Here is a 72,089-nt window from a genome sequence, read left to right on the forward strand (position 1 = left end):
GGTTACCATATGTAGGAAAATCATTGATTGTGTACAACAAAACTAACCTTAAGTTGAATACTTATTTTCGATAACCATCATAACATTCAACACCATTTTTCCATAAAAGTTTTAAGTCTTCAATTAGTGGTCCGAAGTATGTTCCTATATAATCCTCCGGTTGTTTTGGCCCTGAAATTAGCATTGATAGCATCATGTACTTTCTTTTCATACACTACCATGGTGGAAGGTTATAAATAACCATGGTCCGGCCAACAACTGTTTTTAGAACTCATGTCACCATGAGGATTTACTCCATCGACTGACAATGCTAAACGAAGATTTCTAGGTTCAAAACCAAAGTCTGACCGTTTAAAGTCTACTAACTTCCATGCTGGAGAGTCTGCTGGATGTCGTAACTTACCATCCTCAATTCTTTCACTAGCATGCCAAGTCAGATTTTCAGCACATTCAATACTTCTAAAAAGCTTTTTAAATCGTGGAATGGGTGGGAAGTACCGTATCACTTTTGATGGAATTTACTTTCTCTCTTCATTTCTATCCGTAATGTTTGTCCATCTCGATTGACCACATTTAGGACATTCAGTTGCATTAGCAACTTTTTTCCTATAGAGACAACAATTATTAGGGTATGCATGAATATTTTCATATTCCATTCTTAATGCACCTAATATTTTCTTTGCTTCATACAATGAATTTGGGAGTTCATTGGTAGTTGACAGAATTTCCTTCAAAGTTTTAAGTAATTCCGAAAAACTGGTATGACTCCATCCATACCTAACTTTTATAACAACTTGCTATACTTTTTGTATCCTTCATACAATTATTTTTCAGCATCAATAAGAAACTTCTCAAATCCATTTGGGTCTTTTAAATAATCCTCCTGAGCAACTCCAATAATTTCTTTTACATTTCCTGCATCATTCTTTTCACATGTATGTGTGCCAAACGTTGAAGATTCTCCATAGAAAAGATGAGTTAAGAAGTTCTTCACCATGCCAAAACCAAATTTTATAACTTTCATCAATACCATTAACATATAAATGATCTCTAACATCCTTTCTACTATGCTTTTCATAATTCCCACATTTCAAACAAGGACAACAAATGTAGGAAGTAGTTGCATTCGAAAATCCAAATTTGATGAAATTTTCAACATCCAACTCATGTTCTTTGGATAATCTACTTTTTTGCATCCATGATTTATCCATAATTGTAAATCTAGTGAAAAATAACATAAATTAAATTAGTTGAAAAAGTTTTGTTGAGATTATTAAAAAGAAAACAAATATGGAGATTGAATAAACATTCTGTTAATAAGACTAAATTTCCCCTCCCCCCTAACTAACCAAATAAAGAAAATAAATTCCTACACAACATTAGGTTTTTTGAAGCCCCTATCACAAATTTCCCCTCGACGAAACAAATAAAGAAAATAAGATTCATTTTCGTTGAGACATTAAAACAAACATTTTGTAAGAGGCACAACCATTGAAGACCCATATGCTTTTTTTGTAACACCCCAAAATTTGAGGTAATTTAATTTTAATGTTAAATTTTGGGTGTTATATAATTTTTTTTTCTTAAAGTAATTGGTTTGGGGGAAGTAGAAATTTTAGATATTTTGGAGAAATATCTAATTGGGTAATTATGGTGGGTTGATTTAATTATGTTAGGTGTATTATTGGATTTAAGGATTTAATAATTGTATTATGAAAATAATATAATTATTTATGAAAAGATATTTGAAGGAGATAAAAAGGTGACGTGATTGGTTGAGGAGAGAGAAAATTGATTTAATTTTGGTAAAAGATAATGGTGATATTTTATTTGGGAAAAAAGGATTTAGGAAAGAGGAAAAGAGGAGAATGAAGGAAAAAACATATATATACCCTTTTTGTATTTAAGTGGCCTTGAAACACGTGAGGCATTAATTGCATCTTCTTCTCCATCACAAACCCTAAAGGAACCCTAGGAAGTCTTCACAAGGAAACCCTCTCCGTCGCCACCATCGACGACCGTTTCCTTGCCGGTCGTTATCCTCCATCGGAAGCTGCCACCACCGCCGTGCAGTCATCGCGCGTCGCTTCTGTGAGCCGAGCCGTTCGCATGAATCTGAGCATCGTCAACCATCCAAAAGCCAGTGAGCCGATCATCTTCACACCGTGCTCGCCTGCCGTTCACGTGGAGCCCCGCCGCATCGTCTCGAAGCAGCCACCGACGATCAACTAGCCGCCGTCGTTGCCAAACGTCAACCACAGTCGCACCGACTCTACACTCGTTTGAGCCAAGTCGTCCTCCAAACCGCTGACATCATCCCTCCATTCAAGCCATGCGAGTTGCCTCCGCTTTTCGAGTCGCGACCTAGTTGAACCTTGGTACCCGAGCCGTGCGTGAGCCACCTCTAGAATGAATTGAGAACCTTGTTTCCTTTAGCTACTTTAGTCAAACCCTACTTTAATTTCTCTTGTTTCCTGGAAGGAAATTTTTGGCTCAGCTAACTTTAATTGGAAGGAACTGAGAACCTTGTTTCCTCATCAGTTAGGGTTGAATTGGAATTCAACCTGAGTCTCGGGACTTCATTATTCGGAAAAGCTCGTCTACCGCTACCAGGTAATCTCCAGGTAAGAGATTCTACTACTAGACCCTAGAGTTAAATTCAAAGAGACCACATGTATGAATGGTTATGTACTGATGATGGCTAGCTACAGAACTTGAGGTTATAGATAGAAACTGATATTGTAAATATGACTGCTAGATGACTTTGTGGTTAGAGCTGATAATGCATCGATGTTATCACCTGCGTTTTAATGATATTATATTGCGATTGAGGATGATATGATAGGATATGTATGGTATGTCATGTTGTGGCATGATATGTTATGATATGATTTGATAATGTGTTATGTGCATGCTATGGATAGGGTGTTTGTTAGCTTTACCTATTAAAGTCGTACTCATATGAGTGTCCTTCGGGATCACCACTCTTTTGATGACTATGTAGTCCGACGGGATCACCAGTCTAACATTGACATTGACATAGACATGATTTGAGAGATCCGACGAGATCGCTCATACTTATGACTATGTAGTTCGACGGGACCACCAATCTGACATTGACATTGACATAGACATGATTTGAGTGATTCGACGGGATCACTCAAAGTCTGATCGTCTTATGTGTTCCTTTGTGTTCATCAAAGACCAGCTTCTTCCTACGGGATCACAGATTGCACGTGTTTGGAAACGTGCCAGTTTAGGGGTAGCACTCTTCAGGACTCTAATAGGAAGATAACAGGCACCTAGCGGGACTAGTAGTGGGTCCCTTACTGAGTATATTTTTATACTCACTCTTTCTATTTCTATTTTTCAGGCAGAGGCAGAGGTAAGAGCAAAGGTAAGCTGGCGAATGACCAGAAGTGACAGTGGCGAGCCATAGGGATACGTTTGCTTCCGCTTACGTCATGTGTCAGATTTCAGTGTCGATATTCTTTTCATTTTATTTTATTCTATTTATTTCCTTGTTTTTTCTTTAAAACTAGTAGGACCCGAGATAGGAATTCTATTTTAATTTATTTTCGTACATTCTATTTATAATTTTAACGATAATTTTCAATTTTGTTTTATTTTCTATTTACTTTAAATAAATTTAATTCTTTTCTTTTAAAGTAAAGGCCACAACTTAGTATAAGAGGTTGAGTCTTTACATTTTTCCACCAATATTTGAACCCATATCATTTAGCTACTTCAGTTACGAATTATTATTATTCTTCTTATTAAATCAACTCATTTTCTTATTAAAAATTAAAACCCCACACCACACACAAGACAATCATCATAAAAGAAAATCTTAAAGAGGCATTCATGGATATCGTTCTCTGTACAACAAAATGTTCATACTACAATAATTTGAGCATTATATTCACCTCATCAAAATGATGTAGAACCTAAATTCACAACTTCACATAGAACTACTTAAGTAACAAGAAAATCAAGTCCCAACACAATGAGCACAAGACTGCCACTGATACAAATTAACAAAGGTTAAAACTTTCCATAACCTCTAGTCTAAGCATTCAGTTTCTACCTCTAGTACTTTCCTCTAATTTTTCTCTTCTCAATTCTGGTGCAACAAATGATTATATGTACACTAAAAAGAAACTCAAACTAATGAAATGCTAAAGAAACTACATAATAGAGAAATCCCAAGATGTAGCATTAAATAACTGAACCAAACAACAACATCCTCGAAAATTCATAAAAGAAACCAGAGATCGTTGGAAAAAAGAAAACAAAGTGAATTGGATGGAATAAGAATCAGTGTCTCCTTCTTAAGCTTTTGGAAACACAGCAGATGACGGTTGAAGATGGAAAACAACGACCGAAGATGGAAGAGAACATTCGGCCAACTCAATACGGCTGAAGATGGAAGACGATGTTCGATGACAACCACTAATTACAATGTTCGACCACAACCACAACCACAACCACAACGATGTTCAATCGAAGATGAAACTCAATACGGAGCGACGGAGTGACGTTTGACAAGATAGAGTGATGGTGCAACGTTCGACAAGACGATGGAAACACAACAGATGAGCAAGACACGAAATAGAAGAAAATTTTGGGTATAGAAGGCGCGCATGATGTGAGAGGCAAAACGAAAATTAAGGGCTTTTAATTTTTTAATTAATTAAAATTTTAATATTTTAATTAAAAAGTAAATCTTGACGTTTTTAAAACGTAACGAAATTTAGAAAATAACTCCCTCCGCTTTTTATAAAAATTCTTGAGATTTTAAACCGTCAAGAATTTAATTGATATAATTTGATGTTTTTAAAACGTCAAGAAAAAATACATATTACTTGATGTTACAAAACGTCAAGAAGCTTGAAATTATAAATATTCTTGACCTTTTTAAAACATCAACAAAATAAATATATTACTTGACGTTTAAAAAACGTCAAGAAAGCTTAAAATTGATCTTCCATAAAAATTCTTGATGGTTTCTCCTTCCAATCACCCATTTCTTGATGGTTTTTTTAAAAAATGTCAAGAAATAAAAAACTACCACTGTCAAGAAAGGACTTTTTTCTAGTAGTGAAAGCCCACAGACCCATAATGGAAAATACCAAAAATGCCCCGTCAACCACACCGTAAACAACACACGTCATATATTTGGTACATGATCGTTTAGATTTGACTATTCTTTGGTACACGATCGTTTATATTTGATCATTTAGATTTGGATAGCCAAATTTAAACGGTTTTTTTTTCAAGATTCTATGTACACGACCGTTTAATTTGGTTACAATCATTTAGATTGGGTACGTAATCGTTTAGATTTCATCGTTTAGATTTGGGTAGCCAAATCTCTAAATGATTTTTTTTTAAGATTCTTTTGTACACGATTGTTTAGATTTGGCTACCCAAACCTAAATGACATTTTTTCAAGATGTTTTATATTTACTACACGATCTTGAACAACCAGATAACAATTTTTAAAAAATAGTTCTTTTATATTTGATACAGGATCTTGAATCAAATAACACAAGATCTTGAATCAAATAACAGTTTGAAAAAAAAAGAGAAAGATAAGAAAAACGATGGAAAAAAATTGCACGGGAAAAGGAGAAGGAAGACGATAAAAGAAATGAAAAGGCAAACTTAGAATATTTTTAAAAAAATAACCAACTTTATGGATTTTTTCATTTTGTTACACCGGTCGTAAATATTTTAGCAATTTGTTATATTTATAAAAATTTCCCTCTTATTATTATTATTATTATTGAATTAGATTCTTGAAACGCGTGCCTCATCTTCTTCTTCATTCTTCCTCTCTTAATTTATCTTCTTTATTAGGTTTTTAGCCGCCCGCCATTGCCATGACTATTCTTGTCGTTGAACGTTGCCGTTAGTTCCCCACTGCTTTGAAAATCATCGCGTCTTCGCTAGCCAAGTCAAAGATCCTCGAGTCTCGTCCATGAGTTTTCCATTTTTGCGCATATCCCCGTCTCTGATTCCACCAACTCCCATCGATCAAAGCCTCGTTGTCGATCGTTAACATCTGTCGAGCCGCTTCGTTTTGTACATTGTCGCTGATGGACCCCCCGTCTTCAAACACCTTCGTGCGTCACCCAACCAAACCAAGATTTCACGCATCGTACCCCTTTCAAAACATGCATTCACGCACACAAGTCACGCCAAGCTCTTTTCGTTCGAGCCGTTCCACACTTGAGCTGCTAAGCTTCTTTCCCTCAGTCGTTTTCCTCCAAGAAAGCCAAGCCATTTAAGCACTTTTTCAAGCCAACTCGTGGGGGAGCTTTTGTTGATTTAGGTGTGGGTTCTGTAAAGGTGCCATTGGAGGAGTAACGCTCGAGTTCTTGGAATTCACAACAAGCTTGGTTTGTTATTCAATTCTCCCTTACTTAGGTAAAGTTTATGGAAGTTGCAATTGAGTGAATTGAATGAAGGAATTTGTTTGCAAAAGTGTTTGATTTAATTTTCTATCTAATTATGTTTAGGTCGGTTCTTTTGGATTTTAGTTCAAACAAGAAGTTTAGCTAAGGTAAGGGATTTCTACTACTTGACCTTATACTGAAGTTGGAATGAATTGACTGAGATAGTTTGATTGTCATGTGTAGTTTAGAAAGTAATAATGGTTTACAATGTTGACTGAACTGAGATGGTTTGATTATTATGCATAGTTTAAAATATATCGATGGACTGTACTGTTGAATGAACTGTGATATGCATTAGCGTGTTTATTTTGATGATGGGTTATGTGAAGAGAAGAAGTCGATAGTTTTAATTGTGCTTTGATTTGACGATCTTGGACTATTTAGACTAGACTCAGGAGAAACTATTAGCTTTATTTATAGAGTAGTATACCTTGTAGGCACGGTGTCCTACGGGATCACCATATGTTGCGCATCATTTGGGATCGCTAGACTGATAAGTGCATCCTTTGGAATCACTAGACTAATTGACGTGTATTCTTAAGAGTGATGATGCATGGTACCTCATAATAGAAAGTTAACAGTTATATCCCTAATGGGACCAGAAGTGAGTCTCTTACTGGGTATACTTTTATACTCACCCCATCGTATTTAACATTTTCAAGAATAGGTAGACTAGTGAGGGACAAGGACTTGTTAACGCCATGTAAGATTTTCTTCTAAAACGCTTCCGCTTACCGTTTTATTTTATTCTTTTGAGTTTTATCAATTAAAGAATTTATTGTGTAGAATGACTGATTCTTTCTAAGTGACTCAAAACATAATTATGTTTGAACTTTCTTCGAAACAAGGCCAAACATAAAATTTTCTTGATGTTTACTTTTAAAATAATTTTTATAATCAAATGTTTTGGGTTGAACAATATAGTGTGTTGGGTTAAATTAATAACCTCAACTTAGTTTGAAAAGTTGGATCGTTACAAAACCTTTTGATTGAGCTATGCTCATATTAGTGACTAACCATACGGTGTTAAATTACGAAAAAATGGACTATTTTAGTTTAAAGAAATTGTTCAAGTAAAAGTAGCAGTTAAAACAACATTTAGTTTCAAATCATTTGACAAGGATGATAAGTAAATACATTTCAATTGAAATTAGTAAGATTTAAAATCGACTCTTCAAATTGAGGTTGGAAAAAACAAACGCCAACGGATCATAAACAAAAATAGTGACCTTTTCGGTCCGATTTGTTTTATCCATTTTCTTCTTTTATCGCAATTATTTGTAGATTCTTTTTTTAGTTTGGAATAGAATTTTGGGAGATTAAAATACAAAGAAGAAGCATATCGAAGCCGATCCCTTTAATGTTAACTATTTTTGTTTTCACACTAATTTTTGTTGGATATTTTATGGCAATTCATTGTTTTTTACTTCTTTGTGTCTTCTACCTTTTCTATGGCAATTAATTGTTATGTTGTTTATTTTCATCTTATTTCCTAGTATAATCTCCAACTTAATGATTTTTTGTCATTTCCTTTGAATGAGAAATTGATTTGTTGTAGTATACTTTTATCGAAGATTGGAACCTAACCTCTCTATTACAAATTTTATCTATACTAGATGATAACACGTATGATGCACGTTAAATTTATAGTTCTATGTTTTAAATACACGATAGGATTGTTTAGAAATTTTTTAACTATGAAACAATTAAAAAAAACATAACAAGACTGTACGTTTAAAGATTATGTCCGCATTAGATTGTAACATTACAACGTTTTTATGATCTATTATCTAAATAACACCTATATAGGTATATACATTATTACTTCATTCTGTAACCATTTTATTATGACAATAGGTATCATGTGGCAGAGTGCACAATTAGATTATAATGTTTTGTATGCATGGGGTGATCTAATTCACATCCGTATGCAAAATGACATGTGACATACGACTTCATCGTATAAGATACCATTCCGACACACTCAATTTCTGTAGTTGTAATAAGGTAAAGAGCATGATTGTTCGTTAAAATATATTTTATTGTTCGTTAAAATATATTTTTTCTATTCGATCGTGATGTTTATATCTAAGATTTAAATAACATTATGCATACACGAAAACCTCACATCACTTCGCATGCAATTACATCGACCCAAATAGTCGTAACAAAGAGTAAAATAGAAATTATTAACATATTTTTGGGCAAAATGTGGACGTGTAAAGCTTTTCCCCTTGTAGCTTCTTTTATATGTAGTGTATATAATAGATTATAACCCACTTTTCTACATGACTAGTTGGAAGACCCGTGCGGTGCTCGAGACTTTTAACTTTTGTTACACAAATTTATATATTAAACTTTAGACGGTGATTTTATCATTTTTAACATAAAAGTTTGATTCAATTTTCATTAAGTTTAAGTATTAATTATTCGACATAAAATAAAGTCGTTTAAAAATAGTGTCAAAAACTTTATATTTCTTGTTTTGAGTTAATTTAAAATAATAGACATATGTTATTTTTTTTGGACAATTTTTAAAGAAAGCAATTATTTTGAATGAATAATTATTGAAATATAAAACTATAAAAAAAATAAGTAAATTTTCCTAAATATAATACAATAAGAAAATATTTATGGGCATGGAAAAAAAAAATAAAAAGTTCATGAAATCGGTCTTTTTTTTTTTTAATATTCCAGATTTGTCCTTCCTTTTCATTTTCTTTCTTCTGCAATTTTTCTTTTTCTTTTCATCAATTTTTTCTCTTCTTCTTTTGTAAATTTTCTTTTATTTTAGGGTTTAGGGTTTATTTTTTTCAAAACTGTTATTTGGTTGTTAAAGATTGTGTACGAAATATATATAAAAGATATTGGTACACGATCTTGAACAAAAATCATTGGATATTGGTAATTTGGCTACAACCAAATCTAACAAATATAAAACATCTTCAAAAAAATCGTTGGGATATTCATACACGGTCATTTACATTTGGTCCCAAATCAAAACGATCGTGTAGCAAGATCTAAACGATCATGTAGTCACTCTAAACTATCATGTACAAGAATCTTGAAAACAAATCGTACCAAAATCTAAACGATTGTCTAGTCAAATCTAAATGATCGTTTAGCCAAATTTGAATGATGGTGTATCTAAATCTAATTGATCAAATCTAAACAATTGTGTATCAAAAAATAGCGAAATCTAAACGATTGTGGTACAAGGTCGTGTACCAAATATATTATGTGTGCAAGTGGCCAATTAATCGCGTGTTGACAGGAACATGTTTGGTATTTTCCATTATAGGCATGTGGGCTTTTTCCATTTTCGAAATTGTTCTATACAGTGTAATATTTTGTCACTTTGTCATATTTTTGAATAATTATTGAAATATAAAACTACCAAATTGAAATATATATAAAAATATATGGACTAATAATATTAACAAATGATGAAAATATAATTTGGGTTTCTTAAAAAATATAACAAAACGGCAAAATATTTACACTATATAGAACAATTCCGAAAACGGAAAAAACCCATAGGCCACTGTGGAAAATATCAAAAATGTCTCGTCAACCACGTCGTCAACAACGCGCGCATAATGTACTTGGTACACGATCGTTTACATTTGGTTATTGTTTGGTACACGATCGTTTAGATTTGGTCGTTTATATTTGAGTACAATTTATTTTTCAATTATATCGTTTAATTTTGTTACATAATCGTTTAATTTGGTTACGTTTAAAGTTTGTTACACGATCGTTTAGATTTCATCGTTTAGATTTGGACTCAACTCTAAACGATTTTTTTTTTCAAAATTTGGTACGTTTAGATTTGGCCAAACGATTTTTTTTTTTAATTTTTTTGGTACACAATCGTTCATTTTTTTTACACAATCGTTTATTTTTAAATTCTTTAGTACACGATCGTTTACATTTGGTTACTCAAATCTAAATGATTTCTTTTCAAAATTCTATATACACAATCTTTTAGATTTTGCTATTTTTTGTACACGATCGTTTAGATTTGGTTACCCAAATTTAAACGATGTAAAAAAAGAAGAGAAAAAGAAGAAAGACGATGGAAAGAAATCGCAACAAGAAAAAAAAAAGAGGAAAAGAAGAAAGACGATGAAAAAAATTAAACGACATAAAAATAATAGAAAATGAAGAAAAACGATGGAAAGAAATCACAACAAAAAAAAAGGAAAAGAAAAAATACGATAAAAAAATTCTCAGCGAGAAGAAGACAATGAAAGGAATCAGGGTGAGGAGGAAAATAAAGATGGAAAGACAAACCTGAAATATTTAAAAAATGACTAACTTCATGGATTTTGTTACACGAACAGTAAATACTTTGATATTTTGTCACATTTATAAAAATTAACCAATATAATTTGTGAAGTAAAATTGTATAAAAATGACATAATAACATATCTTAATTATATTATTATTTAACTGAGTAATTCTTTTATAATTTTCCAAAATTCGTAACTCTAGGAGGGGAAAAAAATAAAAGTCAATTTGTTTATATAAAACTTTTTAAACCAACCTTCTTGTTTTAAAAGAACAAAATGGATGGTTATTTATTATTAAAAAAACATTTATCCCATAAACTCTATTTCACAAATTGTAAAAAAACACAATTTAAATAGGACGAATATTCATTCTATTAGAAAATAATTATAAATGTATTTTATTTTATTATAGAAGAAAGTTAAATTAATATTAATAATGTAATTATAAAATAAAGAACAAAGAAATAACACAAAAATAAGAATAGAGAAGAAAGAAAGTATAGAAGACAATTAAACTCAATTGTACTGTATCTTACAAATGATCTCTATGATCCTTATTTATAAAGTTTTGAGAATAATTGTTACAAAACCAAACATAAATAGGGGATAAGAAAATTGTGAAGATTGATGGAGAGGTTAATAGATGATTTTGTAACCCAATGAAGTTCTTTCTATCGTTTTTTTTTGTTTTTCTTTGTTTTGTTTTTTGTGCATGTCTTTCTTTTTTTTTCTTCTTTTTCCTTTTCGTTCACTACGTGCATCGTCTTTCTTTTTTTTTTTTTTTTACGTTGTTTAGATTAGGGTAACGAAATCTAAAAGATGGTGTATAAAGAATCTTGAAAAAAGACGTTTAGCCATTTAGATTAGGGTAACCAAAGCTAAAAGATTGTGTATAAAGAATTTTGAAAAACATCATTTAGCCAAATCTAAACGATCGTGTACCAAATTTTGAAAAAAAAAATAATCGTTTAGATTTGGGGTAGCAAAATCTAAATGATCGTGTAGCCAAATCTTAACGATTGTATAACAAATTTTGAAAAAATCGTTTAGATTTTGCTACCGCAAATCTAAACGATTGTGTAACTAAATTTAAACGATTGTGTAACCAAATATAAACGATCGTGTAACCAAATTAAATGATAGCATTGAAAAAACAAATCTAAATGATCGTGTACCAAATATATTACGCACGTTACCAAATATATTACGCGAATTGTTGACGCGGCATTTTTTGTATTTTCCAGAGTGGATCTGTGGGCTTTTTCTGTTTTTAGAATTGTTCTATACAATGTAAATATTTTGCCGTTTTATTATATTTATGAAAAGATCTCATATTCATAATAAATTATAATCTCCCTAAATAATTTCTAACTCCTCTCCCTAATATCCCAAATTTTCCTTAAATATTTTGTCCATAACTCTATCTTCCTTTTTTTGTTCTATTTTATATCACATCTCAAATATCTTTGGTTTGGATGAGAATGATTAAAAAACATATGATTTTTTATCCTTATTTGATTTACCAAGTTATCAAGGAAACACCTTCAAGGAAAAAAAAATCAATGAGACAATAAAAGGGAACAAAATTGAAAAATTATTGTACTTTTTTAATTTAATTAGAAAAGGGAAAAATGATCGATTAACTTACCCTTGTAATTTGTTTCAGTGTACCGTACATTTATAAATTTATTCTGTCAACAACAAATATAGATAAATTTATATGAAAATAATAATAAATATACAACAAGCTTCTGAGAAAGAAAAATCATAACATTGAAGAAATTTGTACAGCTCGTAACTAATAACGGGGTATTTTCAAAAATATAAAAAAGCGACAATATTTATACTCTATAGAACAATTCTAAAAATGGAAAAAGCCCAAAGTCGACCCACCGTGTAAAATATAAAAAATGTCCTGTCAACCACGCCGTCAACAACGCGCGCGTAATATATTTGCGATCGTTTAGATTTTATTGTTTGATATGCGATCGTTTAGATATGGCTACAATATACACGATTGTTTAGATATGACTACAATTTATCTTTTCAATTTCGTCCTTTAATTTTGTTACACGATTGTTTAATTTGATTACATTTAAATTTGTTTACACAATCGTTTAGATTTTGGGACCCAAGTCTAAATGATTTGTTTTTCCAAAATTTGGTACACGACTTTTTTATTCTTTTGCTACACGATCGTTTAGATTTCTTTACACGATCATCTACTTTTTTTACATGATCGTTTACTTTTTTTACACGATCGTTTACGTTTAGCTACTCTAATCCAAATAATTTTTTTCAAAATTCTTTATATACGATCTTTTTTTTACACAATCGTTTACTTTTTTTGCACGACCGTTTACATTTGGCTACTCCAATCTAAATTATTTTTTTTTTAATATTCTTTATACACGATCTTTTATTTTTTTTTTACACGATTGTTTACTTTTTTACACGATAGTTTAAATTTAGCTACTCCAATCTAGATGATTCTTTTCAAGATTCTTTATACACGATTATTTTGCTATTTTTTTTACATAGTCGTTTAGATCTGATTACTCAAATGTAAACGACGTAAAAAAAGGAAGAGAAGAAAGACAACGGAAAGAAATTACAGCGAAAAGAAAGAAGAGGAAAAGTACAAAGACGATGGAAAGAAATTGAAGCGAAAAAAAAAAAGAATTGAAAAATAAGAAAGATGATGGAAAGAAATCGCGGAAAAAAAAAGACGAAATTGTAGGACGAAGATGATGAAAGAAATAGCAGGACGAAGATGAATCGTGAGGAAGAGAAGAAAGATGGAAGGACAAACCTGGAATATTTAAAAAATGGTTAACTTTATGGGCTTTGTTACATGAGCCGTAAATAGTTTGGTATTTTGTTACATTTACAAAAGTTTCCGTATAATAATTTTTTTTAACAAGATCCAATTAAATGCTCTTAACCGGAAGCTTTTTCGTGGCTTATTTTATTTTATGTACTTATCCCATCAGACACTCTTTATATCTTCTATATGTTTGAATGGAATCATTTATTCTTGGTTCGAGGCAGGACAAAAGTTCTAAGAGGTGTCAACCTAGTTGAAATATCTGTAAGCTCCTCTGATCCCTCTCCCTCTAGTATCTGGTTAAAAATAGCTAATATTAAATTAATTTAAGAATTTCTAATTCCAACATATTTTTTAACTCCTTTCTCCATATTTTCATCTTCATCAACATATCTTGTTATATCTTTATGCCCTGTTTTCTCAAATATTTTCTTTATCTTAATTCTCTCTTTGTCACTATGATTGAGAATAAAAAGGACTTTTTTCATGCACGATCAACTCAACAAATAGAAGAAATAGTGGGGAGAGAAAGTGAACGAACACTAGTAGAAAAAGGGCCTACGATGACAGTTAAATGTCGTCATTAAAAGCTTTCGTGACAGTTTTTTGCAGTCATTGATGCGACAGTCATGGAAAGTATTTTATGACAGTTCCCCAAAATTGTCACGAAATATGGTTTTTCATTACATAGAATAAATGTCACGAATTCAGTATCTTATGACAGATTCTAACTGTGATTATTTATTTTCGATGACAATTAATAACCATCATTGTTTATATTTTATGACATCGGATAACTGTCATTGTTTATACTTTATGACAGCGAATAACTGTCATTGTTAATATTGTATGACAGATATTAAATGTCATTATTTATCTTTTATGATACTTATTAACTGTCATCATTTCACTTTCCGTGACATTAATTAGCTATCAATAAAACTTTTTCGACGACAGTTTGTTTTTTTACATTTAAATGTCATAATTTTGGTTTCAGTCACTATTTTTTATTGAATCTTGCTTTTCATGTTGCCCTGCCATTACACATACCATTACACAGACCAATACAATCACATATGGAAAGAAACGGTGAACACTTTAATATCAAGAAACATACACTTCATAATATCGCTTTAAGTGTTGGTACATATATGGTTTGTTACAAACAAGCTATTTAAATAACTAGATTTAAACCAGAAATTTTTCTACCAAACCTACAAAAATGCCTATACATAAATGAATTTCCGCAAATATAGCTTCGCTGCTCCAATAGATTCTGGCAAAACCTAGTAAGAAAATAAAAGAAAACAAAATTGATTCAACAATACAACACATTCACTTCAACAACACAATACACATTCACTTCAACAACACAAGCACATACACACTTCAACAATAGTAACTTCTAAGCTTGACAGTAAATTATTCTTTTCTATAACTTCTAAGCTTGGTATTGGAAATGTAGAGGGTATTCAAATGGAAAGCCTTACATATACAGGTTACAAAATTATGCTATTGTTTAAGTACACAATGCACAATTTCATCACTAAAAATGAAATCTATAAATTCATCCATATGAAAAAGAAGAAAAACATAATCGCAAATACCAAATTCATCCCACAAACCATGCTAAATTAATTACAAAACTTCACACAAAGTCCAAAACCAACAACAAATAACAAAACTCAAAACTAAAAATGGGCTTTGCATAATTACGAGCATGTATAGCCGGTAGAGATGAAAAATTGAGTGCCACACCTTATTTTTCACAAAAGTATTATACAACAGAGACTCAGGTTTTCTAATCATCAAGAGTAAACCTAAAAAATAAAGTAAGAATTGCAATAAATTTAAAAAGGCAAAACAAAAGTGTCATTCATTCCTTGCAAGCCACTTCAAGATGAAACTATAACACAAATAGTTTTAATTTTATAGCTTCTTCAAAGTCTTCTTTCTCAACAACCTTTACATTATGAGGCAATAAAACTATAACACAGTGAGAGGTACGTACATTTGCAAAGGATTTAAAAGCTCATTGATGTGCACCAAAAAGTTTTATACCCAACAGACCTTGATACATATAATGAAGTATGAAGAAGAATTACTCGCTATACTTTACAAGCACTAACTTTTGGAAGAAACTCTCCAAAAATATTTACAAGGTTTCTGCAATGAGAAATACCCTAATTAGATCAAAATTCCTTAATCACAATTTCCTTATTATAAATTCACTAAAAATAAACTAAATTATCACTATATAATGTTATATATAATTCCACAAAGAAGTTTCTTACCAAAGATAGGACTCCATGTTTAGTTCATAGCATCCAAAGGAACCGAGCCTGACCTACAACAATAAACATATATATAAATCTCAACAATCCATCCCATAAGAAAATAAAATCTTATCCATATTAAGAACTAGTGTAATAGGTGTTGAAATTTAGCAACTCATATTGTATTTAGCATCACTCCTTATTGCAAGAATTATTATGACCATCTTAAAGTTAAAAAGTTAAGACTATATCTAGCCGATCACTTATTGCAAGAATAACATCACTCCTTATTGATCACTTCCGATCCAACCAATACTTTCTGCTCTACATCTGAAAGAGAATCAGGTGGTTACTTAATATTATAAGACAAGGTTGTGACAGTGAACTTTAAAGCTAGGCTTCAACCAATTACAATGAGTAACTAGATTAGTTACCTTCGCCTCTGTCATTTTAAAACTTCAAAGAAACTACACGTTTACGGATAACTCATTGGTGGTGTGTTCGAGCTAAATCTATTTGAAAAGTCGATACCCGACCTAAAGTGTATGATTTAAATTTTCAAACAAATCATTTCAAACCAAAGAAACTACTATAGAACCAACGCATCTAACTACAAATTCTTCAACTTAAAGGATATCTAGCATGAAGGTTAACGATCATTACCTAAAAAATTTGAAAATGTAACAGGATCACTCGAACTAGACCAAAAACTTTGAAATTCTATCATAATTTAGCACTTCTAAAAGGGTATCATTCAATTTTCTAAAAGGGTATTTGAAAAATTCCGCCTTTTCCTGCCAAAGACGCATTTTTTGACCTTTGATGACAGTTATTTCTTTCCTCCTTTCAAATTTTGGATGGAACCAACTGTCATAATAGATGGGTTTTCTTGTAGTCGAAGGGCTCTAAAAACTAATTGTCAATCGGTTTACATGAAAAAATAATATGCCTCTTCTGATTGTGAATATTGTGTTGCATTCTCATTTCTTATGGTTAGTTCAATCAATCCCTCAACCCCCACCTCGTTCCATCGAAGCATTAAAAAGGAAGAATGAATATAGTAAACAATCTCAATCTCAACATTTATATTTCAGGTACCACATCCATAAAATTGAAGCCTCTTTACAATGGAGTTGTAAAAACAAAAAAAATTGAGAAAAACACATATGGTGTTGCACCAAAATATCAAAATCCGTAAAAGAAAACAAATGAAAAAATTGGTGATTACTGAATTATAGAAGAAAACAAATCCCCTACGTAGACTTGCCAAAAGTGTGTTTTTGTAGAAAATGATTTGATCAATGATTTATTATTTTATTATATTCTTTTATATCGAAACCCTTTTATAACGTACAATTAAAAGTGGTTAGGATTTTGCTAGGCATAAGTGTAGGTGATGTAGCCTTTTGCTGTCTCTTGTAAATGGCAAATCAAATAAAATTTATATTCTATCGTTCAATGCTACCTATACTACAAAGTAGTACCAGTGGGAAGACTAGGATGATTTGCAGGGAAGTATGAAGATTAGTTTCTCGAAGCTAATTATTTAGTTAAAGTGATAAATGGGGGGCGGGGTGTTGGTGTGGTTTTTGGGATTTAAGTGAATAAAGTGCAATAAAAAGATAGAAGTGCAATCAAACGAAACATTTTAGCAGAAGAGGTGATAAAACAAGGAAAGCGTCAACAACAATAAATCAAATGAACCTTCAGTTAACCAACAGAGGATACGACTACTGGATCAGATAAAGAAGTTAACAAAATAAACACGCAAGATTTTTAACCTAGTTCGATGACACAACATCTACGTCTGGGGGGTCCTTGACCAAAAGATAGGGCTTTTGTTAATTTGATTTAGATCATAAAAACAGTCTTATAATCTTTAGTACAGAGATTACAAAATCGTTTTAATACTCTAAGTGATGCTATTAACAAGATAACCTAGATCATTTAGAACAAATCAAATAAGATATATTTTTCCTCTTTCATGTATTTTTTTCTAGATTGATAATACATAGAGTATTAGGAAATTCTCCCTCTTATTTAAATGTCTCTTACAGATTAACGAAATCAGTGTAAACATCACACACATCTGTTTCTTCAATCAAGATCCACAAGACAATCAAATGTTTTTCTAAACAAACTTACATAGTTCTTTACTTTACTCAGAAGTTTGCTGTGAACTATAATTTTGAGATGTTTGAGTGTAGTGCTTTTTTTCTTCAAACCGGATGTATATATAGGAGAGTACGCGACGCATAATTTGGAATAATAAAATCTTTAACATATAAAATCTTTCCTTAACAAGATTATTGTTTGCCAAATAGAATAATCTTTTTGTAAGAGAATCTCATAAGGAAAACTTTCTTAATTTGACAAAATAATATTTTCTGGACAAATAAGCATCTTTTTATGAAGAAGGTCCCACCAAATAACCAACAAACTCTCTATTGGAATCTGCTTTCGTTATTTATTCTACCATGCACAAAAGACAGTAGTCGGTCCAATAATCATATGTAACGGCCCAACTTTTTATACTAAGTTAAGGTCATTACAAAAAAGAAACAATAACAAGAGACGCTTTCTTGAAAAGAGGAAAACTAAATTTTCATTAAAAACATAATACTGAAACACTAATAGATAGACGAGAAAGCAAAATTGAGTCCCCATATGACATGTCATGAATCCTTCTCTATCGCTCGTCAGCTTTCCTTTACCTTTACCTTTGCCTGAAATATTAAACATAGAAAGAGTGAGTATAAACCTATACTCAGTAAGGGACACACTACTAGTCCCGCTAGGTGTCTGTTAACTTTCCATTAGAGTCCTGTAGAGTAGTACCCCGAAATTGGCACGTTCCCAAACACGTGCAATCTGTAATCCCATAGGAACATCTCTGGTCTTCGGTGAACCCAAAGGAACACCTAGGACAAACTGGTCTTTAGTGGACCCAAAGGAAACCCTAAGACAATCGGGCTGTGAGTGACACCATCGAATCACTCGTAATCATGTCTATGTCATATTGGACTAGTGATCCCGTCGGACTACACAGTCATAAAAAGGTGGTGATCCTGAGAGACACCCATGTGGGTACGACTCTAATAGATAAAGTTAACAATATAACCTATCCATAGCATGTACATAATATAACATCATCATAACATGGCATAAGTATCGATCATATCATTCTTAACAAAACGCAGTCATCATCAACATATTACCAGTCATAAACATAATATCAGTCATCATCATCAATCATCAATATAATGACAGTTATTATCAATAGCATCAAGTTATGCATTTTAACTACCATCAATGCATAATCATAATTAGATGCGGTCTCTAAATTCAGTTCTAAAGTCTAGTAGGAGAATCTCTTACCTAGAGATTTTAGCCAAACAAAGTACTTCTTAGCTGACAGTAAAAATACTCCAATTAATTTGATCCTAATCATAAAAGGAAATTCAGTATCTTAATTAATGAAATTAGTAATTAGCTATCATCCAAAAATTCTCCCAAATCAATTAACTTTCTAAAAATTGGGATTGAAACCAATTCAACCTTGATTGGGAAAAATCCAATATTTAAATCTTAAAAAATTAGCCAATTGAACCTTTAAAGAAACACCAAATAGATCCAAAATTAAATTAACAAAATCTTAATGTAATTTCATTGGTTTACCAAGGTTACTTAAATGGAAGTTGAAAAATTCTTTTATCCTTGATGGAAAAATTCATCACTTTAAATCTTAAAGCCTTGCCAAAGGGACCAACCTTAACTAAAATTGATGAGGCGGCAACGGCAGAGCATTATCTTAAAGAAGAAGATGAACAACCTTTTTCTTTTCCTTTTTCCTTTTAACTTTTTTTTATCAGGAAACAATGTGGCAGGAGCCACCTTTTATTAGACAAAGCTCAGTTACAACAACACCTAGCACATAGGCTTGAGGATAGCCTATATATTTTAGTCTAACAAAGCTTTTATGTTTAGGGAAATTGTTGTTTGATTATAGTCCTGTAGTTCCTTACTTTTGCTGGACCACATTCCTATGAGATTTTGTATATCATCCCATATGTTGTTTATGCTTCTTTCTGAGCTTTTGAAGATTCTACCGTTTCTTTCCTTCCACAAGCTCCGCAAAGTTGCGATCCCTGCATTGAGATGTATGATGTTCCTTCTTGTTTTCCGCTTTAAAGAGTAAAGATCTTCGAAAATTGTATCCATACTTTCTCTGTTGAAGTTGATCCTTGTGCTATTTGTGAGTTTGTTCCAAATCTTTTTGTGAAATTGCACTGTATGAAAATGTGTTGATCATCTTCGTTTGCTTCCTTGCACAAATACCACATTTTTCCTTTCAACTTAAGCATTGCAATGATATTTATAGACCAAAATAATAACAATAATATTTATTATTATTATTATTAGTTCCTTTTCTTTTTAGATTATATATATATATATATATACCCAAAATACACATATATTTTTATTCCCATTATCTTTTCTCAATAGATTCAAACATAAAAATCTATTAAACCATTATTCTTTTTTCAAATTAATTATATATCTTTTCTCGTCCAATCAAATCAACCATCTCTCTCTTTATGAATTATCTTCTTTCCAAATAAATATAATTATATTATGTCATATAATTAACTTTACTTTCCCATATTAAATTGATGCTATCGTATTCCACAAAAATCTAAATTATTAATTAAATATATATATATATATATATATATATATATATATATATATATATATATATATACTGAATTAAATCAAATTCCATTGAAACCAACTTTTCCCTTCAAGATCTTAAATTAAATTAAATTCTCAATTCTTTTAATCAATCAAATCTTTTCCAATAAATCACTCATAAAATTCCAATACGAATTATCCTAACTTAACCATTAAATTTTGGCTCCAATTCTTAATATAACACCCAAATAATTTAACCTAATTAATAAATTATCAATTTTCTTTTAAATAAATCAAATTTCTTCTCTTTCCTTATTTACCCAAACATAATAGCTTCTCTCCAGAATCAATATTTATTTTTCTGCAAAATAATTAATTATCTTTCACAATAATTAATTATTATTTATCTTTATCTAAAATAATTAATTATCTTCCACAATAATTATTATTATTTATCTTTCTCTAAAATAATTAATTATATTCCTCAATAATTAATTATTATGTATCTTTCTCCAAAATAATTAATTATCTTACACAATAATTAATTATTATTTATCTTTCTCCAAAGTAATTAATTATCCTTTTACAAATAATTATCATTTTTCTCCCTTAATAAATATCTTTTCTCCAAAATACATATTATCTTTTCCTTAAATAATTATATTTCAACAAATATAATTATCTTTTCCTTTCAAATAATAATTATATATATTTCCATATCTACGTATAATTATCAAATCTCTAACAAATTTTCTACTCTACAATTTAATTAAATAACATCCATAATTATTTAATTTAATTCAACTTCAACAACACTAAAAATCTAACTTTACTTAATCCTCTTAACATACCATTTATTCAAAAACTCAACAAACACCACATGCCAAAACTTCTAATTAATTAAATATTCATCCAACAAATATTTAATTAATTTCAATTCCTACAAAAATTAAATAATTCTCATTAAATGAATTAAAAAATAACACTCAATAAACTAAATCAAATTAAACAAAATTAAGATAATTAACTCTAAAATTAACTTAATTTTTGGGGCTTAAATAATAATCATTAATCGATTATATTGTTGTAAATAAAAGATAAATTAAACAACCAACTACTAATTGAATAACTACTGCATCATAGATAGATAATGTGCAACATAAAAATAGTTTCACAAAAAAATCTTCTGTAGAACTTCCTCCTCCTTGCATGCAAACAAATAATTAGGAAGCTGGAGAAAACCTAGAAGACTCGGAAGATTCTGAACAACATGAATAACAGTATCAACAGCCACACGTCTGGTCGTAAGATCAGCAATCAATTCATTTAGATCAAGAATCGTCACACTAAGAGACCGCGATTCATCATACAAAAGTTGCAGTAGTCGAGAGGCTAGCTTAGAAGGAAGATGAAGATCGGATGCAAGAATGTTCAAATGTGCGGCATTCTGAGAACCAACTCCAGGAGGACGAAACACTGAAGGAATATCAGGCACATGCGATCTCTGAAACAATTTATAACTGAGAGACATTGTGTGAGGAGCAGGTCCTTGGATATCCTCATGAGTGAGTACTTTTGGATGTTGAGACAATAAAAAGTCATTGAGTAATTGAGGAAAATAAATAGGGATATTTACCCAAAAAGTATCAACAGGGTGTAGCACATGCGGAAAATAAAGTCTTTACTTACACAATTCTTTATTTTACTCAAAAGTTTGGTGTAAACTATAATCTTGAGATGCTTGAATGTAGTGCTGCCTTGCTTCAAACCAGATATATATATAGGAGAGTATGTCATGGATAATTTGGAAGAATAAAATCTTTCCTTAACAAAATTATTTTTTCCCAAATAAAATAATCTTTTTGTAAGAGAATCTCATAAGGAAAACTTTCTTAATTTGACAAAATAATATTTTCTGAACAAATAAACATCTTTTTATGAAGAAGGTCCTATCAAATAACCAACAAGAGAAATACAATTGTACGCCCAATGTAATTTTGATCATCGAATTATCAATGTATGGTTTTTAACTTCTTACCCATGCCTAGTCCAATTGATTAAGAAACACAATAGTACTAACCAATGGTCTTTAATATTAAATTAGCTAATTTAATTAGATGGGAAGCATCCTAATCAAGTTAACTAAAATTGTACTACACGCTTTAGGGATCATTACACTAAAATAAATTTATACTAAGAAAAACCTAAATAAAAATCTAATATGATTTTTCTTATGTCAATAAAACAATGCTCTGTGTTGTTGACCACAAATCACAAGTCTATCTAACTTATTGTTTCTTGGAGATTAACATGCAATTACAAGTCACCAATTATACATTAATCTATAGCATGAAATTACACAATCAAGCATTGGTTGTCGATCAATAAGAAAACGATGTAAATCGTAATAATCAATATATCCAAGATTAAAACCCATAGACAATGAAATATCAATTATACTATCAAAATACTTCAAAAAAAATACAATGAGTTCTTCTAAAATCATAGATCTTACTTTACCATAATGGTGAAAAGGATAGAGACCCACATGGTTTTTACTTCGTTATAGAGACAAGATGAAAACAAATCTAAAATTTAATATTATAGATGGATAGATGATGGACAACAAAAAGAGAAAAGAAGATACTGGTCATTGGTCCAAAACAGCCACCCGAATCAATATATGACCGAAAAACAAAAGCTACAGAATCATATCTGTGCAACGGTGCCACAGTGCTATAGGATAGCACAACCACACTGTCACATAAAAAAGAGGATTTTGCACTCGTTTTAGATGGAGTTTCGTAATTTTCGGGTCTTTCAAGCTTAAATATATACTTCATTAAAGCTTCGAATTTTGTAATGTTCAATTCTACCTCTTTGATGTTCGATACCTATAAAATAATTAAATAAACATATAGACGTAGGAACAATTAAGCGGAGTTAGATAGTGCATTTATGATTCTACCTGTGAGTGCAATGGTAAAATGGACATTATAAAAGAGTAGGGGCAAAGAGGGAAGTGAAAAATTCTCCCCACTTAGCCATGTTTAATATAGTAGGGATAGGAATATGTAATAAGTAGTGTTTTTTCTATTTAATTTTCTGTATACTTCTTCCATCTCCTTTAATTATTAAAAGGTTTTCCTCTCTTTACTCTTTCTCTCTAAATTACTATTCTGAAGTATATTTTCTTTTATAAAAAGAGTAATAAACTTTATTTCCATTAAAAGAACAAACAACAAGAAATGATAATCAAATACACATTCATATTTTTAAAAAAAAAGTTAAACAAGATATAGAAATAGTTATCAAATATATTTATGTTGTCATTCCTTGTATACAATGGCATTCCTTTAGCTTTGTTTATGTATTTCCTGAGCTTCTCTTAGTGTACTATATCCTTTAATATTAATGCATCTTTCGATCTTGCTAAGATATGATAAAAATAGACGACACGTGTCACAACCTAATTGAGATATTTCGATGTACTTTCTATCCGTCTTAGCTTGTAATTAATTATTGTTAAAAAAGAATACTCAATTAACTAGAAACAAGAAATAAGAAACGAAAACATTACAAAACGGAGTTGAAGCGTGCAAATTTGTGGAAATGATTGTTATCATGAACCAGAAAACATTAAATAACTCTTCCTATAAAAGGCCCTTATTCTTCACTTTCTCAAATCACGTCCTAAAGATATCAAAGATTTCAACTGATAGCAAAAAGCACTACTATGTCTTCTTCTCTAATCTTCAAGCTTTTCTTTTTTAGTCTTTTCTTCAGTAATCGACTCGCTTCTAGATTGGATTCTGACGATGATGGAAAAAACGTATGAAAACATTCAAAGCTATATGAACAACTATACTTAATGAAATATGTTGGCTTTTATTTTACATGTGTTTTTTTTTTAATTTAAAAAAAAAAACTTGCAGATTTATATTGTATACATGGGGAGGAAGCTAGAGGATCCTGATTCTGCTCATTTACATCATAGGGCAATGTTGGAACAAGTTGTTGGCAGGTTAATATTATTCATGCAAACATATAGTTCTTCTTCTTCTTCTTCTTCTTTCTTCTTCTTCTTCTTCTTCTTCTTCTTCTTCTTCTTCTTCTTCTTCTTTCTTCTTCTTCTTCTTCTTCTTCTTCTTCTTCTTCTTCTTCTTCTTCTTCTTCTTTTTTCTTTTTTTCTTTTTTTTCTTTTAACTGTGTCTAAAAACATGACCCCTAAAAAATCCATTGTATGAACATGATTATTACTATTATTATTATTTTGGAAAAGATGATTCAATAGGTATATCTAAATGATCTCTACGCGGACACATTCTTAGCACCCCATATAGATATATCATTAAACACTAAGGAGTTCAAAGATTAGTCAAACGAGCTTATTCAAATGTGATTTTAATTGGAAAAATTTAGTCACTAACATTGGACAAAATGAATATCTAAGATAGAGATGCAGCATAATCTAGGATCAAAATGATTATTTTTTTAATGTCCAAGGACAATGGTGAACCTTTTTGGAAGTTCTTAGGTCAAAAAGAACCATTATGAAAGTTCAAGAAGAAAAAGAGACTCAACTATTCTTTTTACAAGAGTTACAATTTAATTTTATACAATAATTATTCTTTTTAAAAAATGATTAAAGTCGTCGTACCGTATTAATTGTGTTTGAATAATGATTGATGATCTTGTATGTCTTTTATTTCAGCACTTTTGCTCCAGAATCTGTGCTCCACACTTACAAGAGAAGTTTCAACGGATTCGCAGTGAAACTTACTGAAGAAGAAGCTGAAAAGATTGCCAGTACGTAATTAGCATTAGAAGTTTTATTTTATTTTATTTAAAAGAAATTAATACATATGTTTTTTTCAGGTATGGAGGGTGTGGTGTCTGTGTTTTTAAATGAAATGAACGAACTTCATACGACAAGATCATGGGATTTTCTGGGTTTTCCACTAACTGTTCCTCGTCGAAGTCAAGTGGAAAGCAACATAGTTGTTGGAGTTTTGGACACCGGAATCTGGCCGGAATCTCCCAGTTTCGACGATGAAGGGTTCAGTCCTCCACCACCCAAATGGAAGGGCACTTGTGAAACCTCCAACAACTTTCGTTGCAACAGGTATTTATCTAGTTTGATGTAGGATTATAGATTAAATTTAAATTTAATTTATATTATTAAGTAGTATAAGAAAACAAAAAAGATGTTATGAAAAAGCTGTCTAGTAAATCGATTACTTAATCTCACAGGGTAGTATGACAGAGAGAACTATGAAGTATCAATTTCGTTGAGATATTTTGGTGAATTCTTTTAGTATCCAAAAGAATTTTCCTTTAAAAAGAGACAAAGAAAAAGAAAATTAGTATAGTTTTCCTAAATAATTTCTGAAATACTTGGTTCCAATATATTTTTTCTCTAAAATAACATTATTCATTTAATTAGTAGGATGTAAAAATTTGCTCCTTCCGTTTTCTTGTTGTTTCCTCCAATATCATCGGTTACTAATTAACGATGAAAATTATTGGTGCTTTGTTAGAAAAATTATTGGAGCTCGATCATATCACATAGGCCGTCCCATTTCACCCGGTGATGTGAATGGTCCAAGAGACACAAATGGACACGGGACGCACACTGCATCAACAGCGGCTGGTGGTCTAGTTAGCCAGGCAAATCTATACGGTCTCGGGCTCGGGACGGCAAGAGGAGGAGTTCCCTTAGCGCGAATCGCTGCATACAAGGTATGCTGGAATGATGGTTGCTCTGATACAGACATTCTTGCAGCATATGACGATGCCATTGCGGATGGAGTCGATATTATATCTCTTTCAGTGGGTGGGGCTAATCCACGACATTATTTCGTTGATGCCATTGCCATCGGATCTTTCCATGCAGTAGAGAGAGGAATATTAACATCCAATTCTGCTGGGAATGGAGGCCCTAATTTCTTCACCACCGCAAGCCTGTCTCCGTGGCTTCTGTCTGTTGCTGCAAGCACCATGGACAGAAAGTTTGTCACACAAGTACAGATTGGTAATGGACAGAGCTTTCAGGTCATATTATTAATTCTCTTTTCCTTCATACTTTTTCATAGTGCGGTGCAAGCTTAGTGGGCTCAACACACTGCTTGAATCTGAGCTGACCTAACATTATATTCAACAGGACTCAAGCCCATGGCCACTATCTGAGTTTGGCCTTTTAATTTGGATGAAAGCTTGAGTAATTATGCTTGTTCAGCTATTGAAGGCTGATTAATATATGTGAAATTTTCTTAATACTATTTGTTTTCAAATATAAAAGAGTCAACTTATTTACAAATATAGCAAAATCTTACTATCATTGATATGTCATCTTATCATGAGCCTATCACGCATAGAAAGTAAACTTTTGCTGTATTTGGAAATATTTTAGAGGTTTTACTACTAAAAGCAATTTTGTTATAAAGCAATTTTTGTTTTGAACTGAGTTTGAATCGAGGAAGAGTTGAGCTTCGATAACAGACCTTTGGGCTACGAGTTTCAATGATTGATGGGGGCTAGCTGATTATCATCAATGCTACATCGATCTTAGAGTTCTAAATTCAAACTCGTTTGTAATTATTATTAATATTTTAAGAGACCAACATATGATACCTCTTTGAATGTTATTATATATTCTCTCCCTTGTATGTTTCTCAATAAAGTGTGATTCCAAAAAAGAGATATATGGTTATAATATTTTTGTGAATGTTTGCAGGGAGTTTCAATTAACACATTTGATAATCAATACTATCCCCTTGTTAGTGGGCGTGATATACCCAATACTGGTTTCGATAAGTCCACCTCAAGGTAATTCAATTTGTATTTGAAGATTATATGTGTCAGGAAATTTCAATGAACAAATTTGTATTTATAATGAAGTTGTAGGGTTTGAAAATAAAAGTGATAAAATATAACGTATATCTAATTTGAAACAGGTTCTGCACGGACAAGTCAGTGAATCCCAATTTGTTAAAGGGAAAAATTGTTGTTTGTGAAGCGAGTTTCGGTCCTCATGAATTCTTTAAGTCCTTGGATGGTGCAGCGGGTGTCCTCATGACATCAAATACGAGGGATTATGCAGACTCCTATCCCTTGCCTTCTTCCGTTCTCGACCCAAATGATCTCCTTGCCACTTTGCGTTATATTTATTCAATTCGGTATGATATATATACATATGTTACTGCTCTCACAATTGATTGGTTTTTGTTAGATAAGATGCATTTCCATTTTAAAACCAATGGGAAAGAAGACAAGTAGCTCATGTATTTTATAAAGATTATAAGTTTCCTTAATTTTTTCAAAGTGGAATCACTCGACATGCAACTTCAAGATGATGTCTTTTTTGGTTCACTATTTTTTAGTTGACATCTACCAATTTGTAGGCAAATGTATAGAAAAATTAAGGAACCTCGCGATGTTATGTTACAAAATGATCAACAAGAATTACAAAGAAATATAAAGAGATATCAACAAACAAATATATTGATTTACTTATGGTGCGTTAGCTACGTCCACGAACCAGAGGGACAACAAATGAAGAACTTAGGGTCATAATCATAATTAAACATTATAAATATTTACAAGCGATACCTTATGCTTGGTTGTTTGTAGACGTCAGATAATAGACTCAATGTATTTCAAACATATTATAAAATAGATGTGAGGTGTTCTTCTCATTAGCAATTCGTTATGAGATGGATGGACATTCTATTTGTGGAACGGCGAACCCAACGAAAATAACATGCTGAGTATCCCACACATTGTAAAGGCAGAAAGACTTCACAATTATTGACATTAATTAAGTTAGAACCCCATTTCATGTAGTACCATATATGTTGAATTATTTATCAATATTGACATTGTTTAAACCTTTTCTGCTAATTATTAACTTCTGATGATTAACAGCTCTCCTGGTGCAACCATTTTCAAGAGTACCACAATCCTCAATGCATCTGCACCTGTTGTTGTTTCCTTCTCATCCAGGGGTCCTAATCGTGCAACTAAAGATGTTATTAAGGTTAATTTTTTTTCATTGAACTTCGTAGTTTCTATATTCTTAGTGTGGGTAAGATGGTTAATTAAATAGTTTAATTTCATGAACTTGCACTAATATTTCAGCCAGACATAAGTGGTCCAGGAGTCGAAATTCTAGCAGCATGGCCTTCTGTTGCACCAGTTGGTGGAATCCGTAGAAACACACTTTTTAATATAATCTCAGGAACATCAATGTCTTGTCCACATATCACTGGAATTGCAACCTACGTTAAAACATACAATCCTACTTGGTCTCCTGCTGCCATCAAGTCAGCACTCATGACAACCGGTAACTATTTTACCCTAAGTCGACGCATCTTTAGTGCCCTCGCTAAATTCTAAGACTAGTAATATTCATTCAAAATTACAAATAGAGTCTAAATACAAACCGAGCTTCATGGATTTTGATACTATATTAGCAAAATATTGTATTGAGTTTTCATCGGGATAAGAAGTCACTTTCACATTTTTTTTTTATAAGATAGATGGATAATACTACTCCAATTACCGATTGGCTTTGGGATAAAACCTTATATTATATATCATACTCAAAAAAATTATGAGCCAAAGATGCAACATCCTTTTGAGAGAAAATATTAAAGAGATTTCACATTTATAGGATAGAAATTAGGGTTTGCAATGGAACCTTATTTTATATAATAACTATTAACTTCATAACGTGGTTATTTAATTTTGCGACTAAAGAAAATACAAATAATGACCACTTGGGTAGAGAATGTAATATAAAATAGAATGGTTTGGGATATGGTACTCATTTTGTAACTCATCTTTATTCACTTTGTACAGCTTCACCCATGAATGCTAGGTTCAATCCACAGGCAGAGTTTGCATATGGTTCAGGCCATGTTAACCCGCTAAAAGCAGTAAGACCTGGGTTGGTTTATGATGCAAATGAAAGCGACTACGTTAAATTCTTGTGTGGTCAAGGTTACAACACCCAGGCGGTTCGACGTATCACCGGAGACTATAGTGCTTGTACTTCTGGTAATACTGGTAGAGTATGGGATTTAAACTATCCTTCTTTTGGACTTTCAGTATCTCCTTCACAGACTTTCAATCAATACTTCAACAGAACTCTCACGAGTGTCGCCCCTCAAGCATCAACATATAGAGCTATGATCTCTGCCCCACAAGGCCTTACTATCTCAGTGAATCCTAATGTTCTATCATTTAATGGCCTTGGAGATAGAAAATCTTTTACCTTGACAGTTCGAGGATCAATAAAAGGATTTGTAGTGTCAGCTTCTTTGGTGTGGAGCGATGGTGTACACTATGTGAGAAGCCCTATAACCATCACAAGTCTAGTTTAATGACTTTTGCCTTTTTGAAATAAAGAAAAAGGAGTTAAAATAAAAAGAAAGTGAAAGTGTGGGAAAGAAGTATCGCATTTCTTCCATTACTCTTTCATTTTTGTTTGTTCTTTGTCATCTAGGTAAGGTGGTGGCGACTTTTGAAATAAGTGTGTGTCTATACTGTCACTATTAGTAATAAAAAAGTGTTCTCTTTGCTCGCGATCATTGATTGTTTAGGTCTTATTTGATAATTTTTTAATTTTTTGGTTTTTGTTTGTAAAAGTCAACCAAATCACGACTACCTCTTTTCTTTCTATATTATGCGAAATTGATGCATCTTCTCCATTGTAACGTGTCATTGGTATCATCCTTAGGCTTGCCATTCCATCTAGATGGTGCCAATGACAATTAGGTTTTTTGTTTTTTTTTAAGAGATACTAGTGAAGGGAGCTAGAGAAGAGCTCGCAAATTTTATTGCCATAAAGGAAGTACAAAGTATCGATCCGTTTACATAGGTAAACTACACACAACATTGATGTTTAAGGCGATTGAGGCTTGACTGTAGTTTTTGAAGATTTTGCTTTTTGAGGACCAGTTTCCAGTTAGAGAGTAAATATCTTCCCATGAGTTTCGAAAGGTTGTGTCTTTCTCAGAGAAAACAAGTTTGTTTCTCCCTAACCATATTGTCCATAATGCAGCTAGGGCCGCATTGAAATTAATGATGTTCTTTGCACCACTTTCATTTATTCTACATAAGCTCAGACAGAGGTCTTTGGTATTTGAATTAGTCATAGGAAGACCTGTTTCTGTACTCCATTGTTCCCAAAGCTTGTGGGCTTTGGGGCAGTGGATGAAAAGATGATTCATGTCTTCATTGAAGATTTGCAGGATATGCACCAGCATGGGCTGAGACACATGTTTGATTCTTTTTTTGGATGTTGTCCATTGTGCTAAGTTTTTGGTGTATCATGGTCCAGATGAAAAATTTACACTTTTGTGGGATGGGAGACTTCCAGAGGTTTTTCAATTCATTTTCCCAGTTAGCCTCCGATGAGCTTGAATTTTCCTTGAATGCAAGATCTTTTACTAATGCTACTGTGAACAAACCATTGCCATTTAGACTCCAGGAAGGTTTGTTGTGTCCTCTATTATTGCATATCTGAGGCAGATTAATTTTTAGGGGATGCCAAATTTGGTTTTTCCTATCATTTAAAGGTCTTCTTGGGTTGATGTTCCAACTGCCTATTCTTTGATCCCAAACTTCCTTAACTGTGGCACTTTGTAGATTCGAAAGTGCAAAGAGTCTAGGGACTTGGTGGGATAGAGGTATATTATTGTACCATTTGTTGTGCCAAAAGGATAGACAGGAGCCATCATTGAGATTCAATTTGATTTTGGATTCAAACCAGTCCTTCCATTTTTTAATGGCATGCCAAGGCGTTTTTGCACTGCAGTTCTTTCCTTCTACTGGAATATCGCTTGGATTGTTTTTTTTTAATATTTTGCATCTATACATTTTTTTCCAGAGAGAATAAGGCTCATCATGATATCTCCACAACCATTTGCAGAGAAGAGCTTGATTTATGTCCTTTATCTTGCTTATTCCCAGGCCTCCCAGCTCTTTTGGCGAAGTGCAGATATTCAAATTGATAAGATGAGCATTTTGTTTGTCATGGCCGCCTCCCCACAGGAAATCTTTCCAATGTTCTTCAATTTCTTTTGTAAACTGAGGCTGGAGCTTTGAAGGTAGAGAGTAGGTAAGTGTGGGAGGCTTTATAACAAAGATTTGATAAGGATAAGTCTTCCACCTTTGGAGATTTGAGAATATTTCAAGTCATTTAATTTTTCTGTGAATACTCTCAATGGTTTGAGCCTAAAAAGACTTAGAAATTGGGTTTCCTCCCAATGGAACTCCCAAGTAGTTGACTGGTAAAAATTTGGTAGGAAAACCGAATTTGCTAGCTACTTGATCTGTTCTATTTGTAGACATGTTTATAAGGCTTATAGTAGACTTTGAGTGGTTGAACTTTACCCTAGATGCTTTCTCAAAGAGGGATAGCGCCATTTGCAGATTGTTTAAATGAGTATGTCATCTGCAAAAAGTAGGTAAGAGATGTTGTAATTGTCACTAAGAGAAACCCCTTTAAAAGCTCCTCTTGCTTCTAAGTAATCTGCTTAAGTAGTTCATGGCCAAAACGAAGATGAATAGGGAGATTGGATCACCTTGTCTTATGCCTCTTTTCACTTTGATTCTTTCCTTTGGATTCTCATTTATAAGGATAGAATAATGAACATTGCTGATACAGGCATTAACCCATTTTCTCCATTTGAAGGGGAAGTTTTTCTTAAGAAGCATGAAGTTGATGAATCTCCAGCTAATTTTATCGAACACCTTTTCTAAGTCCAACTTTAGGACAAAATCCTTTTGTTTTCTTTCGCTTCCATGAGTCAATAGCTTCATTTGCAATGAGGATTGCATCTGTAATTTGACTTCCTTTGATGAACGCCATTTGATTTTCAGCAACTGTATCAGCTAGGGTGGCTTTGAGGTTGTTTGCTAAAGCTTTTACCATAATCTTGTGAAGGGAGGTTGTTAGACTAAAGGGCTTGTAGTCTGAAGGCATGCTACATTTGTCTTTTTTATTGATGGGGGCTATATATTTGTTGTTGACGTTGTTGTTGATAATGTCTTTCTTATGGAAATCCTGAAAAATATTCATCAAATCTCCTTTAAGACTATGTCAATGTTTTTTGTAGAAGAGCATGGTGAAACCATCAATTCTTGGAGCCTTTTCATTGTTGATAGACATGATTGTTCTCTTGATTTCATACTCATGAAGGGCTTGCAAAGTTGAGTTTGGTTAGAGTAAGAGATTGGCTTCCGATCAAAGTTGTCAATGAGGATTTCTTCATAGTCCTTCTTTGAGAAGAGATTCTGATCGTGGGAAATGAAGGCCCTTGAGATAGCCTCAGTTGAATTTTGATTGTTACCATTGGGATCGCAGATGGAGATGATTAGATTTTTCTTTTGATTTACAGTGCATACTCTGTGAAAGTAAGCATTGTTTTCAACCCCCAGTAGGTTCCATTTCTGTCTAGTTCTTTGATGCCAAATTTGAGCTTGCTTATTTTCAATGTTAAGAAAATCAGATTTGAAGGAAATTCTCTTAAGGTGGTGAGTTTCAGAAAACTCTCCTTCAAATTCTAGCTTGTCGATCGAATCAATATCTTTCAAGAGAATTTTTTTGTTGGCTTCATAATGATTTACTTTGTTGTGTTGCCACTCTTTGATATACTAGGAAAGAGTTTTTAACCTTTGGATAAAGGCATGACCAGGGAAGCCAGCATGTTTGGAGTTGGTCCACTAATCTTGAAACTTTTTCTTAAAATCCTTTTCCTTTAGGGAGATATTGTTGAGTCTAAATGGGCAAGGACCCCATTTGGTATGAGATGATTTCAAAATAATGGGATAATGGTTCGATACTATTCTTTCCAAAGTTCTTTATGAATGAATGTTGAAGGTTTATTCCCAGCCTACTGTGAAAAGGAATCGGTCAAGTCATGAAAAAGTTTGATCAATGACCTCATTTTCCTTGATGAAATTGTTGAAGAGAGCCATATTTCTGAAGTCTAATGTTTTTACATTGGTCTCTGTTTTCCATCTGATGATATTGAAATCACCGGTTAACAATCAATTTGGAAGGCATTATGATTGAAGGAGCTTTAGTTCATTCCAAAAATCTGTTCTGTCATTGCTTCTGGAGGGCCCACAAAGAGGTAAGCCACAAGTTACCATCTGAATTGAGGACATTGATAGATATAGAGTAAATTCCCAGTTTTATTTCGTTGACTTTGAATTTGATGTCATTCCACATAACAATAATACCACCAAATGATCCAGTTGAAGGAAGAGCTTGCCATTTTATACCAATCTTGTTCCAGATGAGATTTTTATTAAGCAGTTACAAATTTCTAATTTTCGATTCAGTAAGTATAACAAAATCAGGATCTAGAAGGAAATTAGATTTTTTATTGAGGCTCTTTTTGAGGGAGAGCCTAACCCTCTAATATTCCAACATAAGATCTTCATGTATTAGCCTTATCCCCCAAAGGCCCATGGCCTGTAATATCCACATTTTGGTCAGATATAATAATAAGAAAGTTTGAGGAGTTATGAACTTCAGAGGCCTATTTTTGAGACAGTTTGAGTTCATTGTCTTTTAGCAAATTCACTAATTTTTCCTTGAACGCTCTATCATTTTCCTGATCATTGTCGATGCTTGATTCCTTTGTTCTTCCAATTGCTGTGTTGTTGTTTGAAGATTCCTCTTTTGGCGAGAGGCTCTTTGCACTTTCTTTTACATTGTTTGCCTGGTTGTGATCTTCTTCTTCAATGTTTGCATTCATCATGTTGTTTTTGGACTCCTGTCTATGGTTATTTTCTTAATGAATCAAAGAGTCTAACGAAGAGATGGGACCCATATCAACCATTAAATTCATATGCTTGTTTCCATCTTCACTTTCTTTTGTAATTTGCTAAGAATCTTCATTTATTGCTCTAGAGTCTTTTTTGATTCTGTAAAGAATTTCATCTTGGATTTGTGGCACGAGCTTCCTTTCTTATCCGATGAATCATTTATAGTAGAGATCTCCATTGATTTTCTTTCAATATTATTATCCAAATTTGAATTGTGCGAGAGGTTACATCCCGGAGAGATGAAGGATACTTTTCTTTTTTAGATTCTTTTTGATCTCTTGGAGTAATGATAGTGATCTTGCTCATTTATGATGAGGATAGTTTTCCCTTTCTCTTTCCTTTTATCACTAAGTTGCTGGTCAAAAGGATCATATTCAGATTATGATGAGCTGTTTTTCTTGGCTTGTGTGGGATTTAAGATAGAATGCTTGTCAGAGTTGGGGTAGCTGTAGTTATCGCGTGTCTTTATTTTTTCTGACGGGACAGCTTGGAAGTCGTATTGATTATATATTTGAATTTAAATGTAAGTTTGAGAATTTGAATTGAAGGAATGGAATTCCTAAAGCGAAAGCTTATGAACGCCCGTGTGAGTGAAATTCAATTTATGAAACCAATAAATTCAAAGAAAAATAATAAACATGCTTCTCATGGAAAAGGTGAAAATAAACTGATCACCTTTGTAGAACCAATTCTTCTTCCAAGCTTCGTGACACCACAAAATCTTTCTCGTTATTCTCCAAGTAAAGAATCACAAAGAGTTGTGGGCTTCTGTAATTTTGGTGAGGGAAGAAGCTTTTGAGAGAATTTTGTTTTGTTGGGATACAGTGAGAGTTCGTAAGATTGTGTTGTGCTGTTCTAAAAGGAAAAAAAAAACCCTTTCTTTTTTTTTCTTTTAAAACAAATCTCAACAATGGAGGGGGAGTTATTCTATTCTATTTAAATATATTAAAATATATATATATATATATATATATATATATTAATTAAATTAAATAAAATCAATATAAATTTAATTAATATATATTATATCTCATATAATATAAACTTTATATTATATCATATATAATATAACCAATGATTTAGATCTCTCATATAATCTATAGTTCTAATATGAATCGAATTCAATTTTAACCTATAGTTTATTTATGAATCTCATTCATATTATTATTATTATTATTTGAATCATATTCAAATATTAACTTCTCTCATAAAAAACTTTACATTATAATGTATCAAATACATTATATTAATTGTATCATATACAATTTATTCCCTTTAATCAATTTGAACAATTCAAATTAAACCAAAATAAATTTGATTCTCATTTATCCTTATTGAGCTAACAAGGGGACCTTATGGACCTACAGATTGAACCTCTAATGAAATGAGATTAATTAATTAAACTCTTTAATTAAATTTAATCTCTATTCATTAACTATTAGTCATTCCACTAAAGACTAATAGTTGCACTCTTCTAACTGTAGATATATTTTTGTGTCCATTAGATATAACCAATCAACAGTGCAATGACCCTTCACAAATTGCTCGTAAGTACTGCTAGGCCAAAAATTACCGTTTTTCCCCTGTAGTTACATCTAACTCCTTAAGTACCATTGATTCCTCTAATGAACAATAATTATAGTCCTACTATAACTGAACTGCTCTCAGGCCAAGAGAGGGTGTGGCGCCACATTGTTCAAGCCCTGAAATCAACCCTTAACAGAGCAAATTCTCTACTTACTTTATCTATAGAGAAGGAGTGAATTCCTTCTTGTGTAGCTGCGTTCCCAGCTCCCCAATCAGACGAATCCCCAAAATGGTAGACATATTGAGTCGGCTACATAGGCCACTCTCACCCATACAAATCAAAGGATCGCCTACATAGGTAGGAGTTCACAACTCACTCAAGATTCAGGTCAAGTCACCTATAGTCATCTTAGTGAAATGTAGTCTCAACTAGTAACGGTGTTAATAAGAGAGACTACTCATTTCATGGTCCGGTCTTATACAAACTCTTTGTATAAAATACCCCCGCTCTAATGTCTCGACATAAATGATTAGGATCAAATCATTTGTAGCACTTTAGAACAATTGTAACAACTACAAAGCAGGCCGTATTCGTAGTGTCACCAGGATAAGGTATCCAACCTTATCCATTTACTACAGACCATTTAGGTTATCACTTAAACATGATCCACTTGTATGTCTCCACATAGATGTTTAGGTTACAGAAGATAACCTTGGATGTTAGTTTATTGGTTTTGTGAGTTAATGAAACTAAATATCAAATAAAATAAAACACTTTATTTTATTAGATAAATAAAAAGTTTGTATTATATATACAATTACAAACTACAAGACCACGAGATTTAGGGCATCAACCCCAACATGAATGCTATTATCAATTGCAGCTACACATAAGAAATTGTAAGTTTGTGAATTTGAATGCTATTATGAATTTCTCTGTTATATTATATATATATTTTCCTTTTCAGAAACCAACCAAAAGAGTCTGTGTGTTCTTACCTTTTAATCTTCATTATTTTAAAAAATATATTTTTTTTTTTTTTTGCTTCTTCACATAAATTTATGTTTAAAATCTGCGTCCTTGTTCATTAGGTTTTTTTTAATAATTTTTTTAGTACTTTTTTGGCACAGCTTATTGATGATGATAACAAATGCTACTTTTTATAATTTTTAATCTTCACAAAGTTGATGTTTTTTCTTCTTTTTTGACAATGAGGATGAATGATGTTTTTAAACTAACAATAGAAAAAGAAAAACAAAGATGAGTTAGATCTGTATTGTAAATAGACCTTCCATTTAATAATGGAAGGTACTTTTTTAAAAAAAATAAAGGATCTCTTGACCATAAAATAAGGCATCGGGAGATCATAGACATCTCCCAACGCCATATCAAAGGCATCAGAAGTTTACAAATGCTGACACCGTCCAGAAGGCATCGGAAGATGTCTATGATCTCTCGACATCTCATGTTGTACTTCGGGAGATCCTCTCCCAATGCTTTTCTTTCGACGGTCATTTAAGCATTGGGAGATCCTCTTTCGACGCATTTTCGTATATCTCCCAACAATTTTGTGAGTCGAAAGATCTCCTTTTTGTAGTGTCACAAAAAAATCTACTCTTTCTTAAGAAAACATAAAGCTAAAATACTTCAAACTTGTCAGTTTCCTCTTAGTTATGATCCTCTTATGAGAAGACTCCCATGCCGGAGTGGTTACCTCTTCTCGATGGTGAGACTCATCTGATATCAAAACGCCATATGTTACTGTCACCTCCTTATTCTAAACTAAGTAGGCAGCAAGATCAAATCAGCTCGCCGACCTTATAACATCAGCTACTTTTAGGTTAAGGAAGCTTACATCGCGTCTCATCTCAACACATACTCCTTATTACGTAACTGAAACACTTTACATAGTTCGCTTCGCAACACTTCCAGTTGCCAACTCCCATTGCATAACCAATTCTTGTCACGTACAGTCTTAACATGTAGGTCAGAATGCGGTCAGGGTCTCACATAATACATAACACATAAATTTATCCATAAAACAATAGCCATAGCATGCTTATATTTTACCATAAACTAAAATATTTAAATAATTTGTGTGTGCGCATGTGTGCACTACAACAAATTCGAATATGATTGGTTTTTATTTCCAACACTTCTATACATATATATATAAGCGAAATATTAAAAATAGGTGAAATATATAAAAAACAATTGGTTGCAAATGAGGGCCCGTATGGTAACGTTCCCGTTTCTATTTCTAATTTTTTAAGAAACAAATGTGTTTGATAACGTTCTTGTTTCTTGTTCCCAAAATAATTAGGAAACATTTTTGGTTTAATAAGAAATTTATGGGGAACAATAGAAAAGAGTTTCTCCTCGTTCCATTCCTATTCTCTCCTTCCGTTTCTCCTCTTCATTCTCAGGCTTTCTTCTCCGACGATTCTTCTTCTCTCTTTATTCTCTGTTTATTCTCCAGCTCTCTTCGTGCTCTGTTTCTTCTTCGTTCTCCGACTAAAGGTGTGGCTCTCAATCCCTCTTTCTCTTGCCAATTTTACTAATGGATTTTCTATCAGATATATTTTCATTTTCATCAGATCTATTTCATTTGTGTTCTATGTTAAGGAAAATGGAGAAATCCATGGTTGTAAAAGGGGAAGTTAGAAATCCATGGTTTTAAAAGGTTCCCAATCCCTCTTTCTCCTTATGGGTTTTTTTTTTCAGATCTGTTTCTATGTTTTTTTTATAGCTCTCAATCCATAATTACTATTACATTTTAGATGTCACAAAAGTCAACTGAACAACTTTGTCTCGATGACTGTTGATATTGATGGATTAAAAGGTGAGAGACTATGGTCAAATAAGAGTGAAGCTTTGTTTGTAGACTTAATGGATGAAGAGGTTGCAAAAGGGAATCGACCAACTACAACATTTACAAAGACTAGTTGGAATTATATGAGAAGCGAACTAAATGCTAATACAGGATATAATTATTCTCATGATCAATTGAAAAATAAGTTCAACAAATTAAGAAAAATTTGCAAAGCCATCAAAAAGATATTGAGTGATATGACAGGAAATGGTTGGGATCCATTATTCGGTACCATCAATCTTGAAGAGGAGCAATGGAATGAGCTTTTTAATGTATAATAGTTGCATTTTTTTTCCATTTATAGTCATCTATAGGTGAATAAGAGAGCTAAAAAGTTTTCATTTTCTATAGGTGAATAAGAGAGCTCAAAAGTATAAAAAAAGTGGTTGCCTACATTATGAAAAACTCGTAAGGATTTTTTGAGATACTACTGCAACAGGTGTAAATGCTTGCCCGTCAACAAGACTTATTTCAGATTTTGAAGATGAAAATGAAAATGATGTTGCAAGAAACACAAAAATTGGTGTTGAAGAGAATGATAAAGGAAAAAGCAAAAAACGAGTTCGAAGAAATAGAGACGAATTTGACAGTTTCTTCTCACCATTCTTAAATATATATGCGGAGAATGCAATGAGAAATAATGATATCCTTGAGAAAAAGATCTTTTGGTTGTACATCTAGTGAAGTTGACGAGAGCCAAACATCAAGCAAAAAAGATGATGATCTCCATGAAGAGTTGATGGAATGTTTAGATATTTTACATACAATGGAGGATGTTGATGGAGACACTTATTCCAAAATATTGAAACTCTTGCACAAAGATCTTGATTGGAGAAAGCTATTTTTGCGCATGCCCGATTCAAGGAAGAGAGATTTCATAAATAGTCTTTAGATGTCAATTAGGGATTGTTTTAGGATTATGTCATCTACTTTTTAATATTAGACTTGAACATGGATGTTGTATGTTTGACATTATGGTTTGGGAAAGTTACATAAATTTTCATTTCTTCCATCTTCGTTTGTTTTTTTTCTTCTTTTTTTTTTCAAAATATTATTTGGTTCATCGTGTATTATTTAGATTGGAGTAGCCAAATGTAATCAATCGTGTAAAAAAAAATTATCTAAACGATCATGTAAAAAAGTAAATGATCGTGTAACCAAATTTTGAGCCAAATCTAAACGATCATGTACCAAAAGAATTTAAAAAATTAAATCTAAACGATTGTGTACCAAATTTTGAGCCAGATCTAAACGATCATGTACCATATTTTGAGCCAAATCTAAACGACCGTGTACCAAATTTTTAACTAAATCTAAACGATTGTGTACCAAATATATTTAACATGACTATGTTTTATGTACTAAGATGGATTTGTACCTTATTTGTGTTTGATTTAGGGATATACTAGTGAATTGATATGGACTTCATTCAAGATAATCATTCTAATGACGATTTTGATTATGATGACGATGACGATGGTATCTTCATCCTTTTTACTTTATTATACATGAGCTTGCACATGATACAATCTTCAAAACAACCATGTAGAACCTTTGCACTGAGAGGATAGGATTATGTGATTGAGTTGTTAAATGGAAACGATAGTAGATGTTTTGATTGCTTTAGGATGAAAAGAATTATACTCATAAGGTTTTGCGAAGATCATTTAAAATCAAAGACGAATTTGAAATCATCTAGATATCTTACCGTTCAAGAAAAAGTTACTATATTCTTATTAATTATATCACATAATAAAAGCAATCGTATAGCAGCAGAAAGATTTCAACATTCGGGTCATACTATTTTTCTCTAGCTTTTAACCTTGTTTTGAAGAAAGTTGGCAAGCACTAGAAGAAAATTGACCTTTAATTTGAGTTTAAATCGACATTAAAGGTCTTTAATGTTAGTTGGCAACCGACATCTTTACTTGAGTTATTAAAGGCCTTTAATGTCGATTGGGCTTTAATGTCGATTGGGCTTTAATGTCGATTGGGCTTTAATGTCAGTTTAAAAGAGATTTTAAAGGCCTTTAATATCAGTTTTAAACTGACATCTTTGATAGTGTTATTGAAGCCCTTTAATGTCGGTTAGACTTTGATGTCGTTTTATAGCTGACATAAGATGCCAACATATAACCGACATTATAGATCCCCAATAATGTCAGTTTAAAAATGACATTGAAGCCTTATTTTTGGGTCTATTTTTACAAATTTATTTTTATTTAATTGTTGTATTATTGTCCATTTTTTATAAACCAACATTGAGTCCATGTAGATAAATATTTTTTTCTCACTCCAACAAATCAATAAAACTAATATTACTTTAGAAACTATAATATTTGTATACACAAAAGGAAATCTTAATATTTTATTTATCTACAATAGTACATGGAACAAGATCCTAATACAAGACTAAATAAGAAATCCTAAACACCTTCTCAGTCTTCAACCTTCAACGATCGCCTGACAATCTACACAATATTACTTATGTCACTCGCTTCAACCTTCGACCTTCCCAGTCTTCAACCTTCAGCCAAATGTACAACCAAATCAATACTATAAAAGAGAACACAATATTAAAACTGAAACTACTTTAAAATTGTGATGGTTGAAGTATCAATGTCGCTCTCTTGCACATAATAGAATATGAAGTATCAAGACAACATACAATAATTTTGACAATTGAATCAGAATAGCCTGTAAAAACAATAAAGGTCTCCAATTTCCAATTATCTTACACTTATGATAATAGTGTCACCCTAACCACATTTTTATTTTAGCAAGTATTCACAGTTCATCTCTCTAAAGGATGTTCCTGTTATAGATGTACTATAGTAGTTTCCACATTAAAAAGTATTCACGACAACCTACAAACATGTAGTACTTATAGGATTTGTTGTCGGACAACTATCATCTAATTCCACATATGTTAGGTTTTTTGCCGTGTTGCACTTATTCCCAGGAGTGGTCGTGCCTCTTCAACTTCATCAAGTTTTGAGTAACTCTGGATAACATGAAAAGAAAATTAAATATATTTTCATAAAATGGAATTTTGTGAAGTTTAGAAGCAGAAACATTGATCTTGTGGGTTTCATGTTTTTCACCATATGACTTGAGCAAAAATCTTTTTATATTGTGCAATATCAACCATTTATTGAAAAAACGACGAAATACAATTCATTTCACAATTCACCTTCAGTACACCAGAATCATATAATCTATTACCAACAAGTTTAACCTCATATCCATTGAAATGCAAAGAAGGCTAAAAACAAAGGGACTCAAATCCAAAGGAAGCATGGACACTATTAACTACAAAAACAACATTATGCCATCATATCATAATATAGTAAAAAGAGAAAGAGGAAATAATTCTGCAAGCACACCTCATGAGAATCGTTGAATCTATACTCCTCCAAACCACTATTTAACTCATAATTTGAAGCTACTTCGACAGATGAATCCGCTTTGGCACAATCTTTCCTGGAGCAAGTACCACATCTTGAACTTTGCCATTGTTTTTTCAGCTCAAAATATCTCATCTTTTCTGCCTAATTTTTTCTTGAAAAATTATATTTTCATTCTCTGCACTCTTTTTTCAAAACCATCATCAAGAAAATATTTATATTATGTTCAGATTCAGCTGATATAAAATTGATGTTTTCCATATGAAAGCAAAAGTCCAGAAACAGTACAATAATCAAAATTATAGACTTGAAACAAGTCAAATACCTCTAAATAAAAATTATTACCTTCGGTGGAAGTGAGATTGCAGATGAAGATTTGGAATCTGTGACATTTGTCATGTTGACCACAGTCTCTCCAAGAATATTAGATCTTGCTGACCCTGTGATTGGAAATTAAGTGTAAATTAGACTTAGTGGCTATCATAATCAGTTCCCTATCTTTGCAATAAATCAATGTCAAAGATGTAAAAAGCCAAATTACAGAGTACAACTATAGTTAAACAAAGGATAGTAATGGAAACAACATAGGCCAAGCAAGAGGAATAATTTCTTATAAACATGGTTTACTCATAAAGCTCAAACAACAGTACCATGGCTGCAACAAGCTTGAAATTACAATCCTCAAAGTCCTTAGAATCTTTATCTTGTGAAACCCAAATGGAATCTGATAAAGTGTCAATCCACTGGCAACTTCCATTACGAACCGATGCTTTGCTTGACCTGACAATTGTCTTCCCAGTTTGCTCAGAAATTACAGATTCAAATAGCTTGTCCTAACCTTTAGGCACCTGTTTTCATACACGCAACAAACAAACTATTAAACAAGAAATAATAAATAAAGTACTTTTGATCATGTTCATTTTTATGTTTAATGCAGGACATAAATTTTTATTTAATGTTTAATTGAATTACATGTGAATAAAATAAAATTAGTGAAATAAAAATAAATCTTGAAGATGAGCAATCAAAAAAACTATTAAACAAGAAATAATTACCAAACACATCTTCTTTTTCTTTTTCTTTTTTCAAAAACAAAAAATAGAAACAGTTATCAAACATGTTCCTCTTCTTTGTTTTAAAAAAAGAGGAAACAGGAAACATGAAACAAGAAACATGAAACAGGAAACAAAAAAAAACATAAATGTTACCAAAGTTCCAATTTAAAATTTTTCCGCTAAGAAAAAGTTCACTGAATTTCGCACACTTACGTCTTAATTTATTGATTTTTTTTCCCATGCATCTTAATCTTCCATCTCGCCTTAATTCAATTTTTACTTGTATTTTTGGAAAGCCTTAATTTCCATTTCTTTTCTCTTATTTTCCTCTCCCTTGTGTCGTGCATTCAGTCCCCCGTCGAGTTTGCTTTCTTCAGCGCCTGATACAAAATTTATTCCTCTCCTTTGAATTTGTGCATGGAATCCCCCTTCGAATTTGTTTTCATCAATTTTCCATCTCCGACCTTCAGCTTTCATGAGTAACATAGTAAATGGACAATCGAATACAATAGGGTCTGTTCTCTTTAGTGACACCCACAAGACAACATCCACAAGTGGAAGCGAACAACGACAATGTTTAGTTTTACAAGTTGTAGCAACACACCCAATGAGAAGAGATATGACAGAAACCCCTTGTATGGCAGGGTTGATTCGCTTCTTGACTGATTAACCACTTTCAACCACAAACCACAACTCAAACAACCTCAAATCAAATTACCCATTGTTGGTAGTGGTCAAAAACGTTTTTAGAGTTCAAGGTAATTCGCAAAATTTTCCATTAGCTAGAGAAATGAGAGTTTGATTCAATTTTTCTTGATAAAAGCCGTGGTGTTCTTCTTTTGGATTTAACATTGCATCCATTTTACTTGTATAGAACATAGAGGCACCTGCACTATAAAATCAAAATTAAGCCCAACCCAAACATTATTTTAAAATTTTCAGAAATGACAAATTAACAAATCTAGCCTAATTAATTGAAACTGTCAAATGATCAAAATGCCCTCATAATTAATGTTGAATTACATTTGGTTATCGTCTCATTATCATCCAATTACCACTAATTATCAATTATATCTACTGCTATTTGATTGTTGTCTGATTTCTGTCTTATTGCTATTTGATATTTTATGGTTATTTGATTGTTAATGATATCCATTTATCATCTGATTGTTATCTAATGAACTTACATTTTTTTTAATAGTTACTAAGTAGAATATGATAATCATCTCATTAATTATCTTCCAACTTTTGTCAATTATATTATTAAGTAGTTTCTATTTTTCATCATATTGTCATGCAATTATTATTATTATTATTATTTTGGTCAATTTGGTAAGAATTTTTTAATTGCATTATGATTATCATTTGATTTCCTTACATTTTTTTTCCAATTACCAAGTAGCTTTTTATTACCATCCATTTTTGTAATCTATTGTCGATCATCCCATTGCCACTATAAAGGATGATCGTAAGAAGCTTAACCATAAGAACAAAATACTGAGATAACCATTTGATTACTATCTAATTCACTTTTAATTACTGTATGATTGTTATATTATATTTTCCATAGGTGCAAATGTCCCTTTAAATAATATATTTATGTTTAATAAATTAAAATTAACAGTAAAATTGCTGAAAGCAGAATTAAGATTCAAAGAGAGAAGAGAATTTGTAATGAAATGAAGCACCGAATCATTTACTATCTATTTGCTCTAAAATTATTTTGCAATATGATTTGCAAGAAAATGGTTTCTATATGATTTATAAATATTTGTGAAAGAGATTTCAACGTGTAAATTGTCTAGTGCATTGAAAGGATTTGATTTGAACTCGTTTCTATTTAAACACTTATTTATTTATATCACGTGGGTATTGCGAAAAGAACTTGTAACGTGTTATGGCGAAAGTATATTTATTAATTGTGTTGATGAAAAACCTCACTCACTAGACTCTTTTATCTAATCTTTCAAATGTTTTTAATATCATCAATTTTTTTTTATTGGTGACAGTTAACACTTTAGAAAAATAGTCTAACATCATGGACTTTCCCTTCCTTCATATGCAAAAGTTTCGAACTTAGCTCTTAGAGTTTGAAGACGCGCCTTTTGTTTTCTTTTTATACGGATCCGCTCCATTGTATAATGTTTGAAGGTTCTCCCATGCTGGTTTTGTCGTTTTTGTTTCTAAGACTTTCTCAAATGCATCGTCATCTAATCTTTGAAAGATTAGATAAAGAGTCTTGCCTCTCTTTCTTGAATCTCTCAAAGTATCACTTTTAGTTTGCGAAGCACCACCATCATTCTCTAGTTCGACGTATTCATTTTCTACGATCTCCCACACATCTTATGAGCCAAGGAGAGTTTTATCTTTGTTCAATCTTCTGTAAATATCTCTTACAATTGATTTCTCTATAATATTATATTGCATTAAATAATATTTTTGAAGTTCGCCGGTCGCCGCAGCTCCCGTCGCACTTCCGAGCAGCGTCGCATCACCCCTAGCCAAGTAGTCCCGAGCGAAGCGCCGCCACCCGCGACCGCAGCCGATCCGCGTTCCCGACCCGAACAGAGACGCCGCGCCTTCGACTCAGAACTCGACCCACGCATTCAGTCGCTCCGCGCCACCACCCGACCCGAGCGTCAAGCCGCACCCGCGTGCAAGCCGCGCCGCGTGCACCCGCAAGCCGCGCCCACGTGCGCTCGGGCCCGCGCCCTTCTCTGCGAGCCGATTCCCAGCCGAGCTGCGTCCTCTCCTGCCGCAAGCCAAGCTGAATCCTGCTTCCAAGCCGAGTCGATTCCTACCTTTCTAGCCTAGCCGATTTGCCTGTCCTTGAGCCGTCAGTCTGTTTCGGTCCCTTGCACCTATTTTGGTAAGTTAAATGGGGTTTTGGCATACCAAGCAAGGACTTAAGATTTTTGAACCTAAATAATTTATTTGGATTAAACTGATTTTATCTCTCTCACAAAGGTAGCTTGGACCAATTGGATTGTAGTGTGAAAGACTCCTCCAGTAAGAACCCCCTCCTTTTAAGCCCGACCACGAGTAAGTTATTCCAACTAAATCCTTGAGTCCTTGGTCGTTTAATGTTCAAGTTATGAAAATTTTCGTTATTAAACATTTAAGATATAGCTGCTTGGAAAGCGCACTTTATTGCTGTTAGGACTCATTGAGCAAATCTCCAGGTAAGAGATTTCTACTACTAGCTCTACGACTAGAATCATGAGACCACATGCATTCCTAGTTATACACTTGAGGACTAGACTGCCTAGTGATATGTTAATTAATGAGGGCATGATGTGACTGATGACGTGATTTGATATGATAGCATGGTTTAATGTGATGACGGCTGGTTATGGCCTTATGTTTGGATATTGTGATGAAATGTGATATGATGATTAGACTGATATGGTTACATGATGATGTTATGTATATGTATGCTACGGTTAGGTTACCTGTTAGCTTAGCCTATTAGAGTCATACCTGCATGGGTGTCCTTCGGGATCACCACCTATTTAGGACTGCGTAGTCCGACGAGACCGCCAGTCTAGCATGAATATAGATATGATTCGAGTGATACGACGGGATCCTCGCAACCCGATTGTCGTAGTGTTTCCTCCGAGTTCGCTATAGACAAGTATATTCTAGGTGCTCCCTTGGGACACCGAAGACCAGATTTTCGTTCCTACGGGAGCGCATGTTGCACGTGTTCGGGAACGTGCCAGTTATTGGGTACCATTTTCAGGACTCTAATAGGAAGTTAACAGGCACCTAGTGGGACTAGTAGTGGGTCCCTTACTGAGTATTTTATACTCACTCTTTCCATGTCACATTTTCAGGTAGAGGCAGGGGTAAGGGCAAGGGCAAGCTGGCGGGCGACCAGAAGTGACCATGGCGAGCCGTATGGATTTCTGCTTCCGCTTTACACCTCGTTTAAACTTTTAGTACTTGAGTTTTTATTTTCTTTATTTACTAATTCGTTTCTTTAAAAGTAGATAGGACCCGAGTAGGGTTTTAATATTTGTTTACATTTTGCACATTACCCTAATTGGACTTTAAAATAAATAAAATTTTGAGGTTTTATTCATTTTAGCCAAACTTTATAACTTTAATTATGTTATTTACATTTAGTAATGACTTCGGCTCAGTATAAGGAGTTGGGTCGTTACACCAACGATTCGAGATTAACGGACTAAACTCTTTTATACTGAGTTAATCAACATTCGTTAACTAACGGTTCATTCCATTAAAGTCTCGTAGTTGCAATGCCCTCACTATAGATATATTTGTGTCCATTTGATATAACCATGATCAGTAAGTTAATCCTTCATAGGCTGTTCATAAATTCGGCTGGGTCAAAATATCGTTTTACCCCCGAGGTTACATTTTGGTCCTTAAGTCCCACTGATCCACTATTGAACAATTGGTTTAAGATCAAACCTGTAAATTGAAGGGAACAACCTACCTACTAACCCTAAAGCGAGTAAGAGTGAATTTTGTCTTGCACCTTATGTTCCCAACTATCAACCCGATCTTACCCCATAAATGGAAGGCTTATTGGGCCAACGCTAATGAGTTAGCTCATGATTAAGATTAAGTTACCTAGGTCATCAGTAATCGAGATAGTTAGTTTTAAATAGTAAATGACATTATAACGTAAAAGTGACTATCTCATGGTTTTGTCTTACGTAAACCTTTTACATAGGATGCCCCCACTTTCATGTCTTACATGAATGATTCAAGATTACACCATTTGTATTAACTACAAAGCGGGCCGCATCCATAGTATCTCTGAATAAGGCGTCCAACCTTTATTTATATACTAAAGACTATTTAGGCTATTTACTTGAACTTAATCCATATTTATGTCTCTACATAAAGTTCAAGTTTACTCAAAATAGCCTTGGGATCTTAGTTTATTGGATTTAAGATTATAGTATTCAATTTCTTAATAACGACTTTATTGAATATAATATAATTACAAACTATGAGTTTTAGGACATAAATTCCAACAGTTTCTTCATTACATTGTGCAGTAAAGTCTTCTTAGTCTCCAATTATCATAGGTTCAAAATCTTCTCTATTAAAAGTTTGTATCGAGGTTATGTTCAACTCGAGGATAACATGTGGATATGGTTTCATCTGATGTTACTTCTATTTCATTACTTTCTATTTCTGGAATATCCCACACATATCTTGGTTGAATTTGTTGAACTATTTTCCAATCTTGACCAAGTTTGTAATCATATCAGTAAAAGACTTGTGCTGCTTGACTTACAAGGATGGAAGGTATGCGTATTTTTTTATAAAACCATCAACTATGTTAATTTTATTCTTCCTCGAAATACCATTCAAACCTAAAAAACGCAACTGCTTTCATCCTCACCCGGCACCATTACTCCACTGTTATGAGTTATCCAACGACTATCGTGATTTTTAATGTCAAATCGAACTCCATTTGCTATATACCCACTACAAGAGTGAGCACAATTATGAAGACCACAAGCAAGGGCATATAAATCATCGGATATGGATTTATCACAATGCAACCTTTGGGCCTTATCACAAAGAAAATGCTTAAATGTAATAAAAATATTGTATAACGCAAGATACGACCACAACAAAAGACATACCTTTGTTTTCCAAGTATGGAATTTTAATTCTTGTCTCTTATGCAAATCACCATATCCTACTCGACTCAAGGATTCTTATAAACTTTATAGGTTTTGTAAGTTCGTGTAACTTTTTAGTCATATTTAAAATATTAAAAATGAATATAAGCATGCAAAGCGATAGATATTGGAGATAAGGTTCTAATTCATCACAATTGTTTAGAATATACCAATGTGATTTCTCTAACTCATCAAGGGTTAGTTGTCGAAATAGAGCACCACCAAACCATCTTATGTGTTGAGAGAAAATTGATAGACCACAAATGTTGATCTTCTCATCATCAATGTTATCATTATTTCATTCCCTTCTATTAAACCTTGTTTCAATAGCATATAAACATATAGAAAGAAGGTTCAAAGATTCAATTATGACATATAAGCTTTTGATTGAACCCTCTGGTCGAGCTTTGTTTCTAACATATTGCTTCAAATTTCACAAACTCCTAAGACAACATGAACCAAATTACATGTGTTGGAACCCTTTATCATAAAAGTAATAGTAACAAAGAACTCGTATACCTTTCGATTGGATACATCCAACTATATCCAACAGGTCCAACAATTCTTGCTTTCCACGACAAATGGATAGCTAAATGAACCATCACGTCAAAAAAAGTAGGTGGGAAGATCTTTTCCAACTTACATAAGATGAGGACTATATCATTTTGCATTTTGTCTAGTTTTTTATGATCAAATTAAGTTTTTTTTTACATAGAGTATGGAAGAAATCAGACAATTTCGATCCAGTAGTAGAAATGTCCTTACGTACATAAGGTTGAATGCCGATTGGGAGAAGTCGTTGTAAAAAAAACCTAACAATCATAGCTTTTTAAACTATTTATTTTGCCTTCCTGCAAATTAACACAACGAGATATGTTGGATACAAAACCGTCATGAAACTTCATCGACTTTAAGAGCGTACGAAAGTCCACTTTTTCAGCAGCAGTTGACGTGTAGAAATCATGAGGCTTTACATGTTTATTTCCAATCTCTTGTATGTGAAGCTCCTTTCTTATTTTCAAATTAGCTAGATTTCCTCATGAGTTTTAATGGTGTCTTTAGTCTTTCCATTGATGTACAATATCGTACCCACCAAGTTATCACATAATATTTTTCTTAATATGCATCACATCGAGTTTATGACGTAGTTTATGGTTTTACCAACAAGGAATATTGAAATAAATACTTTTTTACTCCAATTGTGCTCACCATTTTTCATTTGTCATTTTTTCGTTTGATATCACGTCTTGTAGGATCTTTGCTCAACATTGGAAAACAAATAGAATTCAATTTATTTATAATAACTTCTCTAGATAAAATATTCGTAGTTGCTTACTTTTACGCCATGCATTTGTTAGAGGTAGATATCGACGATGTCCCACATAACAAAATTTTCTCTTCAGTCCCATTGAGCTTGTAACAACATTATAAACTAGGCATGAAGGGATGAAAGCTCTTTGCACAGCGAAACAATTACAGAGACCTTAACCCAATTTTAATTGGAACGTAAAAAATACCAATAAATTGGCAAAATAATTATAAAATTAATTTCTATGGCTAAGCGTGCTTTCAAGAAAAATTACAGAGAAAAACAAAGAAGAGGGAACTTACAATCGTTCATGTCTCTGTATCTACAAAACACCAATTTGGGGCACCACCACTTGGAAACTTTCTTATTCTCTTGATTGAGATGATTTGTGGGAACCAAATTGGAAGGAGGGAATTTTTCTTTACAAAGAAAAACAATTTTAGAGAGAATTGGAGAGTCTTCAAAATCGCAGAACTCATAAATCAGTTCGTCTATTTTTTTACGCAAAAAATTTCCTCTTTTTCAGACGGAATAAGTAGGAAGTTGAGACAATAAATGGAAACATGGAAAAATCACTCACGTTCCCTATTAATTTAATAAATCAATATTAAATTAATATATATTAAAATAATTAATTAATTAAATTTAATAATTAATTAAATCGTATTTAATTAATATTTTCATTTAAATCATATTTAAATGAATATCTGTCGCATAACCTACAGTTTTAATTTAATTAATTTAATTAAATCAAATTAAACTAAACTATTAATTAATTCTCAATTAATTAATTTTTAAATGAAATATCTTATATTTAATTTAATCAAAAATTTGAATCATATTCAAATATGAATTTTTCTTGTAACCTATAGTTTTAATATGTATCATATACACATTAAATTTTAACCTACAGTTTTAGTATGAATCTAATTCACATTAAATTAATAATGGAACTTATTCAAATATTTTATTCTCTCATAAATTAATTTTGGAAAATTAATTTTGAATCATATCCAAAATTAAATTCATATATTAAAGACTAATTTAAATATAAACTTTATATTCTAATGTATCACCAATATATTATATTAATTCCCAAAGTAAATTTGAATATTTCAAATTACAACCAATATAAATAAATCTCATTACCCTTTATGAGCTAGGAAGGAACCCTAATGGATCTACAGATCATAAGCTACAACGACATGAGATTAATTGGCTAAACTCATTAATCATATTAATCAATATTCTTTAATTGTATGTACACTCCACTTCGAAACTCACAGCTGAACTCTTCTCATTGTAGATATATTTTTCTGTCCACGGATATAGACCAATTACCAGTAAGTTAGTCCTTCACAAGTGTTCATAACACCAGCTGGGTCAAATTATTACTGTTTTACCCTAGGTTATTCTAGAGCTTAAATATCATTGCTTCTCTACTGAACAACCTGTTTCTGGTCTAACTACTAAACAAAAACCCCTCTTGTGCCATCAAAAGGGTGGGACCCTTTGTTCAAGTCCTAGAGACCCCATTTAAGGGAACACTTATGTAACGACCCGAACTTTTAAACTAAGTTAAGGTCATTACTAAAAAGGTAAACATCAAAACACTTTTTTTTTAAAAGAGGATAACTAAAATCTTTATAAAATTAATATCAAAACGTTCACGAAGAACATAAGATTTTCAAAATTAACAAAAATAATTTAAAAACGTGACCCGCGGGTTCTAACAATTTTAAATAACTAAAATAAATAAATATAATAAAATCTTTAAGTAAAATGGTTAAAATTTAAAAATACTGAAAGACATATAAATGAGTGCGGAAGCTGAACTGTGTCCCCATATGGCATGCCACGGATCCCTCGCTGACGCTCGCCAGCTTCTTAAATTCTTTACCTTAGCCTGAAATATTAAACATAGGAAAGAGTGAGTATATAAATATGCTCAGTAAGGGACCCATTACTAGTCCTGCTAGATGATCTGTTAACTTTCCGTTAGAAATATAATCATAAGGTTGTGTGTCCAATGGAGAACACCTGAGTGAGTGAGACCTTACGAACACCCCTAAATCATGCGAGTGATCTCGAAGGAACACCCCTAATCGTGCGAGTGATTGTAGGTACACACTGCATAAACATATATGTAATACGTAGGTACACCCCTAATCGTGTGAGTGGTTCCATCAGAACACCCCTAGTCGTGCGAGTGATCTCGTACACACTCGATAAACATATATGTAGTACGTAGGTACACCTCTAATGTGCGAGTGGTCCCGTCGAAACACCCTTAGTCGTGCGAGTGACCCCGTATACACAATATAACTTTCCCCTAACTGTGCATGTGATTCGTAGGTACACCTCTAAATCGTGCGAATGATCCCGTAGGAACACCCCTAGTCGTGCGAGTGACCCCATAGATAGGACCACAATACAGGTGGGGTAAAAAGCTTAACAGACAAAGTTAACAGACACACCACAATCCCAAGCATGTAACGTCATCATAAACATCATAACCTGACCTGAATATTAATCATAACGTCCTTATTCATGTGATTAATATATCATGTATCATAAACATCATAAACATACCAGTCATCATCGTCAATCGTAGTATCAGTCATCATCATTAACATAATATCAATAATCATCTATAGCATCGCATTATGCGTCTTAGCCACCATCAATGCATAATCGTAAATATATACAGTCTCTTAAATTTAGTTCGAAGGTCCAATAGTATAATCTCTTTTCTTCAGATTGTCCAAAAGTAATTCTTTGCTGACAGTAATTTCCCAATTAAAGTAGATTCTAAACAATAAGGGAAAATCAATAACTTAATTAATAAAATTTACCAATGGCTAGTATCTAAAATTTTTCAATTTAACTTATCCAAAATTTAAGGTTGAAACCAATTTAACCTTGATTAGGAAAAATCCAAGATTAAATCTAAAAATTTAACCAAGTGAACCTTTAAAGAAACTCCAATTAGATCCAAAATTAAATTAATAAATTATTAATTTAATTACCTTGGCTTACCAAACTTGATCAAATAGAGGTTGAAAAATTATCTAAATCTTTATGGGAAAATTCATCAATTTTTCAAGATTTCCCAAAGGGACCAATTATAACTGAAATTGGTGAAATGACGGCGGCAAAAGGTTATCTTAGAGAAGAAGATCAAGAACCTTTTTCATTTTCCTTTACTTTCTAACTTAAGCATTCCAATGTTATTTATAAACTCAAATAATAACAATAATATTTATTATTATTATTTCCTTTTCCTTTTAGGATATATATATATATATATATATATATATATATAATACCAAATATATACATATATCTTTATTTTCATTATCTTTCCTAAATAAATGTCTTAAATGCACAAAATCTTAGGCATTTATAATCATTATTAATAATAATAATACTTCTTTATTATTATTATTTTTCTCTCACCAAAATCTACAATAAACATATATATTTATTTAAACCATTATTCTCTTTTTTAAATAAATAGATATCATTTTCATCCAATCAAATCAACTATCTCTCTCCTTATGGATTATCTTCTTTTCCAAACAAATATAATTATATTTCATCATATAATTAAATTCACTTTTCCAAATTATTAATTAAATATATATATCCATATATATATATACTCAATTAAATCCAATTTCACCAAAACTAACTTTTTCCTCCAAAATCTCAAATTAACTTAAATCCTCAATTAATTTAATCAATCAAATCTTTTCCAATAAATCACTTATCCAATAAATCACTTATAACTTCCAACATGAATTATATAACCCTAAACCCTATATCTTAACCCAACCATAACAACTCCACTCTAGAATCAAGATTTATCTTTCTGCAGAATAATTAATTATCTTCTACAATAATTAATTATTATTTATCTTTCTCGAAAATAAATATTCTTTTATAGATAATTATATTTACCCAAAATATAATTATTTTTTCTTTTTCTCCCTTAAAAATATCTTTTCTCTAAGATCAAATTATCTTTTCCTTAAATAATTATATTTCAACAAATATAATTATCTTTTCCTTTAACATAATAATTATATATATATTTCCACATATACATATAATTATTAATTCTCCAACAAACTTTCCACCTACAATTTAATTAAATAACATTCATAATTATTTAATTAAATTCAACTTCAACAACACTAAAAATCCTCAACTTTACTTAATCCTCTTAACCTACCATTTAATCAAAAACTCAACAACACCACATGTCAAAACATCTAATTATTTAAATATTCATCCAACAAATATTTAATTAATTTCAATTCCCACATAAATCAAATAATTCTCATTAAATGAATTCAAAATAACGCCTAATAAATTAAACTAGAAAGTGAGTTGTATCCATAGTGTTACCAGAAGAAGGTACCCAACCTTAACCCTATACTATAGACCTTTTAAGCTGATCTTGAACATTGATCCTGTACATCTCTACATATTGTTCAAGACTCATCAAACAACTTAGGATGTTAGTTTATTGGATTTAAGGTTATTAAGACAAAACTAATAATATAATCAATAACACTTATTGAAATTATAATAATAAAACACTTTATTAATAACGGTTAATGGATTATATTTACTATCTATGAGTTTTGGGACATAAAGCCAAAAAGGGCATGCATTATAACCTTTTGTCCTTTAACCAGATAAATCACCATAAGCTGGAAAATCATTTATTTTCCACAACAGTGTAGCACGGAGTTGGAAGAAAGAAGCACAAAAACTATCGTACGCTTGAATACCATCTACCCACAACTCATTTAACTCATCTATCAATGGTTGTAAGTAAATATCAATTTTTTTACTAGGAGACCTTAGACTAATGATGAGTAAAGATAGAAAAGTGAATGGTGCTTTCATACACTTCTAAGGAGGCAAGTTATATAGAATGAGTATAATTGGCCACATGCTGTATGATGTGCTCATGTTTCCAAGTGCTAATCTAACATATTGAGCGTCTGAAGCACAATCATATTGAGCATGCTTTCTACAATGTGGACATATGTCAAGTGATGCATAATCTTTCCAAAATAAAGCACAATCAAATTTGCACACATGAATTGATTCATATCCCATCCCTAGGTCACATAGTCTTTTCTTAGCTTTATAATAGGAGGCGTGTAGCTTCACATCATCTGAAAAGGCTTCATTTAATAATTCAAGCAAAATATCAAAATTAAAGATTTGTCACTCAAACGATTAAACACCTTTAATGTGCATAAGTTTCACTTAAAAATTAAATGAAGTGAACTTTAAACATCCCGATATAACTCATTTTCTATTTCAGGAAACATTCCACTTATTCTATCAGAATCATCTTGCTCGTTTGATTCTCTTCTAGTTTCTTCAAACATTTGCCCACGTAGATCATGAATTTGTTTGTTTTTATGTCCTAAAGCTCGCTGATAGTAAATGTAATTTATTGACCATTATTAATAAAGCATTATTATACTTTCAATAAGTGTTATTGGTTATATTATTAGTTTTGTCTTAGTAACCTAAATCCAATAAACTAACATCTCAAGTTGTTTGATGAGTTTAGAACAGTATGTAAAGACATACAGGGATCAATGTTTGAGATCAGCTTAAAGGATCTATAGTATAAAGATAAGGTTGAGTACCTTATTCAAGTAACACTATGGATACGACTCACTTTGTATTTGATACAAACACAATGATCCAACGCGTTGGTGTATGTGACATAGTGAGGGTATCCTATACAATGAGTTTGCATAAGACCAAACCACTAAATGTAACTTTGTTAACTAGTTAGATTTCTATTTCATTAGGATGACCTAGGTAACTTAGTCTTAATCCTGAGTGTATTATGAACTCATGTTCGCGAGGGATTGTCCTTTGATTTATACGGGTGAGAGTGGCCAGAACGCTGACTCAATATTCTTACCATTTTGGGGACAAGACCGAGGTGGGAGCTAGGAACGTAACCACACAAGATGGAATTTGCTCCTTCCCGACTTTAGGGTAAGTAAATAAGTGTTCGCTTAAATGTTTTCTCGAGAACATGACAAAGGACCCTACCCTCTTTATGGCACGAGAGGGATTTCTGTTTAGTGGTTGGACCAGAAACATGTTGTTCAGTAGATGAGCACTAGTATTTAAGGACTGAGGTAAAACGATAATTTAACCCAGCTGGTGTTACGAACACCTGTGAGGGACTAACTTGCTGGTATTAGTCTATATCCGTGGACACAAAAATATTTCTACAAGGAGAAGAGTTGAACTATTAGTCTTTAGTGGAGTGTACATACATTTAACAAATATTGATTAATGTGGTTAATGAGTTAAGTCAATTAATTTCATATCGTTGTAGCTTCTGATCTATAGATCCATTAGATCCCTTTTCTAGCTCGTAAAGGGTAATGAGATTTAATTGTATTTGTTGTAATTTGAAACGTTCAAATTTATTATGAGAATTAATATAATGTATGATGATACATTATAATATAAAGTTTATATTTTAATTAGACTTTAATATTTAAATTTAATTTTGGATATGATTCAATATTAATTTATAAGATAATAAAATATTTGAATAAGTTCAAATGTTAATTAAATATGAATTAGATTCATATTAAAACTATAGGTTAAAATTTAACATGCATATGATATATATTAAAACTATATGTTATGACAGAAATTTATATTTGAATATGATTCAAATTTGAATTAAATTAAATATAAGTTATCTAATTTAGAAATTAACTAATTGAAGAATTAATTGATAGTTTAGTTTAATTTGATTTAATCAAATTAATTAAATTAAAACTATAGATTATGCGAGAGATATTCATTTAAATATGATTTAAATGAAATATTAATTAAATATGATTTAATGAATTAATTGATAAATTAATTAATTAATTAATTAATTAATTATTAATTTATTAAATTAATAGGGAACGTGGGTGGTTTTTCCACGTTCTCATTTTTCCTCTCAACTTCCCACTTCTTCCATCTAAAGAAGAGGGAAATTTCTGCATAAGGAAAAAAAAAGTAATTAACTTTAAACGTTATCCTCAACAAAACTCTTTCTTGTTCTTTAATCAAAGGATGGTTGGAACCTCCTTAAGAAAAGAAACATTAATATTGAGTAGGATGGTAGGCAAAACAAAGACGTGAGATATGTATTACCTATAAAAGCAAAACTATGAGAAATGTTTTTCCTACAATGAACCATCAATAATATCTAAAAACAACATTGAACCTCAATTCAAGATTCACACATCCGTTGCATACGTCAAAATACAAACTGAACAATGTAAATAAACACTTCAGGCTACATGAAAAAGGAAGCCAACAACAATCAATCTTGATGCATCCACATAATAGAAGTTTAAATAACGCAAAAATATGTAATTAACTTGAAATATTATCCTCAACAAAAAACTCTTTCTTGTTCTCTAATGAAAATATTGTTGGAACCTCCTTAAGAAAAGAAACAACAATAAATCGATGATGGTAGACAAAAGAAACACGTGAGATATGTATTTCCTATAAAAGCAAAAAACTATGAGGGATGTTTTTTCTACAAAGAACCATTAATATATCTAAAAACAACATTGAATCTCAATGCAAGATCCATACATCCATTGCTTAATTCTAAATGAAAATTGAACAGAGTAAATAAGCACGTACTTCAAGCTACATGAAAAAAAAAGCCAACAACAACCAATCTAGATGCATCATCATGCTAGAAGCTTAAATAAGACAGAAAATATGTGATTAACTTGAAATGTTATTTTCAACAAAACTCCTTGTTCTCTAATTAAAGGATTGTTGGAACCTCATTAAGGAAACAAACCCAATTATCTCAAACATCACATAACATGCTTTTACAACCTATTCGGCATAGCAATGTTATTTAAACTATGATGCTCAAAGACATTCTAGTAGTAAATTTACTTACCTCGAAACTAAGCCCAAAAAACAAGCAAATTTATTCTCTTTCTTATCTAGTGAAACCTTGAATCAAACCCTAAAGTATAAAGCAAGTTTAATTCCAATCATAAAAAGCCATAATTCAATCTCAATTCAACTTAAACACAGCCAAATCAATTACTCTCAAACCATTGGCAGATTCGAAATTTCACCAAAATTGAAAATTTAGAAACCAACCTAAATATAAACTACATTTAATGGTTTAACAGAAAATTACAACGATATTACCAAGTCCAAACGAGTTTTAAAACTTTAAAATCTCACCAAAATGTAGATGAGTCTAAGCCTCAGTTTGAGAAAACAAGTAGATGGGTCGCCGTCGATAAGAAATCGAGTAGTGTGGCCGTCAGCTTCAAGGGTTGTCGTCAGATTAAGAAATCGAGTAGGTGGTTGATCGAAACGTTGTAGGTGATCGTCATCAGATTGAGAAACTGAGTAGTGTAGTCGGCCAAAATGTCATAGGTCGCCATGGATTAGAAATTATGGGTCTCCATCAACGTGGGTCTTTGTCGTTGTGGGTCGTCGTCGTCGTCTTAAATGCATATGGCTTTTGCTTATGTTAAACTTTTCCATCCGAAAAGCATATGGCTGAAATGATTCTTGGCCGACCGAAAAATTCCTTCAATGGCTGGTTAAAACGTTTTGAGTCACCATCGATGAGAAGAAAGGATCTTGTTTGGCCGGCCGATGGAGATGGAGAAGAATGGAGTTGGGGTTTTTGGGGGTTCTTTGGTTAGATGTTAGAGAAAAAAGGAGAAATAAAAATAATAATATATTTTAATAATGGGTAATTAAGTGAAGTTGGAAAATTTGCTAAAGTTTTAGCAACATTTAAGTTTGTTGCTAAAACTATTTAATTTTAAGTGACATTATAGATAGTTGTGTTACTAATTCTTTTAGTGGCGTCGATGAAAAACATGTTGCTAATAGTAATCTATTGTGACACATTTCTTTTGTGTCGATATAAAGGAACCTTTACTGAGAAAAAATACTTGTACCGCTAAAACTATGTCACTGAATAATCAAATTTTTTGTAGTGAGACTTGGTTTTATTTTATGCAATATAAAGTCTAAGGGTTGTAATTTGTAACGCATGAACTCTGTAAGTGTTAAGTTAGTAAAGAGAAGTGGTTCAGTTATTCTGCTATTTTGTTGTTTTTTCCTTGAGATTGTCGCCTAGGAGTTAAAGTCTTAAGTAGCATTATGTAAAAGTACTAGGCGATTAGAGTGAAGTTCGAGGGTCGCAAAGTATTGCTTTCTATGTTTATCTTTGTACTCATCACCTATAAGTTTTGAGTTAAGTAACAAGAGCTAGGAGATGAAGCTAAGAGTTGTTTTCTACTAGAGTAAGTTGTGAAGGTCTCTAAGGCTCAATGGAAGAGCTTTGTTAAAGACACAAGAGTAAGAGTTGTTTCGCTTACTATGCGTTCAAAGCGTCATCTCGTGGAGAGATATGCGATGGATGTTTAGACAACACATCCTCATTTGGTCGCATGAAGTGACATTTGGAGCGAAACGTAACCATTTTTTTATATTTAAAAAAAACACAATGCGCACAGATATAACGACCGGAGGTGAGGGGACATGTGATCAACCTCTCTCTCTCTATAAATAAAGTTCAATTTGAGAAATGTAAAACACGTGTGATAACTTTGTTGATTGTTGGGTGGTTGTGGGAAAACACAAGAATAATGGGAGAAAAAAAAATGAGAATAATGGTTGGAGAGTAATGAGTTTTGTTCTGAGTTCGAAAAAAAGGAAAGAGATTATAATTCGTTGAAATGTCAATTTAATCATCATTATTATTTGAATGAGTCCAAAAGGTCCTATGATTTTTTTAATATAAAACGAGGTAGAGAATCGGGTCTCTTGATTTCAATGTTCAATAATATCGATTACCAATCAATTTAATAAAGTTTTATGATACAAAGGAAAATACCAAAAAATAAAAAGATATGGAGTATAAAAAGTAAGAAAAATACCAAAAAAATGAAAAGATATGGACTATAAAATGTATCTTTTATTTTCTCTTTCTCATTACATTTTTTTTCCATTTCAAATTTACCCGTATGATTTATTTCACTGAAACTACTGTATGTTCTTACTATTCTAAATATAACAAATTACTATAATATTTACGGTCGGTGTAATAAAACTCATCAAATTACCCATTGTTTAAATATTCTAGTTTTTCTCTTCCATCTTTTTCTTCTTTCTATGATTTTTTATCTTTCTCCGGTACTCTTCTTTTTTAGCTGCGATTTCTTCCATTTTGTTTTTGGTTTTTAGATTTGAGTAACCAAATCTATTTATTTCTATCGTCTTTCTTGTTTTTCTCTCTTTGTAGGTGCATGGATGTCTTTCTTCTTATTTCTTCTTATTCTTTTTTTTCATTCAGTGCATGCATCCTGTCGTCTTTCTTATTTTTTCTTTTTTTTTATGTTGTTTAGATTAGGAAACAAAATCTAAAGGATGTGTATAAAGAATCTTAAAAAAATTGGTTAGACATTTAAATTAGGGTAACAAAAACTAAAAGATTGTTTATAATGAATATTAAAAAAAATCGTTTATACCAAATTTTGAAAAAAAAAATTCCAAATCTAAATGATTGTGTAGTCAAATCTAAACAATTGTATACCAAATTTTGAAAAAAAAAATCGTTTTGATTTGGAACCCCAAATCTAAACGATCGTATAACAAAATCTAAACGATAGTGTAGTCAAATCTAAACGATTGTATACCAAATTTTGAAAAAAAAAATTGCTTAGATTTGGGGTACCCAAATCTAAATGATAGTGTAGCCAAATCTAAACGATCGTGTAAACCAATTAATTAAACAATCGTGTAACCAAATTAAATGATAGAATTGAAAAAAGAAATCTAAACGATCGTATACCAAACAATAGTCAAATCTAAACGATCGTGTACCAAATCGCATTACCAAATATATTATGTGTATTGTTGACGGGACATTTTTGGTATTTTACACGGTGGGCCTCTGAGCTTTTTCCTTTTCCGGAATTGTTTTATACAGTGTAAATACTTTGCCGCTTTTTTATATTTTTGAAAAGATCCCTTCTATTAATTGATTTAAAAAAAACAAAGCAAAATACAAACAAAAAAAGAAAGAAGATAAGGATCGTAAAAAGAATATTTTAGTAAGATCTTTTAAAAAATATAACAAAGCGGCAAAATATTTATACTGTATAAAACAATTCTGAAAACGGAAAAAACCCACAAGCCCACAATAGAAAATACAAAAAATGTCCCATCACCACGCGGTTAACGACGATCGTTTAGATTTGAATAGTCAAATTTAAACAATTTATTTTTTCAATTCTATCATTTAATTTAATTACACGAACATATAGATTTGGCTACTTCAATCTAAACGATTTTTTTAAAAAATTGTTTGTACACGATCTTTTAGATTTAGTTACCCTAATCTAATCTAAACAATGTAAAAAAAGAGGAGAAAAAGAAGAAAGACGATAGAAAGAAATCACAACGAAAAAAATAAACAGAAGAAATACGATAGAAAGAAATTCGATTTGGTTATCCAAATTTAAACGTTGTAAAAAAAACAAAAAAAAATACGATGAAAAGAAATCGCAGCAAAAAGAAAAAAAAAAGAAAGATGATAGAAAAAAATCGTAGCATAGAGAAAAACAAAGACGAAAAAGGCAAACATTGAATATTTAAAAAATGACTAACTTTATGGATTTTATTACGCGGGTTATAAATATTTTAATAGTTTGTTATATTTATAAAAAGTTTTCTATTTTATTTTCTCTTTTCCATTGCATTTTAGTCTATTTCAAATTTATATGCACGTTTTATTTCACTAGAACTACTGTATGTTTAATTGATTGTGAGTTTCTTAGAAAAAAGCAAAGAAAAATACAAAACACAAAAGTAGTTACACTAAAAAGAACTTTTTTTCATTACATTTTTGTCCATTTCAAATTTATACGTATGTTTAATTTCATTAGGACTACAATACCTATAATTATTGATATTTTCTTAGAAAAAACAACGAAAAATACAAAACATGAAAGGACTATAAAAAGAATCTTCTATGTTTTGTTTTTCTATTACATTTTTGTCCATTTCAAATCTACACGTTTTATTTCACCAAAACTACTATATGTGTTATTTTAATTTCAATCATTCATGTACATATATATGTTCTTTATCACTTTTCTTTATTTCAATGTTTTGTAGTTTTATAGGACTTTGAGAGAAGAATACTTTTTTCCATCTTTGTTTCTAACAATTTTAATAAATTTTAATCGTAATTAAGAATACCAAAGAATTACTTATTGATGATCTAATGATCAAGAGATATGTGTTTAAATTAACGTTATTTATATATCAATTATCTCCTAATGGAGGTAAAGTTTTATTAAATACACCTACCCTTCTTTCTCTTAAAAAATCATATTTAAAAATAAATATTTAACCTTGATTTTTTATGATTTTAATTAAATTTAATTTAGTAATCATTTATTGTTTACTAGGTTGTCCAAGACAAGGTGTTAGTATCATTAAAATATTGAATTAACCTAAATGTAGTTTATTGTTGGTAGAAAATTTCATAGAGAAAATCAAAGAAAACGAAAAGATTAAATAAATTTTCAGCCATCCCAGAGAAACTCTCACAAATTGAAAAAATGACAAACTATTTAGATAAATACAATAAACAAATATTGATAGATATTGATAGACTTCATCAACATCTATTAATGATAGACTTGCTGAAAAAATGATGTGAGATAATCATTAACCTTTTAGTTCATACTAATGAATTTAACTGTAGTAATAGCTAAGGGGACTGCGGAAGAAAATAACACAGAGAACTTTGGTAACCTACATCTGGGGAGCTGCGCAAAGCTCAGATGAGTAATATTATTAAGATTCACAATAGTCAATATACATCAATACAGCAAGTGATATTCTACTCAAATATATAACTATCTCAAAGTACTTAATGACTTAAGAATCCAGACTCCACCTGAACATATGGGTGAATCTTATTGAAAATGTCTTCATACTCCCCTTGAGTTTAAGATGATCTCTTGATCATCACTTCTTCTTTCATATTACTTATCATTAAATTCATCACAGATCAATTGATACCATAGATAATTTGTCGCACTACCTTCTTTCAATCATAGTTTTTGCGACAATAGACTCAACTAACTAAACCAAAAGCTTTCTGTGTTTTCTTTTTAGTCGTACCAAACCTCACAAGATTCGTAGCATATATATACTTTCTCAAGATTAATCTTCATAAAGATATTGATACAAGATTCCTAAATTAAAGGAAGATTTTTTATATTTTTGAAATTAAATAACTTATTAAATAAAAGATAATCTCATTAAATCTTTTTTACAAAATTCCAGCAAACTCCCCCCTTTTGTTAAAAAGAGGAGATTTTTTTCAAGTTCAAGGCAATGCTTCTCGAAGACTTCTCATAATACAACAGTCAACAAACGACTATATTCAACCACATAATAGTAGATCAGATCAACACAATTATCAACAGATTATCACAAAATCACATTTCATAACACCATAACTTCATTTCTCTAACTTGTAGCCAATACTACAACAGCAAAGCACATTATCCATACACATCATACAATTATATAACCTCATATGAGTCTCTTACATTTTTCAAAAAAAAAAGCATAAAAAAAAAAACTTCGTCAATACAAAAGTAAACTTCAAAACATATCCAAGACTGCACAACTTCATTAGACACAGCAACCTTCTACAACTACTCCAACCCCCTATCTTCACTTATTACTTCTCCTTATTTGAACAGAAAAGAAATACTACTCCTAACCTGAAGCACCAGAGCTAGAGGAGGGAATGAGTGTCTTCAAATGTCAGACCAGCAAATTAACCTCTAATCTCCTATCAATCAGTAAATTTATGGATGTAGAAGGAGCTCGCAACTCACTTGTAAGCGTATTTATTATTCTATAGGTTAAGGTTTGATGAACAAAGAACCCTTTAGCACTCCCATTTACATCATTTGTGTCAAACATATGGGGATTCCTAGAAGGTCTCATATCATGTTCTATATCAGGAACATGACTTCCCTGAAATAGCCTGTAGCTTAAAGATAGTGTTTTTGGGTTCGGACAAGGAGCACCATTTGGGGTTAGAACCTCAACATTCAAATGAACCAAAAAACTTGAGAAGAAATGAGACAAAGGTATAGGAATCTTAACTCCAAACATTTCCACATGTCTCAAAAGCTGATTATATATAAAGAGTCCCACATCCACAGTATCATCATTGCATATTTGATAAAGAAAAGTTCTTAAGCCAACAAAAACACTAGAAGAGTGTGAAGAGGGAAATCAGTTATCAATGCCAATTTTATGAAGAATGACATATTTTATACTAAGTGAAACAACTAGAATTTCATTCCTAGGTCATACAGATAAGGTTCCTCCAGATAGTACAAAAGCCAGAACTTCATTAGATGGTTGTGAAGGAGTAGAGTTAGATTCCACAATGTTTCTCAAGAACCTCTTAATTACAGCAGGAGAAATTTTTAACTTCAAACCTCGAATGTGCATTGTTTGATAATCAGGACTACTCGAATTGTTGAAATCAGAAAGTAAATTGACTATAAATTCTTTGATCAGCTGAGGATAGAATAGCCCAACATTTGAAATTATTTTGGATAGCCCTGTTTTAACGATTAAGTCCATAACATTTAAGCAAGAATGATGCTTAATAGAGACATTCACCTCATCTGCAATACGCCTCTGTACAACATATTTCCATCTTTGCAAGCTTTATTTGAGATGAAACCAAATTCCATCAATTGGAACAGATGGAATATTCGGTGAAATATTCTTTCTACCAGTTTTTGTAGGGATATTGCGATGACGTTGTTGAGATTTCTTTCCTTTCAATCTTTATTTAAATGGAGAATGTTCAGTCTCAGTTTAAGGAATATTCACATTTGGTACAACATCGTTCGGTGCACTATTGTCAATTGGTTCAACATGATCATCAGCATTTGCATCAGGGTTTTCATCAATAGGATCTGCAACGTTCTCACCCATATTATCAGTAGAATGATCTACAGAATCAGGATCAGGAACTGGTTGTGTTGAACGTCTACTGGTGAACTGGTTTGAACAGGAGACCTAACTGGTGGGAAATGACTAGACTGCCCAATTTCGTCATTTGTAGTAGAAGGCTGACCAGGCGTTGGTAAAATATGTCTTCAGATGATGAACTCTCGTCAGAATGAGCATAAATGACAGGAACATCAACTACCGTAGGCTTAACAGTTGAAAATAAATCCTTTTTCAATAACCTAGCTAGAGGAACATCATCTCGCTCATCTGAATCCCTTTTAGACACATGAGACATAGATACAATCAGCTCAGTTTTGACATCCTCAGCAACACTACTAGCAATATGTTTATCATGCATAGATAGAGAATGACTATTAAAAATATTTACCTGTGTCTTTTCCGACGGTAATCGGTAAGGTCTTTAAGTGGGAGTGCTCTTGAATCGAAGACCCCTCATTCAAACGCCATGCATATTGGTTCGAGAGTCATGAGCTTTCTCAACAGCTTTGAATGAACAAGCTTAATACTCCCTTATGGGTATTCACCATTTTCAAATTCGAAAGAAAAAAAAAACAAGGCTTCAAGAACGTCCACTCTGTATTTATGAAAATGAACGGATTTCTTGAAGCTGAGGAGACTTTAAAGAAAAAAAATACTTCCCGCTAAAAGTTGAAATGCCCCCCATTAAAGCCTATTTCAACGTTGACGTGCCCATTAATGCAGATCATGATTTCTTTTCTCCACGTCTTTATAAATAAATAATAAAATTAAATTTTACACACAACTAAAGTAGCTCTCAAGTGCTCAAAAGAACTTGCATCTAGTGGTTTAGTGAATATATCTGCCAACTGAAGGTTTGATTGAATATGCTCAAGCGTAATTATTTTTTCTTCTATAAGCTCTCTAATAAAATAATGTCTGATGTCAATATGCTTAGTCCTGTTGTGTTGAACTAGATTTTTGGAGATATCAATGACATTCATATTATCACCATAAAGTGTCTTAATTTTATGTTGAACACCATATTCCTGCAACATCTGTTTCATCTAAATAAGTTGAGTACACCCACTTCTTTCTACAATGTATTCTACCTCTGCTATAGAAAGTGAAACACAATTCTGTTTTTCACTAAACTACGAAATTAAATTGTTTCCAAGAAAGAAACATCCTCTTGAGGTTCTTTCATATCATCTGAGCATGTAGCCCAATTTGCATCACAATATCCAACAAGAATTGAATTTGTATCATACGAATATAGAACCCCAAAGTGCCTTGTTCCATGAACATATTTGATTATTCTTTTCACAATAGCTAAATGTGAAACACAAGGATCATATTGAAACCGAGCACATATACCAACAACATAAGCAATTTCAGGTCTGCTAGCTGTGAAATAAAGCGAACTCCTAGTTCTGCTTCTGTAGAGCTTATGATCTACAGACTCCCTAGTAATATCCTTAGTGATTTTAACATGTATAGCAACTGAAGTCCTCTTTTGCTGAGATTTTTCAAGGCCAAATTTTTTAACTATTTTTTTGGCATATTTCTTCTGAGTGATAACGATGCCTTCTTTTCTTTACTTAATTTGAAAATCCAGAAAATAAGACAGTTCTCCAATCATACTCATCTCAAATTCTGATTGCATGATATGAATAACGTTTTTAACAAGTTCTTCTAGAAAACCTCTGAATATGATATCATCTACATATATTTGTTTAACTATTAAGTCTTTGTCAGATTTATTCACAAATAATGTCTTATCAGCACCTTTTCTAAAGTATCCTTTATGACCAAGATAAATAATAAGTCGTCCATACCATGCTCTAGGTGCTTGCTTTAGACCATACAGTGGTTTATTGAGTTTATACACATGTTGAGGACACACTAGATCAATAAAACCCTTAGGTTGGACTACATAAGCTTCTTTATTCAAATACCCTTTTAAAAATGCGCTCTTGACATCAATCTGACACAGTTTGAACTTATGAATACATGATATGCTGAGCAAAATGCATATAGCTTCAAGTCTAGTTACAGGTGCAAGGGTTTCATCGAAATCTACTCCTTCCACATTCAAATAACCTTGAGCCACTAATTGTTCCTTGTTTCTTGTCACATGTCGTTTCTCATTCTTTTTATTTTTAAATATCCTTTTGATTCCTATAATGTTTGCTCCTTCAGGTTTAGGAACCAAAGTTCACACATTGTTTCCTTTGAACTGCAATAATTCTTCCTGCATAGCATTTATCCCAAACTCATCTTTAAGGGCTTCATTCACTGATGTAGGTTCAATTGATGAAGTATAGCAAATATTAGCAATCATCTTTGCATAGTCAATCTTGTCCTTTATCCTGGTTATGATCCCAGCTGAAGGATCTCCAATTATAAAACTCGACGGATGATTCTTTTGAACATGTGAAAATGGAATAATTTCACTCACATCAGCCATTACTTCCTTCTGAGTTGATTTTCAACTATCATCAAAGCTATTAATACTTGTATCAACTATAGGAGTATCAACAATAGCTAATCAAGGTAGCATACCGGGTTTAAATGGAAGATGATGATGATCATCTGATCTTTTGTATTTTTGCTCAGTATCATTCACAACCACATCGATGTCTCAACTACTCTGGTTCTATTATTGAATACTCTGTAAGTACGACTATTGTGAGAATATCCTAGAAAAATTCCTTTTCTATTTTAGCATCTGATTTTCTGTGATATTCTCTATCAGCAAGAATATAACAAGTACTTCCCTACAAGAAAATACTTAATATTAGGTTTTCTGCCCTTCCATAACTCATACAAGGTTACAGAAGTACCAGAAAGAGTAGTAATTCTATTATGAATATGACAAGCAGTATTCACAGCTTCAACCCAAAACTGTAGGGCGGAGATTTGGCATGAATCATTACTCGAGCCATCTCTTGTAAGGTTCAGTTTTTCCTCTCTTCTACTCTATTATGCGTGGTGTAAACAGTGCTAAGTATTCGTGATAAATCCCTTTTGCTTCACATAAATTATTTAATTCTTCATTTTCGAATTCCTTTCCATTATCACTTCTAATTCGAACAATATTCTTTTTTTGTCCTCGCTTAAGACCCAAGCATAAACTAATGTATACTTTCACAGTATCTAATTTTCCATTGAGGAATCTTACCCAAGTAAAGTGAGAGAAATCATCCACAACTACAAACACATACTTCTTCCCTCCAAGGCTCTGAGTTTGCATAGGACCCATAAGATCCATGTGTAACAGTTCTAGAACTCTATTCGTACACCACTGCTTCATACTTTTGTGAGAGGCCTTAATTTTCTTTCTCAGTTGACAGTCATCTCAAAAGAACTTGTTGTTTGAGTCAATGTTTGGAACTCCTATTACAGCCTCATTCTTTATAGCTTTATTAATACTACTTAGTCGCGGCATGCCCAAGTTTCATGTGCCATAGTTGAGTTTGATCTTCTTTGATTGAGTGACATACATCAGTATTGTTTGATACCCAATGGTAACAGTTGTCAACTTGTCTACATCCACTCACAAGAACTCTTTTATCAGCACTAGTCACTGTGCAATTTCCTTTATTGAAGTTTACAATCTAACCTCGATCACAAAGTTGACTTACACTAATTAGGTTTGCCTTGAGCCTTTCAACATATCGTACATCATTTAAACATGGTAGATTATATTTCTCAATATTTTCTTTTGCAAGTATTCTTCCTTTTACACCATCACCAAAAGTAACATGTCTCGATGTACAACATTTTAATTCAGAAGAGAAAAATTTGTTGCCAGTCATATGTCTGGAACAACCACTTTCAAAATACCAAGCATTAGTTGAAGATTGAACTATTGTAAAGGAAATACTACATTTTGTGAACTCTTGACTCTCAATTCCGTATAATTTCTCCTGCCTTTTGGGATAACTATGTTTGGTTTGTGCTTCTGTGAATGATAAACAGCTTTTTGATATTGAAGTCTATATCGTTATAAAGCATAACAAAAAGGTCTAATATGACCCTTTTTACCACAGTAATGACACACCCAGTTATTTACTTTTGCGATAGAGCTAACAAATTTTATCCCATGTGTTTGACTAGTATTCTTTACTGAAGAGCAGAAGCCAAGTTCACATATGTTGGAACTAGATTGTCCTAAACTCAGTATTTGACCTAGATTTTCAAACACTGTGTTTAACTTTTTAACAGATTTCATAGTCTCATCATATTCTGTTTGAACCTTCCTTAATTTTTGTTTTAAAGAAGATATTACCGACAATAATCATTCATTTTCTTCCATAAGACTCTGTATTGTGTTGTTTTGTATAGCTATAGCTTCTAAATCCTCTTTCCATTGAATCTCCAATTGTTCATAAAACAAGCTATTTTCAATTCTTTTTTAGAATTTTCACCTTCATCTTCCACTGCAGAACCAGTCTCGGTCATATTCACAATAAATGCATTTGAACCGCAATCAACTTCCTCACTATCATCAGTGTCTTCACAAGACAAAGTAGCACGATAATTCTTCTTCTACTTTCTTAAAAATATGAGACATTCAGCCTGATAATGACATACTCCTCCATATTCCCTACATTTGAAGAATCTGCCTTCACCATCTCTTATTCGGACGCTTTCACCATCCCTTCTATTTTCATTTTCCCTTCTCTTATAACTTTCACCATCTCTTCTTCTAAAGTTACTTGAAATCCTAGAGTTGGACCATGTTAAATTCATATTTTTGAACTTATTTACAACTTTAGAAAATTGTTTCGTCAGAAGAGCTATTGACTCGTTGACATTCATTTCACTTGGTGAATTATTGTTAGTTGTTTCTTCTTTATATATTGATTTAAAAGAAATACCTTAACCCTTTTTATTTTCTCTAATTGATGTAGCCATTTTTATTGCTAGAAGAGACCCAAAGACTCATCTTATTTCGACTTAGTTATATCATGAGCTTCCTCTATAGTAGTAACCTTCATTTCAAATTTTCCAGGCAAAGAACGTAGCACTTTTTGTGCTATCTTGGATTCAGGTATCTTATCTCCAAGGTTAAATGACTTATTGGCTATTTCCATAACTCTCTCATTATATTAAGCTACAGACTCATCTTCGAACATTTTTATGACTTCAAAATTTGAGGTTACTACTGTAATCTGGATATATTTTAACTTTTGTAATGCCTTCATATGCAACCTCCAGGATTTTCCATGCTTTTTTGGCATAACTACAAGAGTTAATTAATTTAAATACAGTCAAGCCAACGTCATTAAAGATAGCATTTAGTGCTCTAGCGTTCCCCACAGATCATTGTTCTTTAGATCAGTCCAACAAACTTCAAATTTTGGAATAGAAACACCATCTACAGTGATCATTGGTGTTTTCCATCTTGCCACAAGTTCTCTCCAAACTTTTCCATCTAAAGTTTTAATAAACGATATCATACGAGGCTTCTAGTATGAATAATGTTTGTCATCGAGTATAGGAGGACGTGAGGTTGACGAACCTTCCCTAATTATCTCCATAGATTAGCAACCCGCTCTGATACCAATTGAAAAAACAATGTGAGATAATCAATAAACCTTTAGTTAATACCTATGTATTTAACTGTAGTAAAAGCTAAAGAGACTGGGGAATAAAATAGCACAGAGAAGTTTGGTAACCCAGTTTAGCGAATACCACCTATGTTTGGGGAGTTGCGCACAACTCAGATGAGTAATATTATTAAGATTCACAATAGTCAATATGCATCAATACAACAAGTGGTATTCTACTCAAATAATGACTATCTCAAATTACTTAAAAACTTAAGAATTCAGGCTCCCTCTGAACATATGGGTGAATCTTCTTGAAGATGTCTTCACATTCCCACTGAGTTTAAGATGATCTCTTGATCATCACTTCTTCTTTCATATTACTTATTAAATTCATCACAAATCAACATGTTGATACCATAAATAATTTGTTGCACTACCTTATTTTGTTCATAGTTTCTACGAAAATAGACTCGACTAACTGCACCAAAAGCTTTTTTTGATTTTTTTACTCATACCAAACCTCATAAGATTCGTGCCATATTTATATTTTCTCAAGAATAATCTTAAAAAATATATTGATACAAGATTCCTGAAATAAAGGAAGATCTTTTATCTTTTTGAAATTAAATAACTTATTAAATATAAGATAATCTCATTAAATCTTCATAACAAAATTCCAACACTTGCATTACTTACTATATCAATGAATGACTTCTAATTAATTTTTATCATTGATGGACACTGATTTTGATGCCCTGATCTCGTTTTAACGATGTGATAAAGGTCCGGCGGTATCACTATGCGAAAAAGACTCGTGAGAGTAGTTTGTGATCGTGGAAGGGTTATGTGATGAAAGATCTCTATGCAAAGGGGTTACTTGAAAAATAGTTGGGGAATTTGAGCTACCTTACCAAGATGCAGTGACGTGAATCTTATGTTAGAATGTCGGCGATTGATATGACTTTGCCACTCAAACAAAATTCGGATAAGGAATTGGCAAAGACACATGGCATTATGAGATTGGATCACTTCTTGTCGCCAACAAAGGCAATCATTCAAACATGGAAAACTACATCGTAGAGACCTATAAATAGATAAATTGTAGCCATTTTGAATTAGTTACTTTTATTCTGAGATTTCTTAGGAAAGAACTAAGGAAATATCTAAGACTTCCAAAGACT

At 32.0% G+C, this 72,089-nt stretch overlaps 1 protein-coding gene and 1 long non-coding RNA gene across 2 annotated transcripts; both read left to right on the forward strand.

The window, feature by feature from the left end:
- The first annotated feature begins 1,939 nt into the window (after positions 1–1,939).
- LOC107991851 (uncharacterized) lies at positions 1,940–3,668 on the forward strand. The gene is made up of 2 exons (XR_007823848.1): positions 1,940–3,262; positions 3,374–3,668. It is a non-coding gene; the product is annotated as an uncharacterized LOC107991851 (long non-coding RNA).
- Positions 3,669–24,255: 20,587 nt separating this feature from the next.
- LOC103500253 (cucumisin-like) lies at positions 24,256–30,147 on the forward strand. The gene is made up of 10 exons (XM_008463499.3): positions 24,256–24,386; positions 24,490–24,578; positions 25,269–25,363; positions 25,433–25,679; positions 26,095–26,608; positions 27,291–27,382; positions 27,511–27,732; positions 28,481–28,592; positions 28,694–28,898; positions 29,417–30,147. The coding sequence occupies exons 1-10, from the start codon at positions 24,291–24,293 to the stop codon at positions 29,938–29,940; spliced, it is 2,196 nt and encodes a 731-aa protein (XP_008461721.2). The 5' UTR covers positions 24,256–24,290; the 3' UTR covers positions 29,941–30,147.
- Positions 30,148–72,089: the final 41,942 nt, after the last annotated feature.

Source organism: Cucumis melo, chromosome 10, assembly GCF_025177605.1.
Source record: "Cucumis melo cultivar AY chromosome 10, USDA_Cmelo_AY_1.0, whole genome shotgun sequence".
In the NCBI taxonomy this organism is placed as follows: domain Eukaryota; kingdom Viridiplantae; phylum Streptophyta; class Magnoliopsida; order Cucurbitales; family Cucurbitaceae; genus Cucumis; species Cucumis melo.

Bases quoted from the DNA above. Each gene is read 5' to 3' on its own strand.
- LOC103500253 (XM_008463499.3), top strand. From the start codon at position 24,291: ATGTCTTCTTCTCTAATCTTCAAGCTTTTCTTTTTTAGTCTTTTCTTC. The intron at 24,387-24,489 runs GTATGAAAACAT...AAAAACTTGCAG, and splicing joins CTGACGATGATGGAAAAAAC to ATTTATATTGTATACATGGG. The intron at 25,680-26,094 runs GTATTTATCTAG...GTGCTTTGTTAG, and splicing joins AACAACTTTCGTTGCAACAG to AAAAATTATTGGAGCTCGAT.